Genomic DNA, 72089 nt, shown 5'->3' on the forward strand with positions numbered 1-72089 from the left:
TCGTGTGCGAGCTACATTTTGGAGAATTGTGGTGATGAGGTCGTGGTTGGAGAGTTGAAGTTGATGCTGATGAAGAAGAAGAAAACTCTTATATCCTTTAGAAATTTGTTATGATTTTCAGTTTGATAAGAAGTGTTAATGTATAAAGGGTTTTCCTTTCTTTGTATTTTTATATCAGATACAGGTTATAAGTTGGGGTCGTGGTTGGCTGGATTCTTTTTGAAGAGATATTGAAGATTAAAGTTGAGCTTTTACCTGAAATTGTATTCCCTTTTTCCCGGGTCGCGAGGACGCTTCCTTATTAAGTGTGGGGATATATTGAGTGTTGAAATGACTTGTTTTTTGGCTGATTTTTGTTGTTTTTGAGAGCTGAATGGTTGATTTTATGAGACGATTGATTGGTTTGGAAGTGGTTTGAGAGTGTTTTGGATGATATTGATTGTGTTTTGGAAGTTCATGATGTTTATTAGTGGAAATATGTGGTTCTGTGATGTTCTAATAGGTTCTGATTGGTTCTGTATACCTTCTGTTTTGTTTTGTTTTGTTCTGTTTTGTTCCGATTGTCTTCTGTAAGGAGAGATGGAGTATTGATTGATGAAGATTGAGATATTGTGAAAGCTTATTGAATGGTTTGTGAGAGTATGGAATGGTTTGAGTATGAGTTATGTGGTTTTGATGACCTTCTGTAATCTTCTGTAGGTCTTCTGTAAAGCCTCTGTCTCTGTTCTGTTCTGTTCTGTACTGTAGCTGTTCTGGTACTGTTCTGTGACTGTTTTGTATGCTTCTGTATGTGTTCTAATGGATGAGAGTGTAGCTTGGAAAAGTTTTCTAGCCTTGGAAAGAGTTGAATACAAGTGTAAAAGAGCTGAAAGAAGTGGAAGAAGTAGCTACTAAAGACTCAAGTGAAGACTAGAGTGAAGTGACAGTAGTGAGCTATGAAAAGACACTGTAGTGGCTCTAGTGACCCTTCATATCAGACATACCTCTTGGGAGGGGTATCCACGACCTAAGAAAGATTATTGAGAGTGATTTTGAGAGATTGTAGTGAGGATATGATGTATTATTGATGGAGAGAGAGAGAGAGAGAGTCAGAGATAGCCAATTCTACAAAAACAGAGTGATTGTATATGAGAGATTGAGAGAGAAGACTATGAAGATATTGAAGATGAATACTATGTGATGTATTTCCATTCAAAGATGGTGTATTCCTTTACTTTCTTTGTTCTATTGATGGATTTTGTGAAGATATTGAAGAATATGGTTTATTCTATCAAATCCGTGGGAGATCTACATGATGCTGTATGAAGATTTGTTGTGCCTGGTGTTCTTTTCTTCATTGTGGTTATATGAAACATGATAAACAAGCTTGTTGATGTTTGCGAGAATTTCCTTTTCCTTGGTGTTCCTCTTGGGGCTCCATGGTTGTACCCTGAGAAGCCATCCAAAAAACTGTAGGCTTCCTTGCATGTCACCCTCTCAAGCATGTGCTCAGTGTATGGCAAGGGATAGTTGTCTCTCTTCGTAGCAGCGTTCACCTTCTTGTAATTGAAGCACACTCGGATTTTGCTGTTCTTCTTCATCACATGTGAGTCACAACACTTGAATCTACCCCCTACAGCTCTTCTAAGGACCAGGCAAATACATCTATGTACTCCCGCAAGAGAGCGACAAGACTCAATTCTTCTTTACCAGTCAAGTCATCGGCAATGAACACTGGTCGGGGTGTCTCCCCTTCCAAGGCTAGGTCTACCTCTTTGACCTTGGCTGGTCCTTCGATTGGTTCGCTTGTCTGCCCTTGACGTTTGGCACCTAACAGAACTACCACCCTATCCCCTTTTTTGAATTTTGTGAAGCGTCTAGGGAGGTCCTGCGGCTTCCGTTGTTCTTCTGATCGTGTATCCCTGGGGTGCTTTGCCTTATCCTGCCTTAACCGTCTGCTCCTCAGGGGGACGGGTAAGTCCCCCTCGGTGCATCTGGTCATGGGGGGCCTAGGGATCTCTGGGTCACTATCCGAAGTAACTTCCGATTCAGAGTCAAACCCTCCATCTTCGCTAGAAGAGGTGGTCTCCCTTGGTGGTCGTAGTTCAGATGGCAATTCGGTTCTAAGTATTGATGTCGTTCCAGGTTGGGCTAGGCCTGCTTGCTCAAGGTCTATGGCTCCTATACATTCCAACCAAGCACGATCACATTCCATGCGCATGACTCCTTGCTTTATTTTAAGGGCCTGCCTTTTCTGTGGCTTGGCGTTTGCTCGTATCTGCTCAATTTCTCGTCCTTCAGTGTCGTATTCTATGGTATCTAGTTCACCCTCGCTCTCATCACTGAAGGATTGGCAGTCTTCGTATTCGTCGCTGGAATCTTTGTCGTTCGACTGCTTGTCGTCTCCTAAGGCTTGGTATGCCTCGTGTCATTGGTCAGGAACCATGGCCCAGTTATACATGAGGTTTAACTCGTGCACCCTGGTCCATTGCCACTTGGAATCCTCTAAGAGATCCTGGAGTGGTTTGAAGTTTGCAGCTGGGTTGCCAGCTAGCTGGTTCGTTAGGTGTTCCAGTACCCCCTGGAGTTCCCTTTTGTTGAATGGTACTTGGAAGGTGACAGGCTTAGGCTTTCCATGGAGGCTTGCTGCCATCATGCAGACTGGTGTAGAGAGTGCTTCGTTGGTCTTGCCGATCGTTTTGATGGTCTGCTCATATGCCTCATGGTCTAAGAATGGCAGGTCGATTGTAGCGAGAACGTGCATCCAATCCCGCTTATCCTCTGGGCATGGGATATACTTGGTCAAGGACCCATAAGGCTTCTTGACCTGAGTGTTTCCCTTGAGCATAGCAGAGATGGCATCTAGGTCGACTGGTAAGGTCTTCTAAGTGTCCATCTCTATTCTTATGGCGTCTGTTCTATTGCCAAGGAAGATCAAGCCGTTACCCCAATCTTCGATGACTCTAGCGTTGCGCATCCAGGGTCGGCCTAACAAGACATCGTAGTCCACTCCCTTCATGACTATAAAGTCGATAGAGAACTAGACACCTGCGATCTTCACTGGCCAATTCTTCAGTACCCCGAACGGCTTCACTCTCATACGGTTTGCTAGCATGACATTAAATCTAGCAGCTTCAATAGGCGGGTTTTCCCAAGTCTGAAGCACTGCGTGGCTAAGCACACTAACCCCAGCTCCCGTATTTACGATTCCCTTCCTTGTTGTGTCACCCAGGGCTAGGAACGGCAAGACCGCGTGCATCTCAGAGCCTTCCCAAAAGGCGTTGACGTGCAAGGATTTAGGTACGGAGTGCAGCGTCAAACTTGGCAATTGTGTTTCTGCATCTTGGTCTCGAGGGTCTGCCGTGACTAGCTCTTGTGATCCTTCGATCCATTGCTTAAGGTCTTGCCATAGGGTAGGGTGCTGCTTAAGCAGATCTCCCAGGCTAAGTGTTACAGGGGTGGTCACTAGCGTGGTCAAGAGATCGTTAGATGCTCGTCCTTCCTTTAGCCTAGATTGTCTCTGCCAATGGCTGCGGCTGATCTGCAGCTCTGTTGCGTCTAGGCTTGGTCTTAGCGACACTGCTTGCGGCACAGTTGCTTCTGCCGACTTAGGTTGAGGCAGTGATATTGGCGTGCTTACGCTGGAGAGATCATCGATCTCATCCTCTACGATGGGCTCAGCGTCTTTGAGATGCTGTTGAGCCTCCCTCACCCATTCCTTCACCTTTTCTATGGCCTCTAATTGTCGCTTCAGATGCGGGTATTGTCCCTTGGTCTTGACTCCTACGTCGGGAACTGCCTACAAGGCGTTCGCCATGTTGTCCTGGAGCAGGTTGCGCTTCGAGTCCCTCGTGGGGGTCAATTTTTTATGTTTCCCATTTTTTTTTTTGCCTAAGGTGTGTCCAACTCTGGGAATCGGACATTTGATTTACCAATGCTCCGATTTTAGTGGTCCGATTTACCAGTGGTCCAAGTTTGAGCCGTCCGAGTCTCAGAATCGGACAGGGGTTAGGTGCCCGATTTTTGAAAATCGGACAAGTGGTCCGATCGGACCAAGCATGGAGCCACGAGGCACAGCGATACCCTGCCAGTTCAATGACTGCAAATCTGACTCCGTGCAGCTGAGAATGGCTGATTTCAATGCATTGATGCGAAGGCCAGAAGCCTGACCAAAGAGAGCCCAAACATCCAATGCTTTGCGAAGGTTATCCTTATCCGCAAGCAAAATCATAAAGCTGTCATCTGCCAAGGATTGACTAATGAAATGCTATCCAGAAGGAAGCGACAATCTAGCCAACTGAGTGGAAGCTGCCATATGAGATAACATCGAAAGAACTGGATGAGTCGCAAGGGCAAAGAAGAGAGGGCTTAAAGGGCACCCCTATTTGACAGAGCGGGAAAGGACAAATGGCTCGGTAATGCCTCCATTCAACATGACTCGTGAAGACGCCGTTGCACTGATGATGTAGATCAGTCAAGACATCCTATCACCAAAGCCCATAGCAGACATAAGCTCTGCAACAAAAGACCAATCGAGATAGTCGAAAGCCTTTTCCAGGTCCAATTGAATTAGTACAACCTCCTGATTAGAATGCCTTGCATAATCAATCGCCAGTTGCGCATTTAATACATTGTGCAGAATGTTTCGGCCCTTAATGAAACCATATTGAAGAGGATGCACAATGGCAGGGAGATGCTTGTGGAGCCAATTCGCCATTACTTTGGAAAAGATTTTATACATAGAACCCACTAAAGAAATTGGGCGCCAATGTTTCAACATAGACGGTGAAGGAACCTTTGGAAGTAGTTTAATAAGTCTGTCTTTCCATGAGGAAGGCATAATCCCTGTTTCCCACACCTGCTGAAACAAGGCCGTCAATGGTTTTGCCAGTTGGATAGCAAAAACCTCAAAGAACTCATTGGTGAGACCATCCCAGCCAGGACTTTTGTCCTTGGGCAAGTGTAACAAAACTTCCATAACCTCTGCCTCACAAATATCTGACTCCATAGTAGCTTGCATGTCCTGCGAAACCTGATTGCGGACCAGGTCATAAAAAATTGAACGGGCCTGAGTAGTTTGGGCTGAAGGTGGAGAAGTGGAACCAAGAAGGTCGATGAAATAATTCCTACACATATGCACAATCATCTGCGGATCAAGGACCAGGTGGCCTTCTGCATCCAGGAGCCTAGTCATATTCTCTCTAGCAAGAGAGGCATGGAGGGCTCGAAAGAACTTATGAGTCTGACACGCATTATCTTGCAAAGTCTCCGTCAGATGCTGCAATTTGGCCTGCTGATACGATTTCAACTGGAACTCTTGAATAAGATGAGCTACACGCATTGCCAGTGCTAGTAGAAATGCGTCATCTGGAGTGTCCACCAGCAGAGAACGAACCAAAGCCAGCAAGTCCTCCGCTGCTTGCCGACGCTGTCAACAAAGAGAGGCATGATGGATTCCATACTGCTGAGCAACCCGTTGCACATTAGAGAGCAATCATTCAAACGAAGCAGTGCCCTGAGAGGAGAAGTCCATTAAGAATCTATCAATCAATTGCTGCATATAACCCTGAAAGATTGCATGCTTCAAATAAGACGAGTTAAAACGCAAAGGGAGCCTCTCCAGAAATTGCTTAAAAGGTGCAATGGGTTGTGCGAGCATCTCAAGCTGCAGAGGAAAATGGTCCGACAAGGCATATTGCTGCAACACTTTCATTTCAAGGATCTCAGGGAGGAAACCATCATTTTGCATGATGTATATGCGGTCTAGCCATGACCATGTTGTTGCATACTGAGCGGAATGGAAAGTAAACCCTGTAGAAGACGGGTGCAGCCAGGACCAGAGATCTTGCTTAAGAACAGCAAGAGCCAACTCATGCCACCTGCAGCTTTCCGGCGCATCCATTACCGAATGCTCTGATGTGGACTGCGAAGAATCAACACACATATTGAAATCCCCCATGAAGAGGCCCCGTCTGCCAAGTGACAAGGAAGTCTGCAAAGTATGCCAAAGATCCCGACGAGATAAAGGATCATTCGGAGCACAGAGGCCAAGTAACCATAAGATCTCTCCGTCGAATAAAATTTCAATCACCACAAAGCGGCCATGCACATCATTTTTAATGAGAAGAGGCTGATATTTTTAATGTACAATCATGAGCACACCAGAATAACGCAGGGCCCGTGTCTCGGCATAGAACAGACGAAAGCCATGGCAATCCACAACTTTTTTGGCTTCACCGTGACTCTTGTGTTCAACAGCACACAAGACATCCCACTGATTCTCATGCAATACCGTCCACATGGCTTGTTGCTTATGGCGAGAACAGATTCCTCGCACATTCCACGTGGCTATTTTCATGTGTTTTTAAAAGAAAATCAGGTACGAGGCATAGCTTGCCTCGATTTGACCTTTTCTGCGAGAATGTCCAGGACTCCCTCATCCAAGAAATCAGCCAACATGGCAAAAGAGTTCTGCGGACCAGATTTAGAGGTAGACGGCAGATCTGCTAGCTTGGGAGTGGAGCGGGGATAACGACGATCCCATGGGGTAATGACATTGCCTCTGGTATCAAAAGCTAGCTTAGCAGGTGGACCCTTTGGACGATCCGAATACACTCTCTGAGTGGGCTGAGGACGGGGGTAGAGGAAACCATAGCAGGAGCAGAGTGCTCCGAAGGCAACATTTCTTTCCTGTGCATATAAGTACGCATGGAATCTTGTGATGTAGAAGGCACAGAATTCTCCATGCCAGCAACCACCTTGTTATCTTTTTTTGTGCGTACTTCAACCCAGTCTGTGCCACGGGAATCCAAACCCGAAACCTGTTGTTTACCTTTATCCAGCGCTTTAGGTGGGTGAATAGCATCCTGCGACGGGACATCACATGCCATATCTTCCATGGGCAGCAGAACATGCCGAGCATCTGAAGTGTGTTGCTGCTCTGGGCATTCGGCCATGAAATGCCCTAATTTTCCATAGGAAAAGCAATGTCCTGCAAAATTGCCCCATTTCAAACGAAAGTGTAAAGGATGCATGCCGGAGCAATTGAGACGTAACCATGCAGGCCTTTTCCTAGTAGTGTCCCATAACATACACAAGCGGTTATGATTCATGGCCCTTAAACTTGGAGGGACCAGAACAGTGCCCACAGCAGCCATGGCGTCCTTCAATAGTGGCCAATAAACAGCCGGGCAATTTTCCACTTCAACCCATACAGGGCACTCTCATTGCAGCAGGCGTTGAAAATCTGCCATTGGGCGCCATGGTACAACATGGACCAAACGGCGATAAAAAAACAGAGGCAGTTTAGACAGGAGAGCAGCACGGTGCGTCTCGGATTTTAATAGCACCTCAAAAAAGCCTCGGGGCCCCACAAAAATCTCTTCAACACATTCCCCTTGTAGCAGACTGTGCAGCCACTGGCGAATACGGGAAAGCTGGGGGATTCTACCAGTGAAGAAGAGTATCACTGCACGATCATAGAATATTGAAAAGGAGTGCAAGACAGATTTGGGGTCAACAATGGCTTCCAAAACATCTTCCGATGCAGAGTCAGAAAAGACTTCCTGATTATGTTGAACATAATCGCCAAGTAGAGTGTTGGCAAACTCTAGCAGATGCTCCTAGTCAACATCCTGAGAGTTGGCAGAATCCGAAGCAACCTGAGTATAGGAACGATCCTGATGATCCATTGTCTCTTCCGAAGTGTGCTTGGTGCGTTTACCTGCAGGCTGAAAATCAGGAGCAGTGGACATCTCTTCATTGCACGGAACCATATCGTCGGTTTCCTCGGTATCAGAGTCCAGACCAAGCACTGCCACCATTTGGTCTATAAAATCCAGGTCCAGACCAGCCATGGTGTATCACTGCGTATACCGGTCAGAGGTTGAACAAAGAACTCACGGGAGGCAAGAATGCGCAGGCCGCTCTCCCTCTTTCTTAGGCAAAACGGACCCGGCACTGACGAGCACGTCCGCAGGCAGAGAAGGGCCGGTTCCCTTTGCTGGCTGACGCTGTCGCATGCTATGTGTGTGGCAACCTGGGTGTGGCTGGCTGCTGCCCCTTGGTGGCAAAACAGGCAGATCAGGGCGGGCAGCAGGCAGAGGGCGACGGAACGTCCAGGCAGAGGGCGAGCTCTCTCTCTCTCTCTCTCTCTCTCTCTCTCTCTCTCTCTCTCTCTCTCTCTCTCTCTCTCTCTCTCTCTCTCTCTCTCTCTCTCTCTCTCTCTCTCTCTCTCTCTCTCTCTCTCTCTCTCTCTCTCTCTCTCGTGAGGCAGAGGTGCACGTCTGTCTGCCTCAGTCATGGCCTGTCCAGATGCAAAGGACAGGGCGCAACCCTAACGATGCAGGTTTAGGAGCACGATGCGCAAGACTGACGGGAAGCTGCAGGGACCACGGCGTGCAGGGACCACGAGGCTCAAGTCTAATGGCGACATCAAGGACCTCGAATCGCAAGGCTGACTGGCGATGGCTGCGACCAGGACCCGCAGGTCAGACGGCCCGCGGCAAGGAGGGGTGCTCAGACGATGACATCTCTCTCCGTTCCCTCTCGATTCCCTGTCTCTCTCTCGCTCTGCCGCTCTATCACCTGTTCCGCCTGAGTCCTGTGCACAGGGGCCGTGCAGAGCTGCACAGACGTGATGCTGCGCAAGAAGGCAGGGGCGCGAGGCTGGGATCAAGTCGTCGTACAGGGAGGGTCATGCAGGGTTGCCATCGCCACGGTCACGCTGCTCGTCCATCGCCCAGCCTCTCTCTCTCTCTCTCTCTCTGTGTCTTTTGGAGTCACATGGAGTAGTGTCATTGTTGCATGTTTATATTAAATATAATAGCAGATGTTCTCCAAATCTTGCATGTGTTAAACAAAGTAAGAATAAATTTTTTTATTAAAGATTTGTAGGCAATACAGTGGTTTGAGAATTTCATAGAATCAAACTACATTTTCAAAGGTCAGCCACATTGGCTAGCTTCTTGAGACATATGTATTAGCATAAATACCAAAAATATTTACAAAGATAGGAGGGAAAGGGCACCACTTGTTGCCTGCAAAATTGAATAAGTTGATTGCTAGTAAGGACTAAGAAACCATGCTTACATTGCATGTGTCAATGAAAGTACCTAATTGCTATCCCAATCACCCCCTTAGTTGAGTAAATACCTCGGAGGCATCCATGAAGAAGGGTAGGAGTTGTAGCACTTAGGAAGGTGATAGGAGTAGGAGCAATGCAAAGGCCGATGTTCAAAAACCACATTTGGCTATTTATAAAGCCTAGAAGAGAAGGTTGATGTTCAATAACTAGCTTTGGCTATTCAATGCTCTCAAAATTCAATTAATGTGCGTGCGTGCGTGCGTGTGCGTGTGTGTGTGACAACAAAACAATGTTAATAAGAGATAGCCTCAATAGTATTACATTATATCATTCAATAAAACCAAATGAGTGGGGTACATACTTTGGGTGTTACATTGAATAATACTACAAAAACATCACATATACAAGAGGGCTCATGAATTAGGACACTTGAGATAAGATGACCAATTAATCATACTCGCAGTAAGAACATAGCAAGTAAAGAGATATGTAGAGGTTGCACATGTTACTTGCCAACTAGCTAGGTAGATGATTAGCAAGGATTAAATCAAGTAAACTTGTGTTGTAGGTATCAAAAGCATAACTTCGTTGCCATCCCTTCCACATATGTAATCAAATACCTTGTTTATGCCACGTATATGGTACTTATAGCCAACACAACCATTAGACCTTAGCTACATCATTTGTGATATAACATTAGGTGTCTTCTAGAACGCTAAGTGAAGGAGGTAAGGAATATTGGGTCCTAGTGCCATACAAGTATCAATGCAACTAATACCATAGACATGCACAAAAGTTTTTTGACAGAATCTATCAAAACATATCCCTATTTGAATGGACCTATAAATGACCTATATACTCAATTCTAGCCTTATCAAACCCTATGGGGCCAAAATTTGGATTGAAAGTACACTACGTACTAAGAAACCCATATATGATCTATGCGAGGTTTAGAACAACCTGCTACACCTGTGTTTTAACATGGAAATGCTATGTTTTTCAATGTGAGACCTGTATCAACTTGTATAACCATTAATGGATCGAGAGATGCATTGTAAATATCCTATAGGTGTTGAAAAGAGGCTTGATTCTTCAATGATAATGCCATCTTCAATTCTCCTGAATGTTGTACTTGTATGAGGGATAAAATGGCATTCTTAGCTCCTTACATGGGCTCTAAGACTTGAGGGGTATGCAAATTTCCTCCTCAAGCTAGGTTCTGGCACCCTTCAAGATCCTAAATATGAGGGAGAGTCATCTTGTAATTCACTCAGCATCCGCTTATTCCTTATGGGTATTTAAACATGGCAAGAGCATTCCAGGCTAATCAACCAACATGATATGCATGGATTGGATTCAAAGATTTCAACTTTCCATGAAATGCAATGGAGATTGAAACGAAAGGTAAAAACAAAGATTGAAGGTAAAGAATCTTTGCTGATTTAGAATATGAAAGCATTCAAGTAATAATATGGCTTCAAATTCATGATAGAAATTAATTCTTAAGTCTCCCTAAGAATTGAAGAAGATAGAATTAAAAATCGAGAGAGTAGCCTGTAAAATGAGCTTGATGTAGAATACCTTCAAGAATCAATGCAAATAGAAGATAAACTGATGTAGACTCCTCCTTGATGAGCTCCAATAGCTCTCCAATGATTAGTGAATGGATGTTGTTACACTAAGCATGAAAGCCCCAAGTTAATGCTCCCATAATACCTTCTTTAGCTCAAAAGAATCCAATGTCAATCAATGTCAAGCCATAGTCACTTGAAGATCAGAGAAGATCAATTATAGGAAGCCCTCAACTTTCTTGAGTGCCAAGAAATAGAAGATTGTGTCGTTTCTACAAAAATCCCCAAATTCTCCCCTATGAGAGCTTCTCGAGGTCAAATATGCTCCAATACTCCAAATATTGTAAGAATCTCGAAGAAACCTTAGTGTAGACAAGTTCCAGTATCCCAAAGATGCAAAATCTCTCTCAATCAGAAAAGCTTTGATAAAGCTTTAATTGCTATCCATGGCTTGCACTTCTAGGATTTCAACAGAGCGAGATCCTTAAAGAAGAGTGCTTCCCTTTAGTTAATGGAGTATTAGAGATGATGGTGACGCTTCGAGTAAATGAGTAGAAGCTTTACAAAAAGGCATGCGATGATTTTGTGTGAAGAGAATAGAGACATCAAAACAACACAATTTGCATTGAATATTCTTGGTTGTTAGCTACCATAACTGCTACAAACCTCATCAATATGGTATATTACATGAAGCTTAGAATGCCTAGAAGCTCCTAGAGACCATCTATTCTTGAAGGAATATGAAGATTATGAATAATGGAGATCTCAAGATGTAGGTTTCATGGAAGCTTGAGAAATGAAGGAGTTCTTTTCCAAAGAGTAACTATGGTTTAAGCCTCTGCCAAGTCCTGTTACCTCTCTTTTAACAAAGGTACCTTCCAAATGGTATGGAGTCAATAGAACGTGATTCAACTTGAAAGCACGTGATACAACTTGATGTTAAAGATTTAATGAAAGCACGTGATTCAATAGAAATAGACATATTAGGACAAAGGGAAGGGTTACATCTTTAGTAGTCAATAGTTGTAATAAACTATTTACAATACTTGTAACAAAATAAACAAAGACTTGGAAGAGAGGAAAGTCGTATGGTACGTGCAAACCAAACTCGAAGATCGTTAGTGAGAACTAAAAAGATATATGTTGCATTATATGTGTGAACAATAGCCTCTGATTGTTATCCCCTTGAAATCTTGCAAGTAGCTATTGCCTTGCTTTGCTCCATGTATTGCAACTGAGTTGAATGAAATCTCATAACAAAACAAGTGGCAACAACACATCAAGGGTTGTACCACACGAGGGGGAAGTTGTGGTAATGATGTGCTTTTTATAAGAATCTTGAAGTAACCTAAAGTATAGTTATGAGCATGACCCCTTTTAGTTGGAGGGTGTATGATGGAAAGATAATGCATATGATGGAATTTATTATCAATATATTTATGGTCATGAAAGGTGAGGCTAAATAAGATGCTTCCAACTAGGAGGTGCTATGTGAATTATGATAATTAAAAGCTATTCAAACATTAGCTATCGTAGTACAACTCAATAGTGTTTCAAAGCATTAATAGAGAAAAGGGAGTACTGTAAAGGGAATATACAAGTAATAAAGGTTGGACTAGTTCTCCCTTGACTTGTAGAGCTAAAAAGCTATTTACACAAGAGTAGGGCTCATAGAGGGTTATATGTATTGCAATAGTTTCTTCTAACCTAAAAAAGACTTCATTAGCTCGGAAGTAAATATGTAATTACTAACCAATTATGAGCCATTAGTAAATTAAAGGCTTAAATTGCAATGATAGCCATAATGCAAAGCCATATTTAGATATTTTTGAGTACAAAATACATATTGAAAATAGCCCTATATAGCAATGTAAAAACAAATAGCATCCCTCTGTTATAAATGAGAATGTCCACAATTTTTTTTCTTGAATTCCTTGTATAGGTCAAGGAGTATGTCATACAAAACAATTCAAGAGTTGATGTCATCTTATGTAATAGTTCCACCTACATGATACTACAATTGAGATAGTATGTACTTAGATCGACATCAAATTGGTTGGTTCATTGACTACCAATTATCATTAGAATAAAGGTGAAAATTAGCTCTGCATCACAATGATTAGTCGTACTCATCAGCTTTGAAATAAGTTTTAGTTATTATCATGCTACTGGGTAGTGAATTACAACCTACATAATAGGGATATGGTACAATATTTCTAGTGAAGTATGGCACAATAGTAGTATGATACAAATCCATTCGTTACTTCTTGTTATGAAGCACAAGGCAATTGGACATACTAGGGAAAAGGATGTATACGGATTAGCTTATAGTACCTCCATTGGGCAGTATTTTATGCTTGTGGGCTACATAGAGGCTATAGATCTACCCATTATACAATTACACGGTGGCACTTTTCACCTACGGACTACATATGAGGTGTCTAGTTCATGGTGAGAGGCTAGGAAAAATAACAACACAAATGTTTATATAAGCATTATATGCTTGCCTTCAAAGGTTTGAACAACTTAAACCACAATAATAACAATTGCAAAATTTAATAAAGGAACATATGATAAATATGGACAATAATTAGATCCAACTTACAATGTATTCAACATACTAAATGTACATCAATTTCATAGCCCGTACTATTGAAAACAATTACGTGGAAGATGGCAACAAAGCCTCGCTATAAGGAAGTACTTAACAAAGACAATGAACAATCCATATTCTTCCTTGTGTCCATTTTAATCATAGAGTAGGTTCATATGGCTATAGAGCTTATAGATTGTATGCTCAACAAGTAATGCAAAGAGTAGATCTTGAACCCATCATGACATCCAAACAAGAGGTTTAAAATGAAGGGGAGAGGAAGAGTACTCCTGACCCATGAGTAAAAAAACTTTAGCCAACAAGAGAAAGTAGATTTTTAGAATAAGCAGGAACCCCAAACAGGGGCTCATAAGGATCCAAATGTGAATAAGTTTAATGAGGTGCCCATGTAAACCGTTCAAAGAGTTACAACTTAATCCTTCTAGAATCCACAAGTTATAATCATGGTATAACTCCTAGTCTATCAATACATTCCCCCTTTTTTTTTGTATCATACCACTTATCTAGACTTCAAGGATATTCTTTTTCTTAAATGCAAAGTGAGTCGAGTGTATTAATATGTACACTCAAAGGTGCATTGCCAACTTGGCCATTATAGAAAAGGTCTTAAGATAATTAACATTTAGTTGACATGCTCGACATGCACATTTAAGCTGTTTGTAAAGAACTCACCCATGGTTTCCTTCATAATAGTAGCAACTTTCTCAACCATCACTTTGTTCATCTTATGATGTCCATGTACTACAAGATTCCTAAATTTCTAGATGGAGCACAATGTGACTAACCTAATAATCTACAAGGCATTTTAAGTCTTGTTGTAGATCAAGTCTCCCAAAAGATCAATCCCGAAGGAAGTAGACACATTGAGATTTGCCACATCCATTCACCTGTTAAGTTGTTCACAAAGCACAGGTACTGCTCTAAAGTCTTGGAACACATGAGCCATACTTTCTACCTTGCAAAAAGAGTCCATAAGGGGGTGCAGTTTCCAATTTTAGCCATGTGGGATTTGAGTGGTAAAGCCATACTCCCTATTTGCTAAGCCATGACGTTTAATGTGTTAGAGCATGTGGCTCTTCAAGTCTTTTGAGCTGAAACCTTCGTGTCCTCAACCCATAGTTGGTGTATTTGGCTTTCCAGTGCTCTTACTTTTAGTGCAAGGCTCAAGTATTTGCCGTTTAAGTCCTTATTATGTCAATATCAAATAGGTCTGTTCACATAGTTTCTCACATTCTTAGCTCAAACAACATTATAAAAATGAGGTAAAGGCCAACTAACCTTAGATTGATTGAAGAAGGCCAATAACCCATTTGTCTATTTTGGGTACAATTGAAAAGCCACTCTCATTTGATCGGACTCCATAGATCTGAATGCATTGAAGTTCCAAATGTCTAGCCACTTCCTCATCCCTTTATTATGAAGAGCTTGAGCAAACTGATATGACTCCAAGCTCAAAGGCCTCCCTAGAGAACTAAATAACCCTATTCAAAGAAGGATCAATTCTTACTCCCTCGAGCCCTTCCCCTTGAAAATCTCTAGTATAGTCTTCAAAGTAATCAAAAGAGTCCTCCCCACATTTGAGCTATGGACTTTGGCTTTAACAATGCTACAATCCCTTGGGAGCGATGCTTGCAAGATGAAGTTGCTTAGCAAGACAGTCCATGGGTGGTTATCAAACATCCTCTAAAGCCAAGAAAAGCCTTTTCAATTTTGCATTTCATTAACTCTAGGCCCATCCCAATTGTTAGTACCTATTGTTATAACTTGTCAAGAGATAGAGTGAGAGGATTGCTTGCATCCAAAGGGACCATGATAAGCCCCAAATAGCTTCTTGAATCTAGTCTATGAGGGCATGAGCTAAAATGCATTAGCTTTCCTAACCAAGGATGTTTGGATCTTCCATTGCTTAGTCATTTGGTATAAATTTTGACACAAGCTAATCAACTCTTTACTTAAATGTGATGTGGACTCTTGGGGGGCACCTTTCTTAGTGGACTTGCACTCACCAATAGCAAAGGTAGCACCGTCCTAGGTTGGACAATCACAAGCACGGTTTCTTAAGCTTTTGCAAACATACTAAGAATTTGGGAATGAAGAGAAGTAAAGCTCAACAATAAGCGCAATACTTTAAGTGTCATAGAGCTCAAGCAACTAAGAGATCTCTTTCCATGAGTCCTAGACAACGCATGGCCACCTCTTTGTGTAGCTGCTTCCTTGCCTATCCTCAAAGATGTACAAGTCCATTCCTAGAACTTCATCTAGGGCTTTGAACCAATTAGGAAGAAAAGGAAAGGAGACCCACAAATGTCACTCAAATGGCAAGAGTTCTTATGTTGAGAAATCAACAAATCAAGGTAATAAATGAACGAAATTGCCATTGAAGCCCAAAATGCTCATGGTAATCCACTCTCTCTCCATGGACAAACCAACTTGGAGAGAAATAAAAGGTGCACCTAATGAATTGATATTAAATTGGGGAGCCTATTGCTTCATAGGTCTCCATGAGCTAATGCTCATTCTTGCCTGAAGCTTTTCAAGGAAGAAGAATAACAAGCTAGATGCTAAAAATTTTCCAAATAGCGTTGCTTGAGTCACAAGATCGTAAGGGTGCGGATCACCTTCTTTCCTCCATCTTCGATTTGAGCTATATTCTTGGCATTATAAAGCCTAAGATTCTCCTTGAGCGCTCTCTCAAGCTCTACAATATCACATCGATTGCCTTTGAGAGCATCCATGTACTCAACACCATAGAGTCTCCATTGGGATTGGATTATTTATAGGCTTGAGCCATTACCATAGGAGGGTGTCTGGGTATTGAGGGGCCATGGGATAGAACCCCTAAATGCAATTAAGGTTGATAAAATTTCAAGCACCGTGTTTACCACTCATACCTCCCATTTGCTTCAACCATGCATTACCGTAGCCAATCATTGGCTCTTGTTTCCAAAGAGCTAAATTCTCTCCCATATCAACCATAAAGAAATTAGAGAGCTTGTCTTTTAAAGGGCACAAGGGAAAAAAAGAAAAACCAACATTAGCCCACGATTGGACTCTTGGTTTGAAAGGCTTGTAAGTGCTAAGAATGCTACTTATCTTATACATTTTAAATTTATGAATTCAATATAAAGTTCTAGGAATCTAATTAGCTTGTAAAGCTTCTAATTTTTAGATTTATAAATTAGAAGAAATCTAATTAGCTTGTAATTTAAGTGCTAAGAATCTACTTTGTTTGTAATTTTTAGGTTTATAAATTTGGAAAAATCTGAATGAAATGGTGAAGACGAAGGAGAAGGAAGGGCGCGATGGCGAGCATCAAACTCATTCACATTACTGAAATTAATAACTGTTACAGAGAACAGGTGGAATGCTCTCTGGGAAGGCTATGGAGGCGTGATCGTTCCACGTCACGCTATGCCAGAAATCCATTCGAAGCACTTCTACAGCTATTCCAGGCCAGAAATCCATTCGAAGCACTTATACAGGATAAACTTGAAGGCCATGGAGGTTGTTCTTTCTGAGGCTTTCACACCCATAGGGCTGAAATTTGATGCAGTTGCTTCATCCATCAAACTTATTCATTACTGAAATGCTGCTGCGAGAACAATTTGAACCCCTGCGTATTGTGCTCTCTGTGAAGGGCTATGGAGGCTGTGGGTTCCACATCACTCAGCAGGTTACAGGTTTCTTGCAGTATCCAGCTATGTCAGAATTCCATGCGAAGCACTTTTACATCATAAAATTGAAGGCTGGATTCCATGCTACGCACTTCTACAGCATAAAATTGAAGGCAGGGAGCGTGTTCTGATGTCACAATTGAGGCTTTCACACCCCTGGTTGAAATTTGATGCTGTTACTTCCTCAATCCATTGTTAAAGGGCTGCTTTTTGACAGTCATGTACATGCAATTTTACAGTTTAAGCACTCCTTAGGGCCTTCAAACCCTAACCCTAAGGTTGAAATTTGATGCAGTTGCTTTCTCTATCCGTTGTTCAAGGGCTGCTTTTGACTCCCATGTGGATGCGATCATACAGTTTAAGCCCATCCACAGTATCACGTTCTTTATAAAAACATCTGCCACAAAGATTAACTGAAGCCTTGTCATGTCTGCCACACAATGCAGTTATTTCCTCCAATCTTCTGTCAGCGGGCTGCTCTCAGTGTCATATATATGCACAATACAGTTCTAACCAGGATCTTATTTGGCAGAATATGAAGCTCAAAAGTCTCTTGATGTCAGTTCTGAGGCCTTGCAAACCTCTGAGAAGCTGGTGGTTCATTTTCCCCAACCTTTGGATGTACAAAGGTGTTTGCGACTTTCCTGCATATGCTTTTTGTAGATGTTGTTTTGTCATTGGTGAAGTTACCATATCATGTCTGTCATTACTGCTAAAACCCCAGTATGTGTTGTCTGATTTCAGAGTTTCCATAAGTGGAGGAGGTCTTTGTAGTATATTGTTGATTGTGCTTTCTCAATATCATAGCTTCAACTCACGTTGCTCTTTGTAACAGGTTAGTTTGGACTTGGAGCCTCACAAGCAGTGCGGTCTTCTTCTTGTTCGCTTTCTAGAGCTAGTAGATTCCAAAATGTGGATACATGTCACTTGAGAGAATTTGTAGCTTTCTGAGAAGCAGCTTCATGGGGAGGTTCAGAAGATTACAACAAGTTGTTAACCTTGCATTTATCCTGCAAACAAGCCATAACAACTGTTTAGATCCACAGTTCATGTCTATGCTGTCGATGTAAAATAATAACAAGAATTTCACCTTATTTCAGTTGGAAATAAGCCTCTTTTTGTGATTTGAAAACTCAGTTGACTGATTTCGATTTTTCTGACTGGTCACTTGCATATCTATTTGATTCTCTGATTTCTGACAAAGGCCATTTGACAGCTTGGGTGTCACAATTGTGCATTTTAGTTAGAAAGAAATACGTGCTAAAATTGTGTGAAAAGTCTGTACCTCGGCTCTTGACTGTTTTCCAGTGTACTGGATTGTCTTAAGGCATCTGGGTTCTTTTGTGTTTGTGATAGCATGAAGGGAGGTCTTGGTGGAAACCCACGGACCTCAAGATTGTAAACAAGAGCTTCTGCATGTTTTTATGGAGACGTATAATTACTGGATTGGACATTTGTGAGGAACTCATCCAAAGTTTTTGCATTACGTGTTTGAAAGTTTTACCTTGTTGCATTTGCTGATTTCAACCTCTGTAATTTGTGAGACCTTGAAGTTTTTCAAAGTAGCAACCGTCTGACATACCTTCAAACATGTCAGATAAGGGCAACTCTTTTTTTCTCAGGTGTTCATATTATGAGAAAAGAATGTGCCTTTGCATTTCATGTTGCATAGTTGTGAAGAAACGCATGCTAAGCTTTTGCAATACCGTTTTGAAGGTTTTACCTTGCTGAAATGGTTGATTTCAACATCTGTAATTTGCGAGACGGTGAAGTTTTGGAAGTAGAAACTGTCTGACATACATACAAATGTGTGAGATGAGGGCAATTCTATTTTTCTCAGTTGTTCAAATTATGAGAGAAGAATGTGTCTTTGCATTTCATTTTAGTGCGTGCAAATTGACTTTGTGGGCCATGAGAAAAAGTTGGGAGTGAGTTTGAACTGACCTTGCAGGCATGTACTCTATTTCTGGTCTTTGAATTGTGTAAGCTGATCTGTTTATCTGCTCTAATTGGGATTGCTAAATTAGATAAAAGTCCTTTTTGCTGAACCTGGCAACAATGTTTCAAGTCAGTCTGTCCTTTGTCTCACACAAGTGGTGGCCTCACTCTGCTGGGCAACTTATAACTACTTCAAGGTAATCTCCAGGTCTGCAGGTACACTAGGGTGCTCTGCTGATTAAACTTTTTCCTGTTATGAAAACGGAACTTTGTTAGAACTGGGCGTAGGCTGTTGGTTGTTATGCTGTATCTGGCCATTTGATAGCTGAGATGACGATACCCGTCCGAAGTCTTTGCAATACCACTCTGAGAGTTTACCTTTTTGAAATCATAGATATCAACATTTGTTATTTGCGAGACCTTGAAGTTTTGGAAGGAGACAAGCCTCTGAGATGTGTAAACAAATGTGTCAGATCAGGGCAACTGTAAATATTATTAAATGAGATATGTCTTTGCATTCCATGTTAGTGCATAAAAATTGATGTCACTGGCCGATGAGCAAAAGTGAGAAATGTGTTTGAACGGCAATACCTTACAGGCACCTATTCTATTTCTGATCTTCAATTTGTGTAAGTCAATCTGTTTCTTGCTCTGATAATAGACCTTTTTCACTGAACCTGGCAACAATAGTTTGAATCAGTCTTGTCTATTTCACACAAACTGGTGGTTTCACTCTGCAGTGCAACTTATACTTGAATATAGTCTCCAGTTCTGCAGGTACATTACGGGTGCTCTACTGATTTAACTTTAAACTATTATGAAAATGGGACATTGTTAAAGCCGAGCACAGGCGGTCGGTTGTTATGCTCAACTGGTCAAAATCCAAGTGCTGCTCAATTTATCAATCTGTGTGTAGAAAAGTACCTTACTACTTTGCATTTTTCGCACTGCAAATATTGCAGAGAAGTGTTATCAAGATCTTGTTAGAACTGATAAGACCTGATAAGTTTGCATAACTCTTCCTGTTATCAAGATCTTGTTAGAATTTGATCACAAGTTTCTCCATAATGCAAACGAGCAGATGAGTAAATGAAACGTACCTTTGAGTGTCCTAGCACGTGACCCTTGCATTGCCACTTTCATGTTTGGCCTGAGAGCCAGAAAAGTAGTCTTTACAACAGTTGGAAATTCTTTAAGCTGCCATATAGTTATTTGGAATTGCCAGAAACTGAGTCTACTGCAGTGTACATTTGCTTGTTGAAACTTGTTTGCTTGATATTGAATGCACCAGAATAATTTAGTTCTTGCTGTTCAAACTCTTGAATTCTCTTCATGTCTGGTAGTTTCTATCATCCCTATATGACCTGCAGAGTTTGAAAGCCCCTCCTGTCAAGTGAAGTTATAATATTTCTGATCATATGCTACAGTCAGCTAATTGTAAAACTTGAGAGAACGTCCAGCTTTTATACATACTTTCGGCATAGAATAATGTGGTGCATCTGGTACAATCCAATTTCATTGGAGAATGCAAGGAATTGTGCTGTCAAGCAGCTTTTGGTTTCTTGTCAGCATGAATAACGGTCTTTTTAAATCCCTTGTGTTTCCACTCATGTGGTTGCTATTTGCTTGGAGTTATTAAGGGTTGGACTTGCAAGCTCTTCAAGCTAGGCTGTTGTCTTGTACCTGTAATTTTGCTTTTGTTCAAGAGACGCTGCAAGTTCATGCTTGATTATGTGATTATTTATCAAAACTTAATAAAATTTAAGGTGGTTCTTTTGCTACTTCAAATACCTGATTTTGCAGTCTTGGAGCCATCTTCACATTAAGTTCCTCCATTGCATTGTGTTGGCTACAAAGTTTCTGTGTTACTGCAGATCTTCTTGCAGGCTCTGAATTAATGGCATGACTTATGTTGTGAGATGGTTGAAGCCATTATGTTTTGTACCTGTTCATCTGGATGCTTTTTCCCCTAAGTTAGTTGGAAGTTGGAGCATAGTTTTATCTGCACCTTATCTTGTCTAAAGCTTTCTGTAGCTGTCGTAGTCAAGCATAGTCTAATAAGAATCATGTCCTTGACAACTATGAGTCTGGTGTGCTCCTCCGGGGCATACTGATGAGGCTTGTTCCTATCCAGTAAAGTATATTGTAGGCTGAGATGTTATTGTCATGCAGTTTGCAGTCCATCTCCCAACCTTGATTCATGCGCACATAATGTTACCAGGGTTATCCTTCACAATCTGTGTTGTTGAATGAGGTCAATCATTTATCTTTCTATCAGACGGTTCTTGATCCTTTGGTGCTGTGTCTATTTTGTGCTCTGTAATATTCGGGGAGACATAATCCACTTCAAGATGTTGATCAGGCATGGGAATACTCATATGTTTTTCATCTACTAATATCCAGTCTTCAGAAAAAGTTTGTATTCCTTCTTGCTTTGAAATTTGGACAGAGCTGTGAAATCTTTCCTGCTGGTGGCCAGGGGGTGTGTTTACACCATCATCATGCTTTATTGTAACAAACTCAGGTTCCTCAGCTTCAGGATCATCTGGAGCTGGAGGGGTTTGCTCGTTTGCTTGTAGTTCTTCCTTTGCAGCTATATTTTCTACTATGTGCTCACATTTTGGTTCAAGTGTTTCAGCAGTTTTCTCATAGGAATCTTTATGCTCTTGTTGCCAACTTTCTTCACTCTCATCTGCATCTGTCGTTGACTCATCATGGATGACATGTTTCTCCTCATTCACATCAGGCAATACCTGGGATTCAATCTGCTGGGTCAGTTCATGTGGTGGGGAAGTGTTTTTGTAGGGAACACATTCTCGAAATGATACATCGGGTACCTTTTTGAATTTTTCATCCTTCCAATATTCTGGCTCATTTGGTACAGTTACCTCTCCTTCTGGTGTCTCATTGTTCTGATACTGATTGACCGGAGCTTCATCATCATTGGTTGGTAAAGTCAAAAAAGGAACATTTCCATTCGATGGTTCTTCTTGTTCAGAAGGCAAAATAGCCACCTCAATATTTTGTTCTGGGCTATGCTCTTGTTTTGAATCAACTGTTGCATGTGTTATGCTGAGGTCCTGGTTCTTCTCATCATTCTGCTCATCCATTGCCTTTAAGTGTATGTGAATGGCCCCCACACCCGCATCCACTGCCTTCTGTGCATCCACTGCAATTTGCTGGGATTCATCTTCTATGGCATTCAGGCTAAATGGCTCAACTAGATCTGCTTGTTGTGACCTTATTTCCACAATCGAAGGTCCTTCAGTAGGTGTTTCAAGGCCAGCTTGATTTGGCGTTGGCTCTACCAGTTGAGTGTCTCTTTCTTCTGTCCAGATATCTTTGTCTGTAGCCTGCTCCTCGCGAGTATTAGGGGCATTTATGTTCTGCTCATCAGTTTCTTCCTGGGATTCTTCTGCTGGTTTTTGCTCACTTGTGGTCTTTCCAATGTAATGCTCCTGGACTTCAACTTGTGGTTCAGGAATTGGTTCATGGGTCCTCTCTCTCCACTCCTCGTCTACATTTCTCATTGTTGCTGTAGGCTCCTGTGAATCTTCTCTCTCTTCGACATCTATTGATTTTGCATGCATTTGGTCTTGTGCTTGATCTTCATTCAGTATTGCTGGCTGAGGCACATCTTTTGTCTGCTCATCAGTGCATTCCTGGAAGTCTTCCGCTGGTTTTTGCTCATTCACGGTCTTTCCACTGTCATGCTCCTGGACTTCTATTTGTGGTTCAGGGGTCATTTCTCTCCACCCCTCATCTTTGCCCCCCATTGTTGCTGTAGGCGCATGTGTATCTCCTTGCTCTTCAACATCCATTGTCTTCGGGTGGATTTCATCTTGTCCTTGATTTACATTTAGTACCTCTGGTTCACAACCAGCTTTCTTGTCTATGTCAGCATCCTCTACGGTTTGCTTTGGTTTGCCTTCTGCTGCATCTGGTGCAGCTTTTCCCACATCATACTGTTCTTTTTCTATTTCAGGGGTAAGCTCATGTGAGTTCCCCACTGTGGCTGTAGGCTCCTGTGGATTTTCTGTCTCACCTACATTTATTGCCTCCCCATCCTCACCCACTTTCTTGTCTACATCCACTGCAGTTTGCTTAGCTTCATCTTCTGACATATCCGGATCAACTGCATCTTTTGGCTCATTGAAGTTTGCTTCTTCCTGTGCATCTTGTTTCTCTTCCATGTCCATTGCCTTTGAGTGGATTTCATCTGGCTCACTCACATCTTCTGTCTGCTCATCAGTTTCATCATGCTTCTTGACTTCTACGTGTGGTTCAGGAATTGGTTCATGGGCCCTCTCTCTCCACACCTCATCTACTCTCTCCATTGTTATTACAGGATCCTGTGCATCTTCTCTCTCTTCCAACTCCATTTCCTTTGGGTGGATGTCATGTTGTACTTGATCTGGATTCAGTACCCCTGGTTCACAACCTTCTTTTGGCTCCTCTTCGTCTTCCTCTACATTTTGCTGGGCTAAGCCTTCTGCTGCATCCAGTGCAGCTTTTCCCATATCACTCTGTTCATTTTGCATTTCACGGGTTGGTCCATGGGTATGTTTACATGAGCTTTCTGATGTTGCAGTAGTTTCCTGTGGTTCTTCTGTCTCATATACATCCATTACCTTCTCATCCTCAGCCCCTTTTTCTTGTACTTCTGTTGTAGTATTTTCAGCTCCATCTTTTGACATATCTGGATCTACCGTATCTTTGGGCTTCTTGAAGTCTGTTTCTTCCTGTGCATCTTGTTTATCCTCCACATCCAATGCCTCTGGGTGGATTTCATCTGGCTGATTTGCATCATTTGTCTGCTCATCAGTTTCTTCCTGAAATTCTCCTGCTGGTTTTTGCTCCTTCATGGTCTTTCCAAGTTCATGCTCCTGGACTTCTACTGCTGGTTGAGGAATCGGTTCATGGGTCCGGTCTCTCCATACATCATCTACATTCTCCATTCTTGCTCCAGGCTCCTCTGCATATCCTTTTCCGTTTACACCCATTATCTCCGGGTGAGTTTCACCTTGTGCTTGTTCTACATTTAGCACGTCCTCTTCACAACCATTTTTTGTCTCATTTATATCAGCCTCTACAATTTGCTGAGGTTTCCCTTCTGCTTCATCCAGTGCAGCTTTTCCCGCATCACACTGTTCTACTTCTATTTCAGGGATTGGTTCATGGGCAAGCTCATGTGAGCTTTCCATTCTTGCAGTAGGCTCCTGGGGATCTTGTGTCTCATCTGCACACATCACCATCTCATCACCACCCACTTTCTTGTCCACATCTGCTGCACCCTTTTCAGCTTCATCTTCTGACATATCTGGAACAACTACATATTTTGACTGATTGAACTGTGTTTCTTCCTGTGCATCCGGTGTCTTTTCTGAATCCATTGCCTTTGGGTGGATTTCATCTTGCTCACTCATATATTTGGGTTGCTCATCAGTTTGTTCCAGAATTGGTTCACGGGCACTCTCTCTCCATCCCTCATCTATGATCTCTGTTGCTGCAGGATCCCCTTCAGCTTCTCTCTCTTCCGCATCTATTGCCTTTGGGTAGGCTTCATTTTGTGCTTGATCTGCAGTCAGTGCCTCTGGCTCACAACCAGCTTTTGTCTTGTTTATATTATTGTCCATGTTTTGCTGGGCTAAACCTTCTACTGCATCCAGTGTTGGTTCACTAGTAAGTGTGTGTGAGTTCTCCACAGTTGCAGTAGGCTCCTCTGGATTTTGTCTCTCATCTACATTGATCACCATCTCATCCTCAGCCCCTTCCTTGTCCACATTGGCTGCAACTTGTTCAGCTTCTTTTCCTGATGTATCTGGATCTACTGCATCTTTTGGCTCGTTCATGTTTGTTTCTTGCTGTGAATCCTGTTTCTCTTCCCCATCCATTCCCTTTAGCTGGATTTCATCTGGCTCAGTTACATCTTTTGTCTGCTGAGCAGTTTCTTCCCGGAAAATTTCTGCTGGTTTTTGCTCATTTATGGTTTTTTCAACATCTTGTTCCTGGAGTTCTATTTGTGGTTCAGGAATTGGTTCATGGATCCTTTCTCTCGATGCCTCCTCTATCTCCATTGTTGCTGTACGCTCATGCACATCCTCTCTTTCTTCCACATCCAGTGCCTTTGGGTGGATTTCATTTTGTGCTTGATCTACATTTGGTATTTCTGGCTCACAACCTTGCTTTGTCTTGTCTATATCATTCTCTACAGTTTGCTGAGCTTTGCCTTCTGCTTCATCCAGTACAGCTTTTCCCACCTCAAGCTGTTCCGTTTGTATTTGAGAGATTGATTCATGAGTGCACTCAAGTGAGCTCTTCAGTGTTGCAGTAGACTGTTTTGGATCCTCTCTCTCATCTACATCCAGTATCTTCTCATCCTCACTCTCTTTCTCATCTACATCCACTGCAGTTTGTTCAGCTTGTTTTTCTGACATACCTGGATCTATTGCATCTTTTGGCTCGCTGAAATCTGATTCAGTTTGCACTGTCAAAGTTCCTTCTCTAGTTGTTTCAACGGCAGCTTGATTAGGCATTTTCTCAGCCAGTTGAGTGTGTCCCTCATCCATTTTTTTGTCTGTCCCAATAAGCTGCTCTACTTCACTGTCAAGCGTGTTTAGATTCTGCACATCAGAGTCTTGCTGGAACTCTTCCTCTGGTTTATATTCATCATCATACTCCTGGACAATTTCTACTGTCCTTTGAGGATTTATTCCATTGGCACTTTCTATTGGAACCTCACCTAAGCTCTCCATGGCGGATGTGGACTCTTGCACACTTTTTTCAGCTACATCCATTGCCCTCTTGTGCATTTCATCTTGTACACCATCTATGCTCAGTACCTCTTGTTGATGTGCATCTTCTGTGTCATCTAGTTGGTTGCTTATTGTTGCTGTAAGCTCCTGCGCATCTTCTTTGTCATCCACATCCATTGCCTTCTCACTTATATGCAGAGTTTCATCTAAGTCCACTGCAGGCTGCTGAGTGTCTCTCTCATGCAGTGTCTGCTCTACATCCTGTGCAGTTTGTGGGGTGGCTTCTTCTTCTGTCACATCCTGATTTTGTTGTGATCCTGTATCTTCTTCTGGTTTTGGTTCATATGCAGCATTTGGGACATCATGCTCCTGGACTTCTTCTTGAGTTTCAGGGACTGGATTCTGGGGCCCCTCTTTCCAAACCTCATCCAGTCTTTCTGTTGCTGTAGGTCCATGCCCATTTTCTTGCTTATCCACTTCCATTCCCTCCTGCCAGATAATATGTTGTGATTCATCTATATTTAGTATTTCTGGCTCATTTACATTTTGTACCTCACCTATATCTTCTGCAGTTCGAGTGAGGTCATTGTCCCCTGGGTCAATTAACTCTCTCAGTTGTGATCCTGTCTCTATGTGGAAGGATCCATCCCTAAGAATGTCAATGCCAGCTTGATTCGGCATTGGCTGTGCTGTTTGAGAGTGTGCCTCTTCAGTTTGTGTTTCTGTGTCAGTAACCTGCTCTTTGGTGTCAAGCCCTTCCGAATTCTGCACATCTGTCTCTTGTTGCAGTTCTTCTTCTGCTCTTTGTTCCTTCACTGCCTCTGCAACCTCACGGTCCTGGACATTCTCTGAGATTGGTTGATGGACAAATTCATTCTGATTCTCCATTGTTGCTGTAAGCTCCTGTACATCTTTATCATCCACATCCAATGCCTTCTCATCCAGTTGCAGAGTCTCTTCCATGTCCACTGCAGTTTGTTGCGCTTCACCTTCTGCAACATCCAGGTTTACTGCATCGTTTGGCTTGACTGAATCTATTTGTTGTGATCCGGTTTGCTCTTCTGGTTTTTGTTCATCTTCTGTCAGATTCAGATTCTCTGTATTGCTTGGGTCAACTGAATCTGTTTGTTGTGATCCTGTTTCTTCTTCTGGTTTTGGTTCATCCACAGAATTTGGGACATCATGTTGCTGGACTTCTTCTTGAGTTTCAGGGACTGGATCCTGGGCCTCCTCTTTCCATACCTCATCTAGACCATCCGTTGCTGTAGGTTCATGCCCATTTTCGGGCTTATCCACGTCCATTCCCTCCTGCTGGATTATATGTTGTGATTCATCTTGTGATTCATCCATATTCAGTGCTTCTGGTGCATTTACATTTTTTCCCTCACGTATGTTGTCAGCAGTTTGAGTGAGGTCATTGTTGCCTGAGTCAGTTAACTCTCTTAGTTGTGACCCTGACTCTGTGCGGAAGGATCCTTCTCTAGAAATTTCATTGCCAGCTTGATTTGGCATTGGCTCTGCTGTTCGAGAATGTCCCTCTTCAGTTTGAATTTCTGTGCCAGTAACCTGCTCTTTTGTGTCTTGCCCTTCCGAATTCTCAGTATCTGTCTCTTGTTGCAGTTCTTCTTCTGCTGTTTGTTTCTCCACTGCCTCTGCAACGGCATGCTCCTGGACATTCTCTGAGACTGATTGATGGACAAATTCATCTTGATTCTCCATTGTTGCTGTAAGCTCTGGTACATCTTCTTTGTCATCCACATCCAGTGCCTTCTCATCCAGTTGCAGAGTCTGCTCAGCTACTGTAATTTGCTGGGCTTCATCTTCTGCCCCATCCAGGTTTACTGCATTGCTTGGCTTGACTGAATCTAATTGTTGCGATCCTGTTTGATCTTCTGGTTTTTGTTCATCTTCTGTCACATCCAGAGTCTCTGCATTGCTTGGATCAACTGAATCCATTTGTTGTGATCCTATTTTTTCTTCTGGTTTTGGTTCATCCACAGCATTTGGGACATCATGCTCCTGGACTTCTTCTTGAGTTTCAGGGACTGGGTCCTGGGCCCCCTCTTTCCATACCTCATCTAGACTATCTGTTGCTGTAGGTTCATGTCCATTTTCTTGCTTATCTGTATGGATCCCCTCCTGCTGGATTATATGTTCTGACTCATCTATATCTAGTACTTCTGGCACATTTACATTTTTTCCCTCACACCTGTCTTCGGCAGTTTGAGTGAGGTCATTATTCCCTGGGTCTTTTAACTCGCTTAGTTGTGACCCTGACTCTATGTGGAAGGATCCTTCTCTGGGAATTTCAATGCCAACTTGATTCGGCATTGGCTCTGCTGTTGGAGGGTGTCCCTCGTCAGTTTGAGTTTCTGTGTCAATAAACTGTTCTTTGGCCTCAAGCCCTTCCGAATTCCCCATATTTGTATATTGTTTCAGTTCTTCTTCTGCTCCTTGGTCCTCCACTGCCTCTGCCACTTCATGCTCCTGGACATTTTCTGAGACGGGTTGGTGGACAAATTCATCTGTATTCTCCATTGTTGCTGTTAGCTCCGGTACATCTTCTCTGTCATCTCCATCCAGTGCCTTCTCATCCAGGTGCAGAGTCTCTTCTACGTCCACTGCACTTTGCTGGGCTTCATCTTCAGCAACATCCAGGTTTACTGCATCATTTGGCTTGACCGAATCTATTTGTTGCGATCCTGTTTGCCCTTCTGGTTTTTGTTCATCTTCTGTCACATCCAGGTTCTCTGCATGGTTTGGATCAACTGATTCTGTCTGTTGTAATTCTGTTTTTTCTTCTGGCTTTGGTTCATCCACAGCATGTGGGACATCTTGCTCGTGGACTTCTTCTTGAGTTTCAGGGACTGGCTCATGGGCCTCCTCTAGACTCTCTGTTGCTGTAGGTTCATGTCCATTTTCTTGCTTATCCACATCCATTCCCTCCTTCTCGATGATATGTTGTGATTCATCGTCTATATTAACTACTTCTGGCTCATTTACATTTTTTACCTCACCTATATCTTCAGCAGTTTGAGTAAGGTCATTGTTCCCTTGTTCAATTAATTCTCTCAGTTGTGACCCTGATTCTATGTTGAAGGATCCTTCTCTAGGAATTTCAATGCCAGCTTGATTCCTCATTGGCTCTGCTGTTGGAAAGTGTTCCTCTTCCGTTTTTATTTCTGTGTCAATAACCTGCTCTTTGGTGTCAAGCCCTTCCAAGTTCTTTATATTTGTATATTGTTGCAGTTCTTCTTCTCCTCTTTGTTCCTCCACTGCCTCTGCCAGTTCATGCTCCTGGACATTTTCTGAGACTGGTTGGTGGAAAAATTCATCTGGATTCTCCATTGTTGCTGTAAGCTCCTGTGCATCTTCTCTGTCATCCGCATCCAGTGCCTTCTCATCCAGTTGCAGAGTCTCTTCTACGTCCACTGCACTTTGCTGGGCCACATCTTCTGCAACATCCAGGTTTACTGCATCAGTTGGCTTGACCAAATCTATTTGTTGCGATCCTGCTTGCTCTTCTGGTTTTTGCTCATCTTCTGTCACATCGAGGTTCTCTGCATGGTTTGGATCAACTGATTCTGTCTGTTGTGATTCTGTTTTTTCTTCTGGCTTTGGTTCATCCACAGCATGTGGGACATCTTGCTCGTGGACTTCTTCTTGAGGTTCAGGGACTGGCTCATGGCCTTCCTCTTTCAAAACCTCCTCTAGACTCTCTGTTGCTGTAGGTTCATGTCCATTTTCTTGCTTAACCACATCCATTCCCTCCTTCTCGATGATATGGTGTGATTCATCCTGTATATTGACTACTTCTGGCTCATTTACATTTTTAACCTCACCTATATCTTCAGCAGTTTGAGTAAGGTCATTGTTCCCTTGTTCAATTATTTCTCTTAGTTGTGACCCTGACTCTATGTTGAAGGATCCTTCTCTGGGAATTTCAATGCCAGCTTGATTCGGCATTGGCTCTGCTGTTGGAAAGTGTTCCTCTTCAGTTTGTATTTGTGTGTCAATAACCTGCTCTTTGGTGTCAAGCCCTTCCGACTTTTGGATGTCTGTCTCTTGTTGCAGTTCTTTTGCTCTTTGTTCCTCCGCTGCCTCTGCAACGTGATGCTCCTGGACATTCTCAGAGACTGGTTGGTGGACAAATTCATCTCGATTCTCAATTGTTTTTGTGAGCTCCTGTACATCTTCTCTATCATCCACATCCAGTTGCAGAGTCTCTTCTATGTCCACTGCACTTTGCTTGTCTTCACCTTCTGCAACATTCAGGTTTACTACATCGTTTGGCTTGACTGAATCTATTTGTTGTAATCCTGTTTGCTCTTCTGGTTTTTGTTCATCTTCTGTCACATCCAGATTCTCTGCATTGTTTGGATCAACTGAGTCAGTTTGTTGTGACTCTATCTCTTTTTCTGGTTCTGGTTCATCCACAGCATTTGGGACATCATGCTCCTGGACTTCTTCTTGAGTTTCAGGGACTGGCTTCTGGGCCCTCTCTTTCCATACCTCGTCTAGACTATGTATTGCTGTAGGTTCATGTCCATTTTCTTGCTTATCCGTTTCCTTCCCCTCCCTCTGGATTATATGTTGTGACTCATCTATATATAGTACTTGTGGCGCATTTACATTTTTTCCCTCACATCTATCTTCAGCAGTTTGAGTGAGTTCGTTGTTCCCTGGGTCAATTAACTCTCTTAGTTGTGACCCTGACTCTATGTTAAAGGATCCTTCTCTGGGATTTTCAATGCAAGCCTCACTCGGCATTGGCTCTGCTGTTGGAGGATCTTCTACTTTGGTTTGAGTTTCTGTGTCAATAACCTCTTCTTTGGTCTCAAGCTCTTCCGAATTCTCCATATTTGTATATTGTTGCACTTCTTCATCTGCTCTTTGTTCCTCCACTGCCTCTGCCACTTTGGTTTGAGTTTCTGTGTCGATAACCTGTTCTTTGGTCTCAAACCCTTCCAAATTCTCCATATTTGTATATTGTTGCACTTCTTCATCTGCTCTTTGTTCCTCCACTGCCTCTGCCACTTCATGCTCCTGGATATTTGCGGAGACTGGTTGGTGGACAAATTCATCTTGATTCTCCATTGTTGCTGTAAGCTTCTGTACATCTTCCCTGTTATCCACATCCAGTAACTTCTCATCCAGTTGCAGAGTCTCTTCTACATCCACTGCACTTTGCTGGGCTTCATCTTCTGCAACATCCAGGTTTACTGCATTGCTTGGCTTGACTGAATCTATTTGTTGCGATCCTGTTTGCTCTTCTGGTTCCTGTTCATCTTCTGTCACATCCAGGTTCTCTGCACGGTTTGGATCAACTAAATCTATTTGTTGTGATCCTGTTTCTTCTTCTGGTTTTGGTTCATCCATAGCATGTGGGACATCTTGCTCCTGGAATTCTTCTTGAGTTTCAGGGACTGGCTTATAAGCCTGCTCTTTCAAAACCTCCTCTAGACTCTGTGTTGCTGTAGGTTCATGTTCATTTTCTTGCTTCTCCACATCCATTTCCTCCTTCTCGATGATATGTTGTGATTCATCATCTATATTGACTACTTCTGGCTCATTCACATTTTTTACCTCACCTATATCTTCAGCAGTTTGAGTAAGGTCATTGTTCCCTTGTTCATTTAATTCACTTAGTTGTGACCCTGACTCTATGTTGAAGGATCCTTCTCTAGGAATTTCAATTCCAGCTTGATTCGGCATTGGCTCTGCTGTTGGAAAGTGTCCCTCTTCAGTTTGTGTTTCTGTGTCAGTGACCTGCTCTTTGGTATCAAGCCCTTGCAAATTCTGCATATCTGTCTCTTGTTGCAGTTCTGCTCTTTGTTCCACCACTGCCTCTGCAACGTGATGCTCCTGGACATTCTCTGAGACTTGTTGGTGGACAAATTCATCTTGATTCTTGATTGTTGCTGTGAGCTCCTGTACATCTTCTCTGTCATCCACATCCAGTGCCTTCTCCTCCAGTTGTTGAATATCTTCTACGTCCACTGCACTTTGCTGGGCTTCATCTTCTGCCACATCCAGGTTTACTGCATCGTTTGGCTTGACTGAATTTATTTGTTGCAATCCTGTTTGGTCTTCTGGTTTTCGTTCATCTTCTGTCACATCCAGGTTTTCTGCATGGTTTGGATCAACTGAATCTATTTGTTGTGATCCTATTTCTTCTTCTGGTTTCGGTTCATCCACAGGATTTGGGACACCTTGCTCCTGGAATTCTTCTTGAGTTTCAGGGACTGGCTCATGGGCCTGCTCTTTTGAAACCTCCTCTAGGCCCTCTGTTGCTGTAGATTCATGTCCGTGTTCTTGCTTATCCACGTCCATTCCCTCCTTCTCGATGATATGTTGTGATTCATCTACATTTAGTACATCTGGGTTATCTACGCTTTTTGCCTCACCTATGTCTTCTGCAGTTTGAGTGAGGTCATCATTCTCTGGGTCAATTAACTCTCTTAGTTGTGATTCTGTCTCTATGTGGAAGGATCCTTTGCTAGGAGTTTCAGTGCCAGATTGATTTGGCATTAGCTCTGCTATTGGAGTGTGTCCCTCTTCAGTTTGAGTTTCCATGTCAATAACCTGCTCTTTGGTGTCAATCCCTTTCCAATTCTGTGTAAATATATTTTGTTGCAGTTCTTCTTCTGCTCCTTGTTCCTCCACTGCTTCTGTGACTTCATGCTCCTGGACACTTTCCACTTGTATTTCTGAGATTGGTTGATGAACAAATTCATCTTGGTTCTCTGTTGTTACTGTAAGCTCCTGTACATATTCTTTATCATCCACATTCAGTGCCTTCTTATCTGGTTGCAGAGTCTCTTCTATGTGCACTGCATTTTGCTGGGCTTCATCTTCTGCTGTAGCATCATGGTTGCCTTCTTGCTTGTCCACATCCATTTCCACGCAAGGAATTCTGGTGCCAGCTTGATTTGACATTGGATCTGCTGCTGGTGTTCTTCCTTCTTCAGTTTGTATTTCTGTGTCCATAACCCGCTCTTTGTTGGTGTCAATCCCTTTCGAATTCTGCACATCAATATGTCGTTGCAGGTCTTCTTCTGATCTTTGTTCCTGCACTGCCAATGCTACCTCATGCTTCTGGACATTTTCTACTTGTATTTCTGAGATTGTTTGATGAACAAACTCATCTTGGTTCTCCATTGTTGCTGTAATCTCTTGTACATATTCTTTGTCATCTGCAGCCATTGCCTTGTCATCCAAATGTAGAGGTTCCTCTATCTCCACTTCACTTTGCTGGGCTTCATCTTGTTTTACATCCAGATTTACTGCATCTTTTGTCTCAAACAGATCTATTTGTTGTGATCTTGTTTGTTCTGGTTTTGTTTCATCCACAGCCCTTGCCGCATCATGCTTCTGGACTTCTTCTTGAGTTTCAGGGACTGCTTCCTTGGCTCCCTCTTTCCATATCTCATGGAAGCTCTCTGTTGTTGCTATTGGCTCATGGCCATCTTCTTGCTCATCCACATCAATTGCACTTGCCACTTCATGCTCCTGGACATTTTCCACTTGTATTTCTGATTCTGTTTGATGAATAACTTTATCTTGGTTCTCCATGGTTGTTGTAAGCATTTGTGCACCTTCTTTGTCATTGCCATCCATTAAGTTCTCATCCACTTGCTCAGTCTTCTTTAAGTCAATCACATCCAGATTTACTGCATCATTTCGCTCAACTAAATCCATTTGTTGTAATCCTGTTTCTTCTTCTTGTTTTGGTTCATCCACAACCTTTGCCTCACAATGCTCCTGGACTTCTTGAATTTCAAGGACTTGTTCTTGTCTGCCCTCTTTTTCCATTGTTGACCTTGGTTCATCTTCATCTTCTTGGTTGTGCACATCCATTTCCTTGCTAGGAGTTTTGATGTGACCCTGATTTGGTATTGGCTCTGCTGTTGGATTGGGTCCCTCTTCAGTTGGTGTTTCTTTGTTAACTACCTGTTCTTTGTTGGTATCAAACCCTTCCAAATTCTGTATGCTAGTATCTTGTTGGAATTGTGGTTCTGCTGTTTGTTCATCCACTGCCTTAATCACTTCATAATCCTGTACATTTTCCACTTGTTTTTCTGACATTGGTTGAACAAATTCATCTTGGTTTTCTGTTGTTGCTGTAAGTTCCTGTGCATCTTCTTTGTCATGGACATCCAATGCCTTCTTGTCCACATGGAGAGTATCCTCTATGTCAACTGCACATTGCTGGGCTTCAGCTTCTGGTACATCCAGATTTGCTGCATCTTTTGGCTCAACTAAATCTGTGTGTGTTGATCCTTCCTCTTCTTGTGGCTTTGGTTCATCCGCAATGTTTGCCACATCATGCTCCTGAACTTCTTCTTGAGCTTCAGGGACTGGTTGCTTGGCCTCCTCTTTCCAAACTTCATCTTGGCTCTCAATTGCTGTATACTCCTGACCATCCTCCTCTTCTGCTGTTTGTTCTATTTGTTCATCCACTGCCTTTGCCTCATGCACATTTTCCACTTGTAGTTCTGAGGTGGGTTGATGAACAAATTCATCTTGGTTTTCAGTTGCTGCTGTAATCTCATGTTCATCTTCCTTGTCATCCAAATACTCCATTGCTGTCTGATCCACATGCATAGACGACTCTATGTTCAAGGCACTTTGCTGGGATTCATCTTCTGTCACATCCATATCTGATGCATCTTTTTGCTGAACTAGATCAATTTGTTCTGGTCCTGTTTCTTCATCTGGTTTTGGTTCATCCACAACCTTTACCTTACAATGCTCCAGGGTAACTTCTTGAGTTTCAAGGACTGGTTCCTGCCCTCCCTCTTTCAAAGCCTCATGTAGGCTGTCTGTTGTGGGTTCATGTCGATCTTCGTGTGTATCTGCATCCATTTCCTTACTAGGAGTTTCAATGCCAGCTTGATCTGGCATTGGTGATGCCGGTGGATTGGATCCCTCTTCAGTTTGTGTTTCTTTGTCAATAACTTGGTCTTCATTGGTATCAAGCCTTTTGAATCTCTGTATATCATTATCTTGTTGGAGTTCTCTTTCTGCTATTTGTTCATCCACTGTCTTTGCCACTTCATGAACATTTTCCACTTTTACTTCTGGGATTGGTTCATGAGTGAAGTCGTCTTGGTTCTCGATGCTTGCTGTAGGCTCCTGGGCATCTTTTTTATCATCCACATCCATCTCCTCATCTGCATGCAGGGTCTCCTGTATATTCACTGCTCTTTGCTGTGCATCCATAGCCTCATTAGGAGTTTCAATGCCAGCTTGATCTGGAATTGGCTCTGCTGTTGGATTGGGTCCCTCTGGAATTTGCATTTCTTTGTCACTAACCTGGTCTTCATTGATATCAAGCTCTTCCAATCTCTGGATATTAGTATCTTGTTGGAGTTCTCTTTCTGAGTTTTGTTCATCCACTGCCTTTGCTACTTCATACTCCTCGACATTTTCTACTCGTACTTCTGAGATGGGTTCATGAGGAAGATCATCTTGCTTCTCAATGCTTGCTGTAAGCTCATGTGCATCTTCTTTGTCATCCACATCTATTTCCTTCTGATCTGCATGCAGAGTCTCCTGTACATCCACTTCGTTTTGCACTTGTATTTCTGATGTGTCTTGATAAACAAATCCATATTGGTTTTCCGTTGCTGCTGTACGCTCTTGTTCATGTTCCTTGTCATCCACATTCTCCATTGCTTTCTGACCCACATGTACAGACTCCTGTATGTTCACTGCACTTTGCTGGGATTCAGCTTCTGTCACATCCAGATCCACTGCATCTTTTTGCTGGACTAGATCAGTTTGTTGTGTTCCTGTTTCTTCATCTGGTTTTGGTTCATCAACTACCTTTGCTTCACAATGCCCCTGGATGACTTCTTGAGTTTCAGGAACTGGTTCCAGATCCCCCTCTTTTGGAGCCTCATGTATGCTGTCTTCTGTGGGCTCTGCATCCATTTCCTTGCTAGGAGTTTCAATGGCAGCTTGATCTGGTGTTGGTGTCGCTAGTGGATTGGGTCCCTCTTCAGTTTGTGTTTCTTTGTCAATAACCTGGTCTTCAATGGTATCAAACCCTTCCAATCTCTCTCTATCATTATCTTGTTGGAGTTTTCTTTCTGCCCTTTCTTCATCCACTGCCTTTGTCACTTCATGCCCTTGGACATTTTCCACTTTTAGTTCTGGGATCGATTCATGAATGAAGTCATCTTGGTTTTCGATGGTTGCTGTAAGCTCCTGGGCATCTGTTTCATCAGACACATCCGTTTCCTTCTCATCTTCATGCAGGGTCTCCTGTACATCTGCTGCAGTTTGTTGTGCATCCATTTCCTCGCTAGGAGCTGCAAGGCCAGCTTGATCTGGAATTGACTCAGCTGTGGGATCGGTTCCCTCTGGAATTTGTATTTCTTTGTCACTAACCTGGTCTTTATTGATAGCAAGCTCTTCCAATCTTTGGATATCAGTATCTTGCTTGAGTTCTCTTTCCATTTTTTGTTCATCCACTGCCCTTGCCACTTCATGCTCCTCAACATTTTCCACTTGGTATCCTGCGATTGGTTTATGAGCAAAGTCATCTTGGTTCTCGATGCTTGCTGTAAGCTCCTGTGCATCTTCTTTGTCATCCACATCCATGTCCTCATCTTCATGCAGGGTCTCCTGTACATCCGCTGCACTTTCCACTTGTTCTGAGGTAGCTTGATGAACAAATTCATCTTGGTTTTCCATTGCTGTTGTGAGCTTTTGTTCACCTTCCTTATCATCCAGATCCTCCATTGCCTTCTGACCTACATGCACAGACTCCTGTATGCTCACCACAATTTGCTGGCATTCATCTTCTGTCACATCCGGATCTGTCGCATCTTTTTGCTGAACCAGATTGATTTTTTCTGTTTCTAATTTTTCATCTGGTTTTGGTTCATCCACACCCTTTGCCTCATGATGCTCCTGGATGACTTCTTGAGTTTCAGAGACTGGTTCCTGGTCCTGCTCTTTTGAAGCCTCTTGTAGGCTGTCTGTTGTCGTCTCATATCCATCTTCTTGCATATCTGCATTCATTTCCTTGCTAGGAATTTCAGTGCCAGCTTGATCTGGCATTGGTGTTGCTGGTGGATTGGGTCTCTCTTCACTTTGTGTTTCTTTGTCAATAATCTGGTCTTCATTGGTATCAAGCCCTTCCAATCTCTCTATATAATTATCCTGTTGGAGTTCTCTTTCTGTTTGTTCATCCACTGCCTTTGCCACTTCATGCTCTTGGGCATTTTCCATGTCTAATTCTGAGGTTGGTTCTTGAGTGAAGTGATCTTGGTTCTGGATGCTTGCTGTAAGCTCCTGGGCATCTTTTTTGTCATCCACATCCGTTTCCTTCTCATCTGCATGCAGGGTCTCTTGTACATCCACTGCAGTTTGCATAGCCTTGGTAGGAGTTTCAATGCCAGCTGGATCTGGAATTGGCTTTGCTGTTGGATTGGGTCCTCCTGGAATTTGTATTTCTTTGTCACTAACCTGGTCTTCGTTTATATCAAGCTCTTCCAATCTCTGGATATCAATATCATGTTGGAGTTCTCTTTCTGCCTTTTGTTCACCCACTGCATTCACTGCCTTTGTCACTTCATGCTCCTTGACATTTTCCACTTGTATTTCTGAGATTGGTTCATGAACAAAGTCATCTTGCTTCTCGATGCTTGCTATAAGCTCCTGTGCAGCCTCTTTGTCATCCACATGTGTTTCCTGCCGGTCTGCATGCAGGGTCTCCTGTACATCCACTGCACTTCGCTGTGTATCAATTTCCTCTCTTCTAGTTTCAATGCCAGCTTGATCTGGGATTGGCTCTGCTGGTGGATTGGGTCCCTCTGCTTTGCCGATAACCTGGTCTTTATCAGTATCAAGCACTTCCAATGTCTGTATATCAGAATCTTGTTGGGGTTCTCCTCCTGCTCTTTGTTCATCCACTGCACTTGCCACTTCATGCTCCTGGGTATTTTCCACTTGTATTTCTGAGATTGATTCATGAGCAAAGTCATCTTGGTTCTTGATGCTTGCTGTAAACTCCTGTGCATCTGCTTTGTCATCCATATCTGTTTCCTTCTCATCTGCATGCAGGGGCTTCTGCCCATCCCCTGCACTCTGCTGTGCATCCATTTCCTTGCTAGGAGTTTCAATGTCAGCTTGATCTGGCATTGGCTCTGGTGGTGGACTGGGTGCCTCTGCAGTTTGTGTTTCTTTGCCAATAACCTGGTCTTCATCAGTATCAAGCCCTTCCAAACTCTGTGTATCAGAATCTTGTTGGAGTTCTCCTTCTCCACTTAGTTCATCCACTGCTCTTGCCACTTCATGCTCCTGGACATTTTCCACTTGTATTCCTGAGATTGGTTCATGTGCAAAGTTATCTTGATTCTCAATGCTTGCTGTAAGATCCTGTGTACCTTTTTTGGCACCCACATTCGTTTTCTTTTCATCTGGATGCAGAGTCTCCTCTAGGTTCACTGGAGTTTCCTGGGTATTGTCCTCATTCACATCCATTGGCCTCTCATTGACATATAGGGTTTGCAGGACTTCTTCTTCTGTCAGATCCAGGTTTACTGCATTGTTTGGCTCAACTAAATCTAGTGGTTGTGATCCTATTTCTTCTTCTTGTTTTGGTTCATCCATAGTCTTCACCATGTGATGCTCCTGGACTTCTTGAGTTTCAGGGACTGATTCCTGGACCCTGTCTTTCCAAACCTCATCTAGGCTTTCCATTGCTGCTCTAGGCTTATGGCCATCTTTTTGCTTATCCCCATCCATTTCCCTTCTAGGAGTTTCAATGCCATCTGGCATTGGTTCTGCTGCTGGATTGGGTTGCTCTTCAGTTTTGGTTTCTTCATCAATACTCTGGTCTTTGATGGTATCAAGCTCTTTCAATCTGTGTGTATCAATATTTTGTTGGAGTTCCTCTTCTTCTGTTTGTTCATCCACTGCCTTTGCCCCCTGGAAATTTTCCACTTGTACTTCTGAAGTTGGTTGATGAACAAATTCATGTTGGTTTTCCATTGCTGCTGCAAGCTCTTCTTCATATTCCTTGTCATCAACATCCTCCATTGCATTCTCATTCACATGCACAGACTCATGTACGCTCACTGCACTTCGCTGGGCTTCATCTTCTGTCACATCCAGATTTGCTTCGTCTTTTTGTTGACCTAGATCAATGTGGAATGATCCTGTTTCTTGATCTGATTTTGTTTCATCAACAGCCTTTGTCACATCATTCTTTTGGACTTCTTGAGTTTCAGGGACTGGTTCCTGGTCCCCCTCTTTCCAAACCTCATTTAGGCCATCTGTTGTTGCTGAAGGCTTATGTTCATCTTCTTGCATATCTGAACCTGATTCCTCGATAGGGGTTTCCATGTCAACTTGATCTGGCATTGACTCTGCTGTTGGATTGGGTTCCTCTGCAGTTTCTGCTTCTTTGTCAATAACCTGGTCTTTGTTTGTATCAAGTCCTTCTACTCTCTGTATATCGGTATCTTGTTGGAGTTCTGCTCTTTGTTTATCCACTGCCTTTTCCACTTGATGATCTTGGACAGTTTCCACTTGTATTCCTGAGATTGGTTTATGAGCAAAGTCATCTTGGTTCTGGATGGTTTGTGTGAGCTCCTGTTCATCTTCTTTGTCATTCACATCCATTTCCTTGTGATCTGCATGAAGGGTCTGCTGTACATCCTCTGCACTTTGCTTTGCTTCATCTTGTGTCACATCCTGATTTACTGCATCTTTTGGCTCAACTGAATCTATTTGATGCAAACCTGTTTCTTCTTCTTGTTTCGGCTCATCCACAGCCCTTGCAAAATCTTGCTCTTGTACTCTTTCCTTAGTTTCAGGGACTGGTTCCTGCCTGCCCTTGTTCAAAACCTCATGTAGGCTTTGCATTGTTGATGTAGCCTCATGTCCATCTTCTTGCTTATTTGCATCCATTTTTTCACCACTAGTTTCAACATCAGCTTCATTTGGTATTGGCTCTGCTGTTAAATTGGGTCCCTCCTCTGTTGGCGTTTCTTTGCCAATAACATGGTCTTGATTGGTATTGAGCCCTTCCAAATTCTGTAGGTCGGTATCTTGTTGGAGTTGACCTTCTGCTCTTTGTTCATCTACTGCCTCAACAACTTCATGCTCCTGGACATTTTGCACTTGTGTTTCTGAGTTTTGTTGAAGACCACATTCATCTTGGTTCTCCATTGTTGCGTTAAGTTCCTGTGTATCTTCATCTGCATGGAAAGTATCCTGTACATCCACTGCACTTTGCTGGGCTTCATCTTCTGTCACATCCAAATTTACTGCATCTTTTTGCTCGACTAAATCTGTTTGTTGTGATCCTGTCTCTTCAGGTGGCTTTGGTTCATCTACAGCCTTTGCCACATCATGCTCCTGAACTTCTTGAGCTTGAGGGACTGGTTCCTTGGACCCTTCTTTCCAAACCTCATATAGGCTTTCTGTTGCTGTAGGCTCATGACCATCTTCCTGCTTATCCACATCCATTCCTTCCTGCTGTATTCTATTTTGTGATTCATGTACAGTTAGTACATTTGGTTCAACATCCATGACCTTCTCATCTCCATGCTGAGTCTCCTCCAGGTCAACTGTAGTTTGCTGGGCCTCTTTCTCATCCACATCCAATGCCTTCTCATCCACATGTGCAGTTCGCTCAGATTCATCTTCTCTCATATCCAGATTTGCTTTATCTTGTGGCTCAACTGAATCTAGTTGTTGTGAACTAGTTTCTTCTTCTTGTTTTGGTTCACGCACACCCTTTGCCACACAATGCTCCTGGTCCTCTTCTTGAATTTCAGGGACTGATTCCTTGACCCCATCTTTCCAAACCTCGTGTATACTTTCCATTGTTGCTGTAAGCTCATGTCCATCTTCTTGCTTATCCCCATCCATTTCCTCACTATGAGTTTCAGTGCCAGCTTGATCTGACATTGGCTCTGCTGCTGGATTGGGTCCCTCCATAGTTTCAGTTTGTTTGTCAGTTTTCTGGCCTCTGATGGTATCCAGCGCTTCCAATCTCTGTATATCAGTATTTTGTTGGAATTCCTCATCTGCTGTCTCTTCTGTTTGTTCATCCACTCGATGCTTCTGGACATCTTCCACTTGCATTTCTGAGATTGTTTGATGAGCAAAGTCCTCTTCGTGCTCAATGCTTGCCATATGGGCTCGTGCATCTTCTTTATCATCCACATCCATTTCCTTCTCATCCACATTCAGAGTCTTCTGTAGGTCCACTGCATTTTGCCGGGCTTCATTTTCTGTCACATCCAAATTTACTGCTTTGTTTGTCTCAATTGCATACATTTCTCGTGATCCTGTTTCTGGCTCATCCACAGCTTTTGCCACATCCTGCTCCTGGACTTCTTGAGTTTCAGGTTCCTGCCTGCTCTTTGTCAAAACCTCATGCAGGCTCTCTGTTGTTGAGGTATGCTCATGTCCATCTTCATGCTTATCTGCATCCGTTTCCTTACTACGAGTTTCAATGTGAGCTTGATCTGGCATTCTCTCTGGTGTTGGGTTGGGCTCCTCTTCAGTTTGTGTTTCTTTATCAATGATGTGGTCTTGGTTGGTATCAAGCCCTTCTAAGTCCTGTACATCAGTATCTTGATCTGGCGTCCCCTCTGCTGTTGGTTTGGCTCCCTCTTCTGTTTGTATTGCTTTATCAATGACCTGGTCTTTGTTGGTGTCAAGCCCTTCCAAATCCTGTACATCAGAATCTTGTTGGAGTTGTTCTTCTGCTTTTTGTTCATCCGCTGCTTTAGCCACTTCATGCTCCTGGACATTTTCCACTTGTATTTCTGAGATTGGTTGTTGAACAGTTTCAGTTTCCTGTGCATCTTGTTTGTCATTGACATCCATTACCTGCTCATCAACATGCAGTGTCTCCGCCAGGTTTGGTCCAGTTTGCTGGGTTTCTTTTTCATCCACATCTATTGTCTTCTCATCAGCATGGAGAGTCTCCTCTACATCCACTGCAGTTTGCTGGGCTTCATCTTCTATCACATGCTCCACTAATTCCATTTGTGATCCTGGTTCTTGTTGTGGCTTTGGTTCATCGAAAGTCCTTGCCACATCATACTCTCTTTGAATTTCAGGGATTCGCTCCTCACCCCCCTCTTTCCAAACCTCAGCTAGGCTCTCCATTGCTGCAGGCTCATGTCCATCTTCTTGCTTATCCACATCCATTCCCTCCTGTTGGATTCCATCTTGTGATTCATCTCCTTTTAGCAATGCTGTCTCACTTGCATTCTTTGCCTCATCTATGTCATCTGCACTTGGATTGCGGTCAACATTTTCTGGTTCATCTAAGTCTCTTTGTTGTGGCCTTGACTCTATATCAAAGGATCCTTCAGTAGCAATGTTGATGCCAGCTTGATTTGTTATTGACTCTGCTGTTCCATCGGGTTTCTCTTCAGTTTGTGTTTCTTTATCAATAACGTGTTCTTCCTTAATATCAACCTCTTCCATATTCTGTATACTGATATATTGCTGGAGTTTTTCGTCTGCTTTTTGTTCATCTACTTCCTTTGCCACTTCATGCTCCTGGAGAAGAACAAATTCATCTTGGTTTTCAATTGTTGTAGTAAGCTCTTGTGCATCTTCTTTCTCATTGGGCTTCTCATCCACATGCAGAGTCTCCTCTAGATCAACTGCAGTTTGCTGGGCTTCATCTTTTGTCACATCTAGATTAACTGCATCTTTATGTCTTGCTAAATGTATTTGTTCTGACCCTGTTTCTGTGCCTGGTTTTTGTTCATCCACAGGCTTTGCCACATGATCTTGAGTTTCAGGGACTGATTCCTGGCCCACTTCTTTAACCTCCTCATGTAGGCTGTCTGTTGTTGATGTAGGCTCATGTCCATCTTGCATTTCTACATCCATTTCCTCGTTAGGAGTTTCAATCCCAGTTTGATCTGGTATTGGCTCTGCCGTTCGATTGGGTCCCTCTGCAGTCTGTGTTTCTTTGTCAATTACCTGGTCTTTATTGGTATCAAGCCCTACCACTCTCTGTATATCAGTATCTTCTTGAAGTTTTTCCTCTGCTTGTTGTTCATCCACTGCCTTTGCCACTCCATGTTTCTGGACACTTTCTGCCTGTACTTCTGAGATAGGTTGATGAACAAACTCATCTTGGTTCACAATTGTTGCTATAAGCTCCTCTGCATCTTCTTTGTCATCCACTTCCATTACCTTTTCATCCCCATGTGCACTCTCCTCCAGGTGAACTGCAGTTGGTTGGGTTTCTTTGTACTGCACATCCACTGCCTTCTCATCCATACATGCAGGTTGCTGGACTTTATCTTCTGTCAAATCTAGATTCACCACATCTTTTGGCTCAACTAAATCTGTTTGTTGCGACCCTGTTTCTTCTGGTTTTGGTTCATTAACAGCCTTTTGCACATCATGCCGTTGGACTTGTTGGGGGCTTGGTTCCTGGTCCCCCTCTTTCCAAAAGCCATCTTGGTGTTCCATTGTTGATGTAAACTCCTGTGCATCTTCTTTCTCATCCAGATCCTTTCCCCTGTCATCCATATGCAGAGTCTGCACTAGGTCCAATTGAGTTTGCTTATCCACATCCATTGCAGTCTTATCCACGGGCACAGTCTCCTCTACATCAATGACATTTTGCTGGGCTTCGTCTGCTATCACATGGAGTTTGACTGCATCTTTTGGCTCAATTAAGTCTCTCTGTTGTGACCCTGTTTCTACAGCAAGAGATCCTTCTGTGGGTGTTTCAGTGTCAACTGGGAATGGTGATGACTCTGCAAGTTGAGTGGGTCCATCTTTTGTCCATGCATCTGCATTAATAAGCTGCTCCTCTTTTGTGTCAACCGTGTTTAGATTCTGCTCATCAGTTTCTTGCTTGAGCTCTTCTAGTTTTTGTTTGTCCACACCTATTCCCAGATCATGTGCTTGCACCGCTTCTACTCGTGTGGCAGGGACTGATTCACGGACAATCTCTCTAACCTCATCTGGACTCTCCATTCCTGCTGTAGACTTTTGTTTTCTAACTTCTACATCAGTTGACTCTTGGTGGGTTTCATCTTGTGCTTGGTCTACATTTATAACCTCTGGCCCATTTATATTTCCTCGCTCATCTAGATTACCTTCTTCAGTGACATCCAGTTTTATGGCATTACTTTGCTCAAGTAGGTTTGATTCTCTCTCTTTGGCAAAGTTCCCTTCACTAGGTATGTTGATGCCAGCTTGACTTCTTGGGAATGGGTCTGTTGCTTGAGTGCATATTTCAGTCTGCCTGTCTGCCTCACGAAGATCTTGTTCACGAGTATCTTGCTCGAATGGTTTTTCTGGTTCTTGTTCATCCACTGTCTCATCAAGCTGCTCTTCTTTGATGTCACTCCCTTTTAGACTCTGATCATCAGCGTCTTGCTGGAATTCATTGTCTGTTTTTTGTTGTTCTTTTATGGCCTTTTCCACATCATACTCTTGGACTTCTGCTTTTGTTTCACGGATTGGTTCATTGCCTGTCTCTTTCCATGGGACATCTACACTCATCATTATTGTGGTAATGTCCTTTCCATCTTTCTCACCCATGCACACTTCCTTCTGGTAATTCGCATTGAGTGCATGTGCCTCTTCAGTATCATCCGTCTGCTGACATTCCCCAGTTAGCACCATTTGTGTGTATTCAGGAGTGCTCACATCCTCCTCCTGGATACCTTCTGTTTGCAATGAAGCTGTCTGTTCATGAGGGAATTCCATTGTGACTGTAGACTCTTGGCCTTCATCTTCTTGCTGATCCTTACCCTTTAGCTTATGATCAGTTTTGACTTGTTCTTCATCTATAGCCTCTGATTTCTGATCAATTTGATCTTGTGCTACATCTGCTATGTTCTCTGGCCCAATAACATTGTCTGCTATGTTTGTGGTGTCATGCTTTGTTGCATCAACATTTGCTGCAGCTTGAGCATCATCTTTCTGCTGATACTCCTCATTTTTCACCATTTCTTCCTTTCCTGTCTGCCATTCCTCAGTTTCTGTAATTGTATCAACTGGCTTGGGTTCCTGCTCATCAGAGGCCTGGTTAAGTCGGTCTTCCACATTTTTCTCTTCAAGTGCTTGAGGGATCACATTGCCTGTTTTATGGCCATCTTCATCGAGGTTTTCTTCCTGTTCTTTGACTGGAGTTACCTCCGGTTTCTGGACATCATACTGTTGCTTAACTATAGTGGCTTCTGGCTCCTCTTGCTCCTCCGTGGTGCCAGTTCTTTGTTGCTTCTGCTCATCAGCGTCCTGCTGGAGACTTTCATCTGCCTCTCGCGCATCCTGAACCCCTCTAATATCTTCTGTAACAATGCCAGTGATTGTTTCATAGGTTCTCTCTTCCCAAACATCATCTGGGATCACTGCTGTTGTGGTGTATTCTCTTGCCTCGTATTCTCTCTCATCTACATCCTTGGGCTTCTGATTTTCAGGTTTTTCTTCACCTAGCTGGGCCACTTCTGGCTCCACTATCTTTTCTGTTGCCTCTTGACCTAGTGCAGTTTGCAGGTTTTGGTCTTGTGTCACATTTTGTGCCGCTTCACCCACATGTTCTGTTTCTGTCCACACAACTTTTGGCTCATCTGCTTCAGTGTGGTATGATCCTGTTTCTACAGCAACTGATGCCTCAGGAGGTATTAACACTTGCTGCTTCAGTTTTTCAACTGTTACTTCAGGGCTTTGCTCAGAGGCCATTTCATGATCAGCTGCATCGGGACTTAGCTCTGGATGTGGTTTAACTGTTGTCAGGCTTACCATTGGCACATCTACTCTACCTTCACTCTTGCTTGTTCCCTTAGCTGCTACATCCTGCTCAACTTCTTCTTTTCCCTCTTCCACATTATCTTCTGCTTTCTGAACTCCATCTCCTCTCTCTTGACTTTTTGCCTGATATTGCATTTTTGCTTGTGCAGCAGCAAACTGTTGGTGGACCAATGGCTGAATTTTGTGTGGGCTTTTGTTCAGATCTAACTCTACCCCACTGATTTCCTGCTCTGCACGGGTGGTCTCAAGAAGCAGATTGGGAACAAGCGTGACCTGAACTGGCTCCACAGAGAGAACTTTTTCTTTAGAAACTTCAATAGGGATATACTCCGTATCAACTCTTGAACTAGTTTTCTGCTGATGGGAATGTGTGTGAACTTCCATTTGGACCTCCTGAGTATCATGAACTGCATGCGCAAGAACTTCAAGTGATTTCTCTCGAGAGAACGTTTGATCCTGCACAAATAATGTTTGTGAGGGAAACCTCGAACATCCTTACTATGATGACAAGTATCTTTTTTCTGTTTCTCCATTTTCAATCTTCTGCTTAATGATGAAGAAATCACGATTTCTTAAACAGCAAAGTGAAGTGGATGAAACATGAGAACTTATGGAGAATGCCCAGATTACTACTTGTGTGCACACTCATTCAACAGCACCATGTATTTCCAACTAGTTGTGCAGACACTTGTTCAACAGCACATGTATTTCTTGTGAACAATGAGGGGTTGAAACACAACAGCTTTCACTGGATACTTAAAAGATTGTGTTGCTTTGGAAAATCATTCAACTATAGATGCACTTTCTCAACACGTAGTATAACCAACCAAGTAGTGCTTTAACTGTTGCCTTAGTGAATTAGCATGACAAGAATAAAAATAACACTGCACACAAAAAACATTTTATTACCTGGTTATCCTGTTCATTGTCAGCTAACTGAGGGAGAACATTCAAGCTGCTCTCGTGCTGTTTCTTCTTTTCCATCATCTGTGGTGGGGATGGCTGTTCACAACCTGGCACCTCAACTTTGTTGAACTTAGAGCTACTTGCAAGTTCACTATTGTCAATAAAAGCTGAGAGTGCTGCAGATTTTTCACTCTCCAGCAAGACATAACTAGAGTCTGATTTATGGGGATGCATGTCATGCTCAGGCATGTCCAGCTCTGACTTCTCGATATGTTCGAAGTTATCACTCAAGGGTTCAGAATCTTGCTTTTCCATTGTATCTATTGGACTGCTTCCACGATTCTGCGTCTCAGAAGGCTTCAACTCCTGCAATTTAAGTCCAGCAGAATTAGTAGCCTGATTGCAGCCTTGACGTGGAAAAATTGCGCGGTGCAGTTCTTGTTTAAAATCTTTATCAATGAAGCTCTGTACTTTTGGATGCTTTACCTTGTTTATAATTTGGCTATCACTGGGCATTGGTATAGTAGCTGTTTGGGTGCTAAGATCCAGTATTTCACTTTTGAGCTCTCTTGATTGTTCTGTTATTGTGACCATCTGTCCTGGAGGTTGCATATCTGCAGGTGTTTGTTCCTTGCTGGTTACTGGTGCTTCAGATTTACCATCAGGTTTTGCAGGGCTCTTCAAAATAGTGCTCTCTTTCTTGGTGGTGGATGGAGTGGGCACTTCTTTTGATTGAAGAGTAAAGCCCAAATGTCTGGTGACAACTTCTTCTCTATCAGAGAATGATGAAGACCCATCAGAGCTAGAGGCAAAGGAAAGTCGCCCAATGGGTGTACGGAATTCACTCTCATCAAACGAGTTGCCCTCATGATCTAGCACTGGAAATTCTGGCAAGTCATCATGTGCATCATGGAAACTTTCTGAGACTCCATCACTGGAAAAAATATTGGATGGGGCTGTTTCTTGCTTGCTTGCTAGTTTTCGTTTTCTCAGACCAACTGGGGCAGATGCAGAGGTTGATGGTTGTATCTCTTCTCCAAAGAAAAGCTCCGTGTCTGGCAAACTTTGCCCTGTGATAACCTCCGGCGTGTCTTCTACCTGTAAATGAAACATGTTTGTAATTATTGTCAGCTGTGTGGACCTCTCAAAACCAAAGAATGTCAAGAGCATTATCAAATCACTGAGATATTTTGTGTACACACTGTTTAAATACAGGAAATCCACTGCAATAGGTGGTTGTTCCAAAATAACATTTCTACTTTCTGCTTTCTCCTGTAAGCAAAACAGAAGGAGACACATTCAGGGTTTTTCCCTTTAAAATGGTTTCAACATTCCTCTTTCTAATGGTGATGAGGTTTAATGTTCTTGTGATGCATTCTGTAGTAGCCAGATCGATGATGGGGAGGCCTCTAAATGGAGAGATGTCATTACCATCAATCTCACCCTTTATCAATCTGGCCATTCCAAAGATTTAGTGTAGGGCCTTTACTTACCTTGAGCAAAGAAGTGCAGCTGACGATGTCAAATGAAAGCAGAAAATTGGGTGACTGCAAGCAATGCTGTGCTGTTGCATTTTCTTGTGTTATTTCTTACTGGGTTTGTGTCACATGGAAAATCATTTGGCTAGGAAATTGAAGGGCAATAACCAGCTAGAATTAAGAGATACAGGATAATTTAATGGGCTGATTTCTGAAAGAAGGATTCTCTGCTTAGGATGCTGGGATATGAAAATAGGTATAGACGTCTTGCTAGGTGACTTTTAGTTCATCACGACCCTAGCAGTTGTCATGTACGAGCCTACCCTCTCTTGATCATGCTAGGTTTAATGCAACTGATGTGTTGTTAATGGGTGACATCTCCAAGGCTTTGGGTGCAGTTCCATTCCTCCACTCTATTGAGCAGACCTTCTGAAAAATCTTCAAAGGTTGTTTAAGATGGTTGTGCTGAGAGGGAAGAGTGGTTGTACTGTTGCCATTTCATCTAGTTCCTTATTTTTATGATGCTTTTTGTGTTGCATTTAGTGTGTGGAAGCTGCATTTTTATCCCTTTGCCATTATCACCTTTTAGACTGAAACTCAAAGTCAAACTCAGTTTTAACACCCAGCTGCTTAAGAGTGGTTAAACAAACATTTTCCTGGAGATTCCATGAGAAGAAATGCTGCTTGTGACCATTGAGTTGCATGTATATGGTTCCATAAGCTACCATCTCTTGTGATCTCAAGTCATAAATCACATTCTTAGATCGTATGGTTCTATGTACTTAGTACATTATAGATTCTCGTTATCTCATGGTTCTGATCGTAATGTAAAATTTGAAAGAAAAAGCAAGTTGTTTGCATTAGCATTGAAGATTTCATGTCATCAATTGATGTTGCTTTTAATATTATGGGAGTCTTTGACCTGAAATTTCAGGTGGTTCTGCACTATCGCTCATCTCTTGTGATTTGAACCTGCCACCATTAAGGTCGTAACAGTTTCTCTCTGTTTGTGGGAGAGGCTAGAGGAGGCCCAAAAGATATGCAAAAGAAATGATAGTTTTTATTTAGATGTTTCAGGTCAATATGTTTGCAAGTTGTTCAATCACGAGTCTTCAGTCTCTTTATTTGAAGTGTTAACATCTTATATCAATTGGCTGTTCTGGTGGTTAGTCATATTGAGTTCTGTTAACTTTCAGTATCAGAATGAATGCCACTGACATCTAAAGTTTCTCATTAAGAATCTCTCATTTACTCAGTATCACGCAAGGCAGATTTCATGTGGTTTATGCTCTTTGGGTTAACTCGTGAATCGCAACAAATGTGTCACCTATTGATTTACATATACCTGCGTGTGACATTAGATGGTCAATATACTAAGGGATTTTCAGAGTTCTTGAATTTGATGTGTTTGAGAAACATGCTGTTTATATTAAAAGATGTAGAATTCTGCAAGCTTCAATACGGGTACATCAAATGTTGGAGACAGCCAAAAGCATATAGCATGCACTTCTATCTATAGATACGTTGTGTTGTAGGTAGGCCTATGCTACTGAAGAGCATCATCAAATAACTATTCACGATTAAAATTATACAACTGCAGTATTAAAACAACACATTTGACTTTGATATAAAATTAGCAATCCATGACTAAAATTTTATTCAAGAATAAAGCATTTCCAAATTTACTCGTTTTATGATGTGAATGGGTCTTGTCAAATATCCACAATTTCAATCCTCAGTAGGCTCGTGTATGCCCAGTCGAGAAAAATAGATGCAAGCTTCGCTCTTCCAATTTACGGCGAGCTTTCTTCTCATTTAAAACTAAACATTCAAGCATTGGCTGAACCGTGAAAACAATCACTCAACGCCTTGTATTTCAATCCAAGATAACGAACATCTCTAACTCGTTAAACTTAGAAGGGGACAAATGAGGCTTTACCACTTTATCGTGAAGGCCTCAGCCTTCAGGTGGTGGGCTTGCAGCAGAAACACTTAAAAAGTATTTAAGCCTAGATTAAGTTCGGATGTAACCACTGGGTAGTTGATCAAATATCACTCTCAAGCAGCTCAACCTCATATTTTGAATTAGCAACATACTTGAAGAAAGCAAGCATTGAACTCTCCTGATGACTAAATCTACACGGTGTATAGTATTCCAAATCATCGTGCCCTTAAGTTCACTTGATCAGCTATCATACCTGTGCGGGAATGGAGATGGATCGCGCGGGTGATTGCTTCGCTTTCAGCTTTGCTGGGGAGACAGTAGGAGCAGAGATTGCCTGGGGTTCAGATGCTTTTGCAAGGGGGGGAGTGGCTGGAGTGCCTTGGACGGCCACCGCAGCTGTCGCAGTCGAGGAGGAGATGGAAGGCTTATTGGGGGACCCTTGAGGAGAGGACTTCTTCTCTTTGCCAGCCACCAGCTTCCTCCCTTTCTTCTCCTTGCTTGAGCACTTCCCCATGTTTTTTCCTGCTCTCTAAATGTCCTGCACACTCAAAAAAGGACACAAAAACCAACACAGGAGCACTTGGGCGAATCTCAAAGATACCTTACGTGCAAAAACCTTACTATGATTACAGCTTCTTGGCCTATCTCAACACTATGTTAGCTGCAAAAACCTTAGTATGACTATAATCTATCTCACAAAATTCTGGAATATGACAACAAGAACGGTTTTTTTCTTACTTAGTAATGAACTACTCCTCTGATCAAAAACTAAACTTCTCTGATGAAAAACTGGACTAATGATTAGAAATCAATCTGCTGATGCCGATCAATTCAAACAGATAATATCTAAGATGATCGTGGGGTGTTGATCAAAGCTTCAAAAATGAGCAAGTGATCAAAGCTCCCCGCCTGACTGATCTAAGAGTGCACGCTTGCTTTCGTTCAGAAAAAAAGAAACTGCAGGCGTGCTTCTGCTAATATGATCCTAAACTATGTATATGGTGTGTGTGGGATTGGTGTGCTGGATATGTAATCTACAGGATTGGTGCTGATCAAAAAGTTGTCAGCAAGAGAGTAATGGGGGAATGAATTCAGCTAGAGGGTGTCCGTAAGCTAGCAGTATTGATCAAGTTCTTCTCTAGTTGGAGGTTGTTCTGCTCGATCTGCAAAAGCAGAGCAGGCCACAGAGGAAGGGGAGCTTCTCTTCTGTGCAGCTGAAGTGTGTCAGGAGATGATGGGATCTATGCAAAATGAGTGATTTTTTCTGTTTTTTGTGTTTTCCTTCAATGATTGCAGTCGTATATTGCAATCTAGCATGCAGTTTTGATGCAGAGAAAGAAAGGGGACCAGAAATGCAGGGGGTTTCAGCAACGGGGATGGCTATAGCACACAAATGATATGCAAAGATGATACAATCTGATGGCTCCGAAGGTGCGAGGCTTGAGCTTGTAGAGCTGCTCTCTCACACAGATGGAGTGTATGCAAGACTCTGGATTAGGAAGGGGAATCTGACTGACTATAAGCTTCGATGAAGTATCAGGAACAGTTTGCAGGAAGAGGTTGAATCTTTAAGGCCAGAAAAGAGGATTGCAAAAGAGAAAGGTATTGAATCTGTTGGAAGATGCAGGAAGATATCAAGATGCAAGAGGAGTGAGGATGATGAGGCACTGAGAGAACAAAGAGCTAGGCAATACGAGAAGAGAGGAGATGACACTGATCACAAATGGAGACCCTGCTGGACTGATGGAAAGGCTAGTATATGAGTAGGAGAGCTAGAGAGTGCAAAAGAAATCCAAGTATTTGATGAAGAATAGTGTCCTTTGCATGAGATTTTATCTGTCCCGAATTAACATACATAGCCAACAAAATTGATGTATTTGTTGCTCACATGAAGGAATCTAGACCATCATCATCAGCCTGTAGCATAGGTGCACTTTAATATTACTTTCCAGGCTTAGACTAATACAAACCACTTTCCCTATGTCTTCATTTTATCTTATGGACGGCTTGGATCGGCAATAGCTTTATCTTTGTGAGAATCCAAGTTAGCTCTTAATGCTTACCTAAGCAAATTTTCTGAACTTGATTGATGGGCATTTCTTGTTTAGCCTAATGGTAAATCCTAAGCAATCAACTTGATTGATGGGCATTTCTTGTTTAGCCTAGTGGTAAATCCTAGTGCTGGTTTGCCATGTGAGTGGTAGAAAAAAGAGAAAAAGCAGGCAACAGCCTCCTTTCTTGCACTGCCAATCCTTGGTGGCCCCGGCCATGTCATCCCATCGCGTCTCCCACACGTCCGGGCTCCATGTATGATTGATGCAAAATGGGTGCTGCTAACTGCCATTCTGTGCCTATTAAGCATAATACAGCATATCATGCCTGCTAGAGCCTCGATCGACCAGGAGTTTCTGGTAAGCAGACAGCTTAGTAGGAACCAGTGTTTTGTGGAATATACTTTGGGATAAATTCAAGGTAATCAAAAAGTCTTCTGATCAGGTTTAAGCCTTATCCTTAGACTTTTTGCGGGGAAGAGGGGGGGGGGGGGGAGGGGATTGTGGGTTTGGTTGGTTGGTTGGAAAAGGAAGATGTTGCTAGTTTAGACAACTTTCTTCACCCAAACCTCCCTCCCGGCGCAGATGAGACAATAAAGTTTCAATGCTTAAGGCTCTTCGCTTGCATGCTTATAATTGATTGATTGATCAAACCTTATAGATACATTGAATGATTAATCTGCACAATTGACCACTCCAAATCAAATGACGATGGGCTTGGCAGGCTAATTGGCAATCCCAGACCCAGTATTGATTATGTTTGCGTGTTGGATTGATCAATGTGGGATGGAGAGGCGCTTTGATTAATTTTCCACAATAAAGTTGCAGGATGCTGCATCAGCATGAGGCCTGCAAAAGGTGGTGTACTGGATTCCATCCCCCTTACCTTTAGGTGTTCTGATGTATTGGGCATTGATATCCTTGATAATTAATTGCACCCCTTTTTTTTAATTCTCCTTTTCATTTTCAATTTTCAACTATGTGAAACCACAGATAATATATTAATATAATGGATATTAATATTATTTTACCAGCACCAGGTTTGCAAACGGGGAGCTTTTTCCAGCTGACTAGTCTGATAGATTGCCATGATACTTATCATGATTGTTAAAAAGACATTGATTAAACAAGTACTTGGAAGTTCATAATTAAACAAATTGATGGTGAATAGCCTGCTGGTGGAAAGTGGAGGTGGTTAATCAATTGCCTCTCAAAAGACCCAATTGATCTTTCTCTCTCAAAAGAAGGTTTTGAAGGAAAAGGAAGCACAGAAACAGAAAGCAAAAATGGAAGTAAGCTGCCATGGCTCCTGTGTACACATGTTCAGAGGAGGAGGCTGCCAGTTGTTCTCTCCCAAGGTCTTGTGTCTGAGCATTCATCATAGGTTGTGGATAAATTGGTGGAATATTTTGAACTTTTGTGGATGAAATTGGAAAAACAGGATATTGAGTAATGCCATGAAAGACTGGGATTTAATTCCCACAGAGAGAGAGAGAGAGAGAGAGAGAGAGAGAGAGAGAGAGTGTGTGTGTGTGTGTGTGTCAAATCTGGTGGAAAGAGAGAGTGGCTTTTGTTTTCAAAATTAATATCTGTTCAAATCTGATTTCTGAAATAAAAAATGAAGGATTTCTGATTTTTAATAATAAATTTTCACAAGTGGGAGAGAAAAGCTGATGGGAAAACAAGACAAGAAATTATTGAAGACATTTAAAGAAAGAAAGGGCAAAAGGGAGAAAATTAGGGGGGGGGGGGGGGGTGGGGAGGCTAAAAAGGGAGAGGAGAGAGTATGAATGATTCTCTGTATAAAGGAGGTGTCCTTGAAGTCCCCTTTTTGTAATTTTGGGTACTTTCTTAATTATATTCCCAGTTTTCTTTCTTTTTTTAAAAATAAATAAATAAATGCCTGGGGTTTCGTTCATGTGGGGGATGATGGCAGATGTCCAGGCTGTTATCGACAACGCGAGAGAAACCTTTCAAAAGTAATAATACCACCTCCCAAAAAGAATAAAGAATACCGCCAGAGTGAGACGTCTGAATAACATTATAAAGAAATTAAGCAAAATAAAAGAAAGCAGACCAAACATTTCAAAAATTGACATTTCGCAAATAAGAAAATAATATTTTATAATGACACTTCGCATAATAAGAAATAAAAGAAAATACAAGGGAGGAGTATAGAATAATATTGTAATTATAACGAAGCAAGTGATTAGGAGGAGGAAAGTTCATGAAGTCCCCAATAAGTAAAAGACTTTTTATTTATTGAGACTCATGTTTTAGGCTCATTTTCCTATTTATTGTGACTCATGTTTTTAGGTTAATAGGACCGGCAACAAGGGCGCCCACATACTGTTAGCCAAATATCTGGAAGCTGCAAATATATAATCTCATATTTATAAGAGACTTATGCGGTCACATTAAAACAAAAACAATAGGGCATCGCACGTGTGCAAAATTAGGGTCATGCCACATACTTAAGTAGTAACTGGGCTATTCTAATGTCTTGTGAGGAAAGTAATCCCCTTTTATAGTAAGTAGAAGGGTTTTTAAAAGGTGCCACATGTAGTTTAAGTATAACAAGTCCATGCATGGCATGACCCTTAATGTTTAGAGCTAGGTGAATAATGAAATTATGGGGCATTGGTTTTTGGGGGGTTGGGGTAGGAGGGGTGCTTGAAAGTTGGAGTTAGAAGATATGGAACTTGCATAGGTCCATATAGTTTAGCTATAAAACCTAAGGGACTAAAGTTTTAAAAACAAGCAACAACTCAATTGGTAGAGTGTGTGAGCAAGTTCGACAACGTCAATGATTCAATTCTTGACTCAATGGTTGTGTCCCTCATCTCTTCCATTATACTTACTTCTACCATGAAAAAGCTTGGAAAGCCCAACCATCTAATAAATAATGCAATTGAAGGTTTTTGGTTATGGTACAATTGAGCAATCCATTAGGTTTTGGCTTTGGATCATGTCCCTGACCAATTATCAATGCCAATCTCTTCCTATAAGGTTTATGGGCATTTCTTAGCAAGTCATGAAAGGTGGTGGAATAACACTTGACCTAACATTAACATAAAAATCTTGGCGCTCACCTTACATTGGTGGGTTTTGTATGCATGTGTTTTTGGCATCCTAGCTTAGTAGTTGCACAATGCAAAGTGTTTCCAAAATCTACATTAAGAGTAAGTCACTTCATATGCATTGAATGCAAATATTCTATAGGTAGCTCTCTCTCTCTCTCTCTCTCTCTCTCTCTCTCTCTCTCTCTCTCTCTCAATGAGGCCATAGGAAATTTCATTCTAAATCAAAACTTACATTTAAAAGGATAGAAATAGAATAGGGAAGATGCTTATATCCTCTAAATTTTATCTTCCCAAGACATTGTTGATATAGACTATGGAGAGACCAAGATTTGCAACACTACCTTTTCATGCAAAGAAGCAAGGTACAAATTATCCACATGGAGCTTTAAGACATATTGAAGGCAAACGATTTCTCCCTCACATCCTAACAATATTCTTTGCAGGTACTGATGGCCATGTGTTATCCCACATGTGCACCATATAGGCTCACACCCCAAATAATTTTCTTTCTAGATCTAATGGCCACGTTGATATCCCACAAGTGCACCATATGGGCTTTCCAAGTACTAATCATCGTGTGTTATCCCACATGTGCACCACATAGGCTTGTTCCTCATTCTAACATTGAAAATTGGTTTTGATTGTCAATTATTAGGACCCTTGATAGTTTGGTTAACCTTTAAATTAGTTGAAGCATGGTATAGTTGTTTGACCACAATTTTGCAAAATGCCAAGTGCACTTTTTGGATTCAATCATAAGCACAATGCATTCTTTCCTACTAATTTGCAAGTTTTACACATTTTAAAATTATTTAAATTATATTTAGGACATAATGCACCAAGAAGTTACAAGACTAGATATGTCATGAGGAGTCATTCATTTCCTCACTTGGAGCTAGTAAGGGTAAAGTTCTCTCTTCTCAATACTGAACCTTTAAGTGAAATGCCAATTCTAAGACTATGGAGACCTAATACTACCTAGCTATAAAAGTAGGCAATGTCACTTTAGCTTAAACAAAATTCACTTCCATCTATTTCTCGGCTAAAGATTCTATTGTAACTCAAGTATTTAGTATTGTACACATTTTTATATGGTCATCAAAAGAAGAAAAGAAGACTTTATGAGTTTAAGGGTTGTGTGCTTTCTAGTTATAATAGAAGTTTTTACTATACATCTTTCTCACTTTGTCTCACTTAGTGTTTTTCCCACTGTAATTGCAATCCTACCCATTATACAATTCTAGGGTTTAGCCATTTTATCATTCTTTCTTCCATGAAGTTATCTCTCTTTCCTTGTTGTTGCTTTCCCAATAACCTTACCATTTTAATATTTTCACCTCTCTCTTTCTCTGATTGTTTTTCTAAGCCAATCACTTTTATCCCTCTTGCATGAAGACCTCGTTATTACTCTAGTTCAAAGACTTTAAACTGAACTTTGTTGCTTACGGCCTTATAGGCAAGGGTTGGCTTGCCTTTTGGCATTTAAAAACACTATTTCGAACATTTTTAACATAACTCTGGGCATGGTTGTGGATTAAAAGGTTATCTATCAATGGTTCAAATGATGCATCGATAAAGCATTTCTAGATTTGACTTTTGTTCTTTTCAAGAATTGAAAAATTAGATTCTAGTGGATACATATTTTGTGTGTGTGTGTGTGTGTGTGGTCCCATGTTTTAAATGCTTTCTTTTTCTTAATGAGGCTATTTCATTATCACCATCACCATCTCCATCATCTTCAATTATGCTAAGAAAAATCCTTAGGAGTAAAGAGATGTGGCAATTTATAATGGACTCCTTATAGAATACACATCATTCAATTTCTTTACATAAAAATGCATTACTTACAAATCAACTTAATGGCATGTTTAAGCTACAATTCTTAATATGGTGAAAGGAAAATGTTAAATAGTTTTAACGTCAAAAGAAACAAATAACAAGAGGAACGTCTTTTTACGTCCATCATTTCCTCATTCCTCTTTTTATGCGAATTTATAAATAAATTTTGTATCTATTGTATTGTCCTTCTCTTTCATTCATTAGTTGGTTGGGCTAAAACCCAAAACTAGTAAAGAAAATTCTAGCTCATTCAAGAGTCACATTGTTGGTTCTTGTGTCATTAATGGGACTGTTCATGACCTTCACAATCTTCTGTTAGAAGTTAAAACATGGTTATTTGAACTAACTTTGGAGTATGAACGAAGAAGTGTAAGAGTAGTATTATGTTCTTTTCTCACTCTCTAAAATAGAAGATGTGTGCTATATTCCTTATGGAATACCCTTCTTGCCATAGATGCACATACCCTTCTTCTTAGAATAATTGGGGAAGGTCAATGACATTTATCTTTGCGAGGTTACTAACAAAAGAAGCATCATTATGGGTGGAACTAGGCTTGATCTAATAGAAAAATGGCATTGGAAGGTACAATGAAGCACTTTCGTTAATTAACATCCCTTAAGCTAAGGGCATTGATGCATTTGGCAGAGACATTTCAAAAGATCCTAATTTGCATGTATTGTTTAGACCAAAATGTGAAATGGGGCCTAATGACATTACTTGACTCAAAAGATAGTGGTGTAATTAGGTTAGTGGTGATGGGACACACCCCTTGCAAGGCCACTCTTTCACTTTGTGCATGCTAGAAGTTTTGCATGAATTGATTAGACCATCCAAAATCCAAATATTGAAGGTGATGTTTGAGCCTCCACCTTTTTGTGAAAAACTTCCTTATAATGCTAGGATTCTAACCCGACCTTATAGTTATTAGGAGATGTTTACTACAAAAACCATAGATACTTTAACACTATTGTGCATGAACGACTAAGAGATAATTATAATATTTTCACATTTTCAACATGTCACCATTATCCTTGATGTACCTATTAATTCCTTGGTAAGGAAGACTTTTCTAAAGGAGTTTGGGCTCCAAACCACGTGAACAAAACAAAACCACTCTTATTAGCAATTTTTCCACCATAAGTATTTTTCTTCAAAGGAAGAGAGAGAAATATTAGCAGCAATAGATCAAGTAACACCTCCCAACTGGGACTAGGAAAGAGTAACAAGTGCTATACTAACATATGATAAATAAGATCCCACATTGAAGCCCATTTTCAACATTCCATTGGATCATATTCACATTTGTTTGTTGCATGCTTTTGTTAGGATTATCGAGAAAATTATGTATGAATATATTTATTTTGCTTATAGAATGCAAGTGAAAAAAGAACCCATTACAAACATTTTAATGGCAACATGAAAGAATTAGACAAACATTTTAGGCGTGAGTATGGCATTATGGAGTCTTAAAGGTGATAGTCTAGCCATTGAAACTTGAGCTCACAATTGTGAGATTGTGGATTCAAGTCTTTCTATGGGCATTACTTGGTGAATACCTATGTTCACATGTCTCATTCACAAAATTCTAGGCTATTTCCCACTTAAATGCTTGGTTGATCCTACTCTTTGGTAGGGTTACTCGTGCCTTTGGGGCGCGGGGGGGGGGGGGGGGGGGGGGCGGGCAATGCAACCAAGCTGTGTGGTTCATTCAACTTGCAAGCTTTCCTCTTTGTCCATAAGAGCAATGCCAATGTGGCTCTTTCTCTCTCACTTTGCTAATATTTCGAGGGAAGACAATCGCCTTCTTATGGGTGTTTGGGTGTGTGCCTCTTATCTCAAAAGGGGAAGTAAAGAATAGGGCCACACGGCGTGTGAAAATAGGCCTTTTTAATGAGGTATAGGTGAACACTAGCTACATGTGGATATGGCCCATTGTGTAAAGTTTTTCCAAGAAAAAAGCATTGCACAAGCAATTCCAAGCAACATTATCCAATGAGTGCATAAACAATTGGCAACAACATTCTCAAATGGATATTTGGAAAATGAATGAAAATGAAAGGGAAGGTTACAAAATCAACTCTCTTTGATGCTTAAGAGATTACAAATGAGAAAAAAAAGAAATCAATGCTTGGCTTGTAATTAGTGTTTCAATTTTCCGTGCCTGGAAGAGAGACTTGCCTTCTCTATAAGTAGAAACTTAGAGAAGTTGCTTAATCGGGTACCATATAAACAAATTCAGAGACATTAGTCATAGATATGGATTATCAACACAGTAAAGGAGAAAAACAATTGGATGAGCTAAAAACAGTGTCATCGTCAAAGACATGCAATGGGCCTACCAAATTCAAAGGTAGGCAAGAGACAATGTAGTTGACAAAATTTATGTAGTATAATAAGGTAAAGGTCTTTTCTCTCAAGTGAGGATGCCTCAATTTTGGCCCTACCATAAAGTCTCTATCTTGCTTTGTAGAAATCAATAAAGTAGCCGCCCCCCATCCATCCACCACAACCAACAACCAAAACTCAACCATCCACCCCCCATCACAATCCATCCTTATAAGATCAAAATGTAGAAAGTTTAGAACTAAACCTTGATTATGCTTTAGCGAGAGTCCAAAGAATGCAAGCCTTCCTTTAAAATTCCTTAGCTACCTAAGGAGGGATTCTAGCAAAAGAATGCGTATCTTCCTCCAAATTGGTTAGAGCTAAAGTCCCCCCCTTATGTTAAAGTTTCAAGAATGTAAGCCTTTCTTTAAATTTCTTAGAGCTAAATAAGAAGGGTTTTCTCACTTAGACAGGCATATTAAAATAAGTTATCATTAGTCTCTTGGATATAGAAATTTATATGGCTTTTGAAAATGCAGCCTTGCTTATAATCAAGCTAAAGTATCAAGAATGCAAGTAGTAACTTTAAATTCTACAAGGATTCTCATGCTTACATTAACATGTGCATGGAAGTTAGTGTTATTTCTGAGACATAGAATCTTGTATGGCTCCCATAACAACAATGATTTATCTCTTCTTAGAGAAAAAGTGATAGCTTGTAATGGATCACTAAAACATCAAAAGGCCACACCGTATCCCTTTTTAAAAAAGAACTGAATAAAATTGAATCTTGTATAGAGTTAGTAAAAGTGAAAAAGGCTACTCTGTATCTGAGTAATTATTTGATTGAATGAAGAGAGGCTACCAAGCTCCTTGTAGCACCATTCATTACTAGTTTTCTGTCTAAACAATTACAAATCACCTAACATGATAAAATTAAATAGTAAATAATGATATGAACAATAACCAAAAAATATGAGTGGTATAAATGATTTGAAGAAAGTCCAATCCACAATCTACCAACAAACGTGACATTGAGGAGAGGATGCTTGATCATAATCATGCTAATGGTACAATTTCACATGCAATCTATTGCCTACAAGTAATTAGGACTTCAACTTAAGCAACTAACATTGGATGTGTCCACACACTTGATACTCATAGTATGTATGTCACATATTTATTAGGATGACATCAAGAATCGTCTTTTGGAGGTTGTTTAGAGCCTCTCTTCAAGTATAAATTGTACTCCCTGCATTAAGAAAAATTTCCTAAAATAAAGGTCATATTTTTATTAGTGTATAGGACCAATTTCTCCCTTCTTAGCAATTATGTATGAAGGCCATTTTTAATCACTAGATTTTAATGATTACTTTTCAATTGTGACTATGCAATCAAATTTATCTATGGTCGAAGCACACTTGAGAAAACATGGGTGCATGCTAAGCTAGTATGTGCAATTTTGTGATGCTTTAATAATGCTACAAATATTGTGTTGTCTACACAACTCTTTGTTTGCATGCATAGATAAACAAGGACATGCCACATATTTGCAATATTGGAATAACATTAACATGTGGGAAACCCCCAATTGAGATGGAAACCCACCATCAAAGGATAGAGGGAAAAGCTTACAAAGCTACAAAACACACACATTGAACTAGACATGTGTAGCCTCTCTATATTGTTTTGTTGTTCTCCTATTATTCCTAGTCCAAACTTATCTTTATTTTAATTATATGCAACCTTGTCTTGCATTGTAATGTAAATGTGCAAAATTTGGAACTTTAAAGAGAGATCCTCCCTTCCCTCCTTTTCTTTTGGAGCTCAACCATTTAAGCTTTGCAATTTTTTTTTCTTACTCAAACTTCTAATTTTAACCTAAAAATGAACACATTCATGCTTTAAGTTGAGCACAATTAAAAGTAGCTATCGTCCTTTTATGCATAAAATGCATATGCATAGCCATGCATGCATGCACATTCACATGTGCATGTAATGCACATGGATATAAAAAATCACTCAAAAAAACACACAGATATGAGCATTGTAAAATCAGTGAGCTCTCAAGTTAAATTAGGCAGTACAATGTTTGCTCTTGTAACATTACCTCTTTTACTCCCATGTATTTGAAAGATGTAGCTTGCATTTCTAATTGTTTGCCATACACACAAAATTTGTTTGACCCTCAATAATGTTGATTGATATTTGAACACTTAGTAACCATACCCATTGAGGTGAAGAAGATATACATGACCCACCTACAATCAATTAAATACAAGGTCCATAATATGGTCATTTTGCATTAAAAACACTAGGAAAGAGAAATCTTATCTGCCCCATATTTGTCAAGCCTAATGTGCATATTCTCATTGCTTTTTACCCAAGTGTGTGTGCAAGGGTCTACATCTGTATTCTAGGAAAATAAGTACTCAACTTTCACTTTCAAGTAGGATAGAATAGGAGGCTACAAGCACATCCTCATCCTTGACATGTCTACTTGATTAGCAATCTTGCTTGATAGATATTCATGATGTTTGGATTGAACTAATTATAAACTCACTAGTGGACACAAACACCTTAACATGTAAGAGATTCAAGCCAAGTTGGGCTTGCTATCATCTTGCATTTAGTCTTGCTATTTTGAATCAAATTGGTTTTTAAAGCTCACTATAATTTTCATTTCATACCCCAAAATAAGTACGAGTTTATGCATTTATGGTTAACATAGAATGTGTACTTTCTTAAATTTTGAATTGATGAGGTTGTATATACTCTATTTATCCCAAGAGCACATTAAAGAGCACAATCATGTCAAGTAGAATATCAAAATAACCAAGTTCCCATGATTCATGTGAAAATTTTTATTGGAAATGGACTCGTCAAGAACACCATGTGCAAATCAAAGTGTTTGCATGAATCATGTCATGCTCTCGTGTATTAAAATGTATGGTTTACTTGGATAACTTTATAACATCTTTCATTCACCTCGTGCTTCACTTAGAATGGAGATAGTCCATGCACTAATGGTAATCTATGAATTTTTTTTTGAGCTCTATGCTAATGTCATTTCAAATGTAATGCTAGATTAAGTGCATTGGATAAAATTCAAATTAACACCCTCAAAGCTTATGATAAAATGGCTTAACATATGCAAATATGAAGTTATTTGCTTTGTTAGTTTCTCATAATTTTTTTATAGAAAAATACAAGAAGAAAACACTTATTTACTTGAATCATAATTTATTTATAGCCCTTGTTTGGGGATAATACAAAAAACTAAATTTTAGATAAGACCTAAGGCTATAGAGATTTCTTGAGCATCCTCACTTGCAACTCTATAAGTAGCTACCTTTTAGGCACTTGATTAAAGATAAATCATCAATAGATTTGTCAAATAAGGAGCACACACCGCCAACATTATTCTTGATCCTCCCATAAAAAATGCCATTTCTTGCACTCCAACCTTTTCTCAAATAATTACCTAGGTATATTTAAACTTCCATTTTGTCTTTGTAAATATTCCACAATCATCAAAAGACACGTGCTTTATTTCAAATGACTTCAATAGGTTTGCTCTATCCAATAGCTTCCTAAGTTTATTCCACAACACCTTGACTTGTGAGCATTCCCAAAACAAAAGGATTATGTCTTTCTTTTTCCTCCAAAATAAATAGACGGGGGACATTTCCTTAGATCTTGTTAGTCTCTACTTTGTAAGAAGATTATTCATTAGTATCCTCTAGAAAAACAAGTTCAACTTGGGAGAAGATGTTTACTTAAATACTTTCTGTAAGGTGCCCACCCACATCAGCTTTCTAGGCACGCTTTTAGCGGTCTATCAAGAAACGAATCTAAGCATCGCTGCCCGGCACTCCCAGGGAATGCTCAGAGTTTTGTCGCCTAGGGTTTCTCGAATCTGCCTCACAACGGAACGTTCACGGCTGAACCCACTAGGATCGACCTGAAATTTGGGCTCCTAGTGGCCAAGGTCTCCTAACAACATTCTAGTGTTGGATCCTAGACATCCTACTTTACACAGAGATACCCAAGCCGAAGCAGACCCATGCTACACTTGGTTCAAAGAAAATGGGAAACGAGAGGGATGCGCCGCTTAACCTCTCTACCCATAGGGCATAGTCCCATTCCGATCCCCTAAAACGACATGAATCAGGTTCTAATCTAACAATTCCTAAGGGTCGTCGGACGTCGGTAAAAAACCTTGTGAGAAGTCTCCTAGTTCTCTAGGACCACCCTGCCGTAGGACAGACCCGTTGGGGGTCTGCACACCCACTTCCCTTGATAGCTTTAGTTTTCTAATTAGGTCCTACCACATTTATGTGTAACACTTAAAATCAGCTTCATTAATTAAGCCTTTAAGGGAACAGGGTTCGTTGGCATAACTTATAGCACAGGCACGAAAACAGAGCAAAGCAATCTATCGACAAACAAGTTCAAACAAGTTCCTGAACTTATCTTCAAGTTAAACTTTGTCTCCTGCCCATATAGGAGAATTATGTATCCCTTCTGTCCAACAAAAGTATCCCTTTTGCCCTACCGAAGTAGCTGGTCCAAATCACATGGCACCACAAATTCAATCCTTTATCTAGAATATGATCTCCCAACATACTGAGACGTTGGGAGCCATGGAGGTCTCCAATTCCATTCTAAATTTGGAAAGGGGTGTCCAGAGCTCCACATGACCCGCAAGCTGTCTAGGAGCGAAACATCATTCCCATGGTTGGCCTTTTCACCACTCGACCTTCGGCCCATGAATTGGTGCGCAGATCGAATGCTGTACGCTTGCGTAGTGAATGTCGGAAGGTCCCCAAGAACAAAAGAACTCTACTTTTTGCACAAAATTCAAGGTAAAAAGCATGAACGACATGAACAAGAGACCAATTGGGTGCAATCTCCCCCCATGCCTTGTGTGAGCGCTCCAAAAAGCATGTATTTTATGTATTAATCATCTTCAAGCTCAAATAATAGCCCAAATTACAAAATAGCAAGCTTTTAGCTTTTGAGTTTGCTTTAGCACAAAATAGAAATAAAGCTAACGGGCAGTGCCCAATATAATGTCTAAGTACAAATAACATAACCGTGCGCCCATGCGCATACAAAATAATAAATAAATATCCAATGCCTCAATAAATAGGCACGAAAAAATATAGGCGCCATGCCTAAGGTATGCGCTCATCAAAATATAAGTGATAAATCGAATACTCGCTATCCTCCAATGCTTTCCTCTGCCACTGCTGCTATCTCTACACATCAACTGAAGCATTCACAATCGTTAGTAAAATAATACAATTAAACCGACAAAAGTGAATACCTAGCAGTCTTCAGCTATATAAATAAATCAACTAGTTAGAAATCAATCCTAACCTTAATTTATTACGAGTGCGCACTCTAAAATCATAAAAAATTATTAATTTAATATGCATTTTGCGGAATCACCCGCTATGGAATCACCCATATACACACTAAATTAATGAAACGCCCGAAAAGGACAGGCGTCCATCAACTTCTCGCACAAAGAATCCACTTTGTGTATGAGCCCCGGTCATCAAAGTTTACGGAATCCACCGTGAAATATGCCTCCTGGCATCATACCCCTGGGGTGGGATAGCAATTGACCTCAATTTCTATTAGCTCAATGTGGAGCTAACAGAGTGGGGAAAGCATTTAAGTCTCTAGCGTGCATCCATTGTGCTTCTTCTACATGATGGTTCTTAAATTTAACTAGATATCTAGAATATCTTCAGCCATTTCTAGTGGTCATAAAATCAGTATCTATGATAGTTTCAGGTTCAAGTATTTCAGTCTCTTCCTCTAACAAAGGTGGGTTTTCATAAACAGGGTGTACAGGTAATTGGCCTCTAAAGGGTCTTAATAAACTAATATGAAATGTGTTGTGAATTTTCCAGTGAGGTGGTAATTCTAACTTGAATGCATTGTCATTAATTTTGTGAATGATCTTAAATGGTCCATAGAATCTAGGGGCTAATTTAACAACTGGGTGTCTATCTACACTTTGTAATCTATGTTTTTCTATTGTCTACCAAACATAGTCATCAACTTTGAAATTCATTGCTTGTCTTTTCTTATTGGCTTGCTTGGTATATGATTGCTGGGCTTTGGCATTCATGTCTTTAACCTCATCAAAAATAGTATTGTGCATACTAGCAATATCATTAGCACTCTGAATTCTATTTGACAAAGATGCAACAGGTGTAGACAATCTATAACCATAAATCACTTCAAACGGTGCTTTCTTTGTAGATGTGTGTGATGTATTGTTATATGCAAATTGTAATAAATGGAAATGTGTGTCCCATGTCTGTGGTTTAGAAATAGTATAAGCACGTAAAAGATCTAGAATAGTAATGTTAGTGGCTTCTGTTTGTCCATTAGTTTCAGGATGAAATGCAGATGAGAAATCAATTTTGTGCCTAGGTTAGCAAATAGAGTAATCCAAAAGTTGTTACAAAATCTAGAATCACGATCAGAAATAATAACTTTTGGTAATCCATGGTTAGTGAAAACAGTTTTCAAAAACAATTGTGTTGCCTGTGATGCTATTAAAGTTTTCTTACATGGAATGAAATATGCTTGTTTATTAAACTTGTCTACTACTGTCCAAATCATATCATGGTTAGATTTAGTATTAGGTAAACCAGTAATAAAATCCATAGAAATTTGTTCCCATGGTCTTGACGGAATAGACAAAGGCATAAGTAATCCATATTGTTTACCATGATGTCTCTTAACTCTTTGACAAATCAAACATTCAGAAACAAAGTTAGATACATTAGTGTCCATATGTGACCAATAAAAATCTTCAGTTAATGTACGTAAAGTAGATATGATACCTCTATGACCTTGATATGGAGGACAATGAATCTCATTCAAAACAAAAGATCTGAATGGAACTGTAACACATAATATCTTTTCATAAAACATAAATCCATCATTATAAGATAGTGAATCAATAGGAATCAAGTTATTTTGAACTAATTTATTCCAATCAGTATGAAAAGTAATATCCCGATGATAAGTATCTTTCATAGTAATCAAAGAATCAAAAGATATAACAGAAATATTATGAATGGCAGGTCTTCTACTTAATGCATCGGCCACTACATTTTCTTTACCGGGTTGATATTGAATGATAGGATGAAAACTCTGAATAAAGGATGCCCATTTGATATGTCGGTCAGATATTTGGGGTTGGCTAAGTAAATATCTAATACTTTGCTGATCGGTCTTAATCATAAATTCTGAACCCATTAAGTAGTGTTTCCACTGTCTTAATGCTTGTACAACAGCTAATAATTCTTTGTCATATGTGGAATATTTCAGTTTAGAGGGTTTCAGCTTACAACTAGAATAGGCTATAGGATGATTGTCCTGCATGAGTACGGCTCCTATTCCTGATCCACTAGCATCAGTCACTACTAAAAAGAATGGTCTATTAAAATCAGGCAACTGTAGTACAGGAGCATGGGTTAATGCATGTTTCAATAAGTCAAAGGATTTCTGTTGATTATCGGACCAATGATAAACAATATATTTCTTCAGAAGTTTGGTCAATGGTAAAGCAATTAATAAAAAATTACGCACAAACTTCCTATAGAAACTAGCAAGACCTAGGAATGATCGTAACTCATGCACATTTTTAGGTACAGGCCAGTTCAATATTGCATCTATTTTCTTAGGGTCAACTTTAATTCCATCAGATGATACAATATGACCTAAATACTCAATTTCTGTTTTAAAGAACTCACTCTTTTCTGGATTTGCATACAGTTGATTATCTTTTAATAACTGGAAAACCAATGACAAATGCTCATAATGTTCTTTCTCATTTTAACTAAAGACTAAAATATCATCAAAGAAGACAATAACACAATACTGATATTTCAAAAATATACGATTCATCATTCTACTGAATGTAGCAGGTGCATTAGTCAATTCGAAAGGCATCACTAAAAATTCATAATGACCAAACTGTGTCCTAAATGCAGTCTTGAATATGTCTGACTTATCTAGTCTCACCTGATGATAACCGGACTTAAGGTCTATTTCACTAAATATGGCAGAACCTTGCAGTTTATCCATAAGGTCCTCGACTCTAGGAATTGGATACCTATTCTTTACAGTGCTCTTATTTAAAGCTCGATAGTCAATGCACATACGATAGGTATTGTTCTTTTCTTTACTAACAGAACAGGTGCACCAAATGGAGAACTACTAGGTCTAATTAATCCTCTATTTAGTAATTCCTCAACTTGACTCTGAATTTCTTTTTGCTCTATCTGGTTATGCCTATATGGTGCTTTGCAAGGTGGTTGTGTACCAAGAATCAAATCTATTTTATGGTCTTCTGGACGTGAAGGAGGTAAACCAGGTGGTAGATCTTCCGCAAAACAGTCTTTAAAGTGTGCAAGAAATTCCTTATGCCTAGGGTGCATATGATTTTCTTTTATTTGCAGTTCATTCACCCAAATGAGATAAGATTTACTACTTTTGCGTAATGCACGTTTAGCTTGAGTATGCGAAAGCAGTGGAAAAGCATTAGATGCATGCATACCATACAATGTAATATGTTTTCCTTGAAATTGAATATTAATTGAATGTGTGGAATAATCTATATCTGGGTTATGCTGATGACGCCAAGGCATACCTAAAATAATGTCACTGGACTGTAGTGGTACAACTAGAAAATTTCTTCTTGCAGTGTATTGACCAATTTGAATTTCTAAGTCATGAACTTTCTGTGTACCATTATACGTAGTGCCTAAGAATGCTGCTTTAATGCAATAATGCGTAGGTACAGTCTGTAACTTTAATTCTTTTACTAGCTTTGCAGAAATAAAATCATGAGTACTACCATCATCATACAAAATAATATTTTCCTTTCCATGCACTAAACATTTCATAGTCAATAAAGAATGTGGAGTTGGCATACCTGGTAAAGTATCCGAAGGAATAGTAGTGTCGTTCTCATCTTCCATGAAATCAGGCATTTCTTCATGTTCGTCATCTTCCATTGCTCCAAGGTAGTTGATATGGACAGGTGGCTTCTTCGAATGGCAATTTGCTGCTAGATGTCCAAGCTGGTGGCATTTATAACATACTATGTTTTGCTTTGGTTACATTGTTTGCAATGGCGGAAAGTCTAGGGACATTAGGATTTGGTTGTGGAATAGGCTTAGGGTTTTGATTGGCATTGGATGGTAAAGCAGGTGGTTTTGCCCAATTCTTATGGAAAGATGATGAAGGAAAAAGACCTTGATTAAATCTTCTAAAATTTGAGTTGAATTGCTTAGATCCATAGTTACCATTGGTTTGGAATTGCTGTGGACGTCTATCTCTATCTCGCAGCTTGTCTTCAGTGTCATGAGCTAGTGAAATTGCGTCTTCAAGAGTTGCAGGCTTGAACATGTTAACTTCAGTGTAGTAATGCCCAAGGAGTCCAGACATATACTTGCACTTGTGTGTCGCTTCAGATACGTCTTCAAGCATGCGTAACTGGAGTAATGCATTTCAAAAACGTTTTGTATACTCAGGAATAGGCTCACGATCCCATTGCTGAAGAAGGTCCCATTGTTTTATGGCTTTCTCATGGAATTGTGGAGGAAGGAAATTCTACATAAACTTCTTCTTGAAATTCTCCCAGGTAGCGGGACAATCTATAATTTTACGAACCACAGTCCACCAAAGAGATGCTCTATCCACTAAATGATTAGTGACACACTTAATTTTATCTTTTTCTGCATAGGTTTCCTCATGAAAGTAGTCGTCAAACTGACTAATGAATGCAAGAACAGTTTTTCCCTCTCAAGTGCCATTGAAAGTACGGAATTTGAAATTTCTTTTACTTATCTTTGATTCCTTGCGGATAGTTTGAGCTTCAAGAGTCGCGTCGATGGTACGTCGAATAAGATCTTCAGATTGAGGTTCCTCTTTGTCGGTAGTCGATCTTTGTAAATTAGCCAATTGAACTTGTAATGCTTGCCTAGCTCGTCGTTCTTCATCCAACTGCATCATAATTAAGTCCAACTTTTGCTCCATCGTAGGTTCAGGTAGGTTGCCTTTAGCCATTAGATCATCCATATGTGGTTCCGTCATCCTACAAAACTCAAAAGACCTCTCACTCTCAAAATCAAGTTAGCGGGATGAGCGTAGCTTAAGATCGGGTATACAAGGCTTATATATTTTTGGGTGTGGCTTTCACAATCTTCGTCTTTGACTATTGTGGGATTTGTAATCTTTGTAAAATCTGCGTTTTATCCTTCTTCATATGCTGAAAATGCTTCAGCAAACCTACGTATGCGAAGAGTACCTTCCAATGAACAACTTTGCTATTTGGAGTTTCTGCGCAGGAATAGCCCTTCTATGAGTTTTGAACAGAAGTCAGTTTTGACTTCAGATGACTTGTCTGACTTGCAGAGTTGCATACTTATGTGACTTGCAGAGTTCCAGGACTTGTAGAACTTAGTTGCCTTATCTGACTTGCAGGATTTAGACTTGAGAGACTTGTTGAATTTGTGAAGCTTATGTGATTTGGAGCTTAGAAGACTTAGTGTAATAGCCTTCTCTGAATCAAATGTCAAATTTTAGGGGAGGGGCGTTTTTTTCAGCACGACGAAAATTTCGGCCATCTTCTGATACCTTGCGATGAGATTTAGAAGCTTAAAGCTTCTTTAAGCTTTCTAAGCTTTAGTTTTTTTAAACTTTGAAGATATAAAGATTGAAACTTATCTCTGCAACTCCAGGACTTGAAGAAGAGGATGTAGGAGTGGTCCTCCACCTCTGCAAGCTGGTCCTTCGCAGTCTGACGATGGAAATAGAGGTTCTTGATCACCAGGAATCCACCCGTATCGACTGTTCGTGACAAGATTGACCGTAGAGCTCGATCGTTCCAGGAGCTCCGCCTTCGCACAAGATGGGTAGCGATTGGAAGCTCTTGATCTCAGCTTCGCTCTAATACCACTGGTGTGCAGATCGGATGCTGTGCGCTTGCGTAGTGAATGCCGGAAGGTCCCCAAGAACAAAAGAACTCTGCTTTTTGCACAAAATTCAAGGTAAAAAGCATGAACGACATGAACAAGAGACCAATTGGGTGCAATCTCCCCCCATGCCTTGTGTGAGCGCTCCACAAAGCATGTATTTTATGTATTAATTATCTTCAAGCTCAAATAATAGCCCAAATTACAAAATAGCAAGCTTTTAGCTTTTGAGTTTGCTTTAGCACAAAATAGGAATAAAGCTAACGGGCAATGCTCAAAGAGTCTGGCATGCCCAATACAATATCCAAGTATAAATAACATAATCGTGTGCCCATGCGCATACAAAATAATAAATAAATATCCAATGCCTCAATAAATAGGCACGACAAAATATAGGTGCCATGCCTAAGGTATGCGCTCATCAAAATATAAGTGATAAATCGAATACTCGCTATCCTCCAATGCTTTCCTCCGCCATTGCTGCTATCTCTACACATCAACTGAAGCATTCACAATCATTAGTAAAATAATACAATTAAACTAACAAAAGTGAATACCTAGCAGTCTTCAGCTATATAAATAAATCAACTTGTTAGAAATCAATCCTAACCTTAATTTATTACGAGTGCGCACTCTAAACTCATAAAAATTTATTAATTTAATATGCATTTTGCGGAATCACCCGCTATGGAATCACCCATGTACACACTAAATTAATGAAATGCCCGAAAAGGACAGGCGTCCCCATCAACTTCTCGCACAAAGAATCCACTTTCTGTATGAGCCCCAGTCATCAAAGTTTACGGATTCCACCGTAAAACCTCACGGAATCCACCATGAAATATGCCTCCTGGCATCATGAATCGAACAATGCCCTCTTTGGGTTAATCCGCAGTGCGATCTTAGAGGTGATCCACCTGTGCAATATATCCTTCCTTAATTAAATCCTTTAAAAATCCAACACAACAAGGCATTCAACACTAATATCATTTTCTAGGAAAACGTTCCCTTATCCCCATGGCAACTTATCATCACAAACCCTTGCCATGCATTTAGCATAAATTACAAGCAATTGGAACAATTGTCCAAACAATAGACTAACAACTAGTTGAATGTAAAAGCATTTAGGAAGTTGTTAGATCAACCAACAAAAAACCAATTGTATTCTTGCCAAACAATACAAGAATAGTCGTCATAACATTACCATCGCATATATGTTCTTCCCCTTGGGATCAAAGGGCAATTCAATGTAAAATTTACTTAACACTTGTATGCATAATTTTTAATGTCATGATTATGCAATTCATAACCCCTAACCAATTCTTTCTTGTAATTGCTCTATCAACGAATAAGCCATATGCAACTAGGTGCAATTAACTTTCCTTAATACATGCACTTTGCAAGCTCGATCTTTTGAATACGTGAGATGGAATGACCTATACTTGTGCATCATAGTATGGGGCCTAACGTATCTCATACGAGGATCAAAATAAGCATCTATCAATTTGAAAATAAATTACATACGACCAGAACCGTAGTTGAATTGACAATGATGCCTTTGTCCGAAGCTTCACTTTTGGTTGTGGGATTACCATCCGCACGTGACATTCTTCGCTTGGGGGCCATCGTTCGCAAGTAGAATCAAGAGATTAAGAAGGCGGAATAGATTCGAGATGGGAGAGTGTAAGAGAAGATGGTTAAGTCGAGGATCGAGATAGAGGGAATTGTGCTAACTCTCTCCCTTGCAGCCTCTCGGGGTGACTCCTCTCTCTCTCTCTCTCTCTCTCTCTCTCTCTCTCTCTCTCTCAAGCTCTCCCTCACAATCTCTTGGAGGGGTATCCTTCTCTCTACCTCTCTCTTACAGCATCTCGGGGTCTCCTTATGCTCTCTTGTGTCTCCCCACGCCTCTTATTTATAGTGAATTAGAGAAGAGGGCTTATGGCTAAGAAGTGGAGCTCTTTGTGAAGAGGGATCTTGGAAAGATCAGTGATTTGATGCTCAGATCATAAATCTGATGGTTCCATTGGCTGAAAGGGGGATAAAAATCCAAGACACTTGCT

The 72089-nt window shown here is 41.0% G+C and overlaps 1 protein-coding gene across 7 annotated transcripts; it reads right to left on the reverse strand.

Moving 5' to 3' along the window:
- Window positions 1–16536: 16536 nt before the first annotated feature.
- Window positions 16537–51523, reverse strand: LOC148039760 (uncharacterized). 7 transcript variants are annotated; one of them, XM_087693700.1, is made up of 16 exons: window positions 49969–51523; window positions 46779–47390; window positions 46296–46658; window positions 20653–45842; window positions 20335–20544; window positions 20110–20225; window positions 19962–20011; window positions 19786–19883; window positions 19453–19538; window positions 19240–19308; window positions 18868–19111; window positions 18647–18714; window positions 18428–18496; window positions 18209–18335; window positions 18014–18118; window positions 16537–17933 (listed from the first exon to the last, which is right to left on the reverse strand). In XM_087693700.1, exons 1-4 carry the CDS (start codon window positions 50227–50229, stop codon window positions 21117–21119), a joined length of 25962 nt encoding a protein of 8653 aa, XP_087549826.1. In that variant the 5' UTR covers window positions 50230–51523; the 3' UTR covers window positions 16537–17933; window positions 18014–18118; window positions 18209–18335; window positions 18428–18496; window positions 18647–18714; window positions 18868–19111; window positions 19240–19308; window positions 19453–19538; window positions 19786–19883; window positions 19962–20011; window positions 20110–20225; window positions 20335–20544; window positions 20653–21116. The 7 variants fall into 7 exon arrangements, with proteins under 7 accessions (XP_087549826.1, XP_087549838.1, XP_087549832.1 ...); XM_087693712.1 differs by having other exon boundaries at window positions 20110–20247; XM_087693706.1 differs by having other exon boundaries at window positions 18647–18710; window positions 19962–20225.
- Window positions 51524–72089: the final 20566 nt, after the last annotated feature.

This window comes from Lygodium microphyllum, chromosome 2, assembly GCF_053477565.2.
Source record: "Lygodium microphyllum isolate KBCC chromosome 2, Lygodium_microphyllum_v1.1.10, whole genome shotgun sequence".
Lineage (NCBI taxonomy): Eukaryota > Viridiplantae > Streptophyta > Polypodiopsida > Schizaeales > Lygodiaceae > Lygodium > Lygodium microphyllum.

What these genes read in the sequence shown, in the direction of transcription:
- LOC148039760 (XM_087693700.1), bottom strand. Translation starts at nt 50,229, where the DNA reads ATGGGGAAGTGCTCAAGCAAGGAGAAGAAAGGGAGGAAGCTGGTGGCT. An exon ending in CCATCTCCATTCCCGCACAG is followed by an intron (nt 47,391 to 49,968) that starts GTATGATAGCTG and finishes TTTCATTTACAG; the next exon opens with GTAGAAGACACGCCGGAGGT. An exon ending in ATAGCCAAATTATAAACAAG is followed by an intron (nt 46,659 to 46,778) that starts GTAAAGCATCCA and finishes CTTAAATTGCAG; the next exon opens with GAGTTGAAGCCTTCTGAGAC.